This window comes from Gossypium hirsutum, chromosome A10 (assembly GCF_007990345.1).
Source record: "Gossypium hirsutum isolate 1008001.06 chromosome A10, Gossypium_hirsutum_v2.1, whole genome shotgun sequence".
Lineage (NCBI taxonomy): Eukaryota > Viridiplantae > Streptophyta > Magnoliopsida > Malvales > Malvaceae > Gossypium > Gossypium hirsutum.
In genome coordinates, this window is record NC_053433.1 from 7,540,163 (window position 1) to 7,610,838 (window position 70,676).

The window sequence follows — 70,676 nt, forward strand, 5'->3', positions numbered from 1 at the left end:
CGAATAACGATGGACTTTGTGACGGGATTACCGATGTCTACAAGTAAAAAGAATGCTATTTGGGTAATAGTTGATCGACTTACGAAGTCAGCTCATTTCTTAGCTGTGAGAACCGATTGGTCGTTAAAGAAACTTGCTGAGGTTTATGTTTAGGAAATCATTAGATTACATGGTATTCCAAAATCAATAATTTCTGATAGAGATCCAAGGTTTACGTCAAGGTTTTGGAAGCAATTACATGAATCTTTCGGTACTCGACTTCATTTTAGTACAGTTTTTCATCCACAGACTGATGGTCAATCCGAACGGGTAATACAAATTTTAGAAGATATGCTTCGAGCCTGTATGATTGATTTTGAGTCTAACTGGGAATATTATTTGTCATTAGCCGAATTTGTGTATAATAATAGTTTCCAGTCAAGTATACAGATGGCACCGTATGAGGCTTTGTATGGGCGAAGATGCCGATCACCCGTATGTTGGACAGAACTGAATGAGAAGAAGATGATTGGACCTGAATTGGTTCAAGAAACAGAAAGTACAGTTAAGAAAATTCAGGAAAGATTGAAAACTGTTTTTGATAGACAGAAATCGTATGCAGATTTGAAACGACGGGATATTGAATACTCAGTCGGGGATAAAGTATTTTTAAAGGTTTCACCTTAGAAGAAAATTTTAAGATTTGGTCAAAAAGGAAAATTAAGTCCTCGTTTTATTGGGCCTTACAAAGTTATTGAGAGAATTGGACCAGTAGCGTATCGATTGGCCTTACCTCCTGAACTACAGAAAATGTACGATGTCTTCCATGTTTCTATGCTAAGAAGATATCGATCAGATCCTTCACATGTTATTACTACCGAGAATGTAGAGATTCGACCTGACTTATCATATGAAGAAGAACCAGTTGAGATTCTAGCACGAGAGGTAAAAGAATTACGTAATAAACGTATTCTTTTAGTAAAAGTGCTATGGCGAAGTCACAGTGTTGAAGAAGCTACGTGGGAACCGGAAGAAACGATGAGATCTCAATACCCCCATCTCTTTTCAGGTAAATTTCGAGGACGAAATTTATTAAGGGGGAGAGAATTGTAATGAACCGAAAGTTACGGTATCGGAAATTGAGTCTTGATACTGTTTCCGTGAAATTAATTCATGAATATTTATTAGAAATATTTATGAATTATAGTTGAATGGTTATTTAGTGTTTAATTAAGTGAAGTAGCTTGAATTTAGTTTAAAGGACTAAATTGCATACGGTATAAAAGTTTAATTATAGATTAAAGATTAATAAAGGGACTAATCTAGCAATTAGACCCTAAGTGACATGTGTGTGTTAATATTGAATAACATGTGTAATAGTTGGTAAAGATATTAAATGTGTTAAAGTAGTTTTTCTTATAGATTAAGTTATTTTATTAGAATAATATAGTATAATGAATAAAGAATAATGAGTAAAGAAACATAGAAAGAGTTACAGAGAGCAAACGTGAGAAAGAAAGAAAGAAAGAAAGAAAGAAATAGAAAAGGGAAATTTGAGGATTAAGGCCCTAAAGCTTGATTGGTAAGTTGTTTTAGCTCATTTTCTTTTGATTTTTATGTTTATGGATGCCTAATTCAAAGTTCTACATGTATGAGGTTAAAATGAAGAAAAATAGAAAATTTTTAGATATTGATTTAGTTGAATAAATTGAGGTTTTATGGGTTAAATTGATAGGAATTGAAGTTAGAAGTGAAAATTGAGTGGTTTATTAAAAGAATTCCAAGTTAGGTTTAAATAGGGATTAAGTTGAATAGAGCTCAAAATTTATGTTTTATAATGAATTTTATGAGTTAGAAATTGTTAATGAGTTGATTAAAAGAGAATATGAAGCTTAAGTTAAAGAAAAAAAGATTAGTAATGGAAAAAGGACGAAATTGGAATTTTTGTAAAAGTTTGATAGAAAGTGAAAAATGTGTTTTATGAATTAGTATATTGATGATTTTTAATTGTATGATTGTTAGTAGCAAACGTAGCACCGGATACGTCATCAAAGAAGGGAAAAGAGAAAGTGAACGAATATATCGATTAAATTCGATAAATAGTGGTTTGTATTTCTATAAACCGAGCTTAATCGTTATTGCTATATTTGATATTTATATTGTATGAAAATGTGAATGAGGTAAGTATTTTTACCATATTGAAATGAATGTGATTTTGAATACCCTATTAGCAGTGTCGGGCTAGTCGGATATAGTTGACATGTTATAGGAATTGGAAGTATTGGGATATTCCGACATTGAGTCGATGAGACACTATGTGTCGACTACTGTTAAAGTTCCAGATTTGTTCCGATGAAGTACTTTGTGTACTATAATGTTAAAGTTCCGGATTTATTCCGATGAAGCACTATGTGCTTATCCCGGAGTGTGGGTTGGATCCGTGTATCCGTCAGTGTCCGAGTTATGTTAATAAGGGTAAATAAAGTAAAGGTTATTAAAGTACTGATTGATATTGAATAATAGCAATAATGTGTTTGAATTACCATGTTTTAAAGTTGATTAAGCTGTTGTTTATAGAAATACCACTGAGAGTATTCTCAGCGTACGGTTTGTTTCCGTGCGCAGGCTAGGTACGAAAGTATAAGGACTCAGCGTACAAGCCGATCCCCAAACTCAAATTGGTGAAGTTTCTATCTTTTTAGAAAATGGCATTGTACCTAGGATGTCTTTTGGTTATTTTGAAAGTATCTAAGTTGCTAAGTGATATTTTGGTATGTTTTGTAAATGTTACCAAAACCTTAAGTATGGTATGTTTTGATATGTTAGTGAAGAGTAATAAGAGGAATTGTTGGTAAATGTTGTAGAGAGAAGAAATGAAGATGTTATAAACTTAGTTATCAACATTTTTTACTAAAACAGATTTGGACAATAGCAGTAGTCCAACTTTGAAAATATACCAAAAATAGTATAAAGTGAATTATATGATGAATAAAATATTTAATTGAAGCTTAATGAATCTATTTTTATATGGAAGAAACAAAATAGGTAAAAGAGTTGTATTTTATGAGATATTTACGTTTTGGTGAAACAGGGTTAGAACAATTTCTGGATTCCCTGTTCTGACTTTAGAAATTCACCATAAATTGTGTATTAAGAATTATGACTCAAACTTTATTTGTATGGGTTCCTTATTGAGTTTATTTTTAATTGAAACAAATGGCATAGTCATTGGATTTCTGTACAGGAATAAATTTGATTCGTAGTGCACAAGGGGCAGAGTAGCCGAACCCTGAAACAGGGGAGACTTCTTCTAATAAACTGTACTAATTGGCCTGACCAAAAATTCTAGAAAAAAAATTAGTAAGTAGGTATATGAGTCTAGTTTCAGGGAAAATTTACGGAATTGGATTTCGAGTTTTGTAACTCGAGATATGATTTTTTTAGCGACCGTGACGCAGATGGATAGTTTACTACGAAAACTGTTTAAGTGCTAAGATAAGTTTTGTAATGTTTCCTGCTTGACTCCGGCAACGATCTCGGGTAGGGGGACGTTACACCTATACTATTTAGAAGCTTCCAGAGTAATATGCAAAACTTCTTTTATGAAAGTATTATTGGTCCATTAATTGTTATTTCAATGCAAAATGCTCAAAAAGGATCAAAACAATGGACAAGAAGGAAATTAATTGGGAGCATAGCTCGAAATGAATAAATTAATCAAAGATTGCAAATGCAACAAGAAGGAAATTAACTCAAAATGAATAAATTAATCAAAGATTGCAATGCAATAAAAATGAAATTTATTGGGACATATCTCGAAGAGAATAAGGTAATCAAAGATAACAAATTCAAAACGGGTAAAATAGAAGCTAGGTGCCCCAGATATCGCAGTTTGAGCTTCTCTGTACCAATTTCTTGAGGACCTTTCTGAGCTCAATATGTGTTTAAGGGATCCGGAGTACTTCGTTGATGCCCCAAGACGTAGCATACTTCTTTATTGTTAATTCAGGCATATCAAGACTGCTGTATGCCCTACTTTGATCCAAATTTGAGCCGCCATTTTTGGGTTTTCAACTCGAATCCCCTTTGGTCCCAAGGCGCCCTTTGCGGGTTTTCGCCATGGCCTTTCCTTTTTCTTTTTCTCTTTTTTTAAGGTTTTTTTTTGGATTTTTGTTTTTGTTTTTGCTTTTTTTTCAAGGCGCCCTTTATGGGTTTTCACTTTGGCCTCTCCCTTTTTAGATAGAATACTTATTAACTGGATTTGTCATCCGTCTTTGGTCAATATCAATGCTTCTCCAGAACAGGCCTTTTTTACTACATAAGGTCCCTCCTAGTTTGGCATCCACTTCCCTCTGAAGTCCTTTTATATAAAGGGATCTTTTTCAACATCAAGTTTCCCTCGTGGAATTCTCTAGTACGAATCTCTTTATCGTAAGCTTGCATCATTCGTTTTTGGTACGTTTGACCATGACAGGTAACTTTCAACCTCTTTTCTTAAGTTCACTGGATCCATTCTGCTTCATCCAATTTTAGCTTTGACAAGACTCGAAGAAAAGTAATCTCATCTTCAATGGGTGAAAGTGCTTCTATTTCATAAACCAATGATCAATGTGTTGCCCCGGCTAAGGTCCTAGCTGTCGTTCGAAAAACATTATGGATAAATGGTGACTTCTTATGCCAATCTTTACAAGTCTCGGTCATCTTCCCCATGATCCTTAGTTTTTTTTATTTTTTTTCTTTTTTTTTCCTTTGTTACACTGCAATATAGCGCCTAATCTTTGAACAGACTGCAAACTTTTGACATTGTACAGTTGTGTTAGACATGATCTTTTCTGGAATTCTTTGTTGGCACCCCTTTTTTTATTTTTTGTTTTTTGTTTTTTTGATGACTGTCGACTTAGTAACATTGGCATATGAAACAACTTTCACCTTTTTCGCGAAGCAATTGATGCCTGCTAGAAGCTTTCGACGAGATCGGCCCACAACCTCCATGCCCCACATAGAGAAAATTTGTGACAAAATGAATGAAGCACATGAACTTTCTCTCCATAAATTTGGCATTTACGGTATATTGATGCAATCTCTTTCTATGGTGGACCAGCAAAACCAAAATCTCATGATTAGCCTGGCCATCGTAAAACCATTAGTACGTGTTCTTTAGACACCATTATAGACCTCTTCTAAGATTTCCCTAGCCTTAACAGCATTCATATGTCTTAATAACCCAGGCATATCTTGATACGATCATGTGAAAACATCTTGGAATTCTCAATGACATCTCGCTTTGTTTTTCTATAATGATGCAGGCTCCGATGTTTGCCTCTTTCTTTTGTCCTAAGCTTACTGTCCACTGACTCTTTGTAAGGTAAGATCTATTTTCATCTTGTTCTACCATCATTAACAAATTAGGAGATATGTTATAATCTTTGTCATATTCAAAGTCCTGAGATCCCTTTAGACACATACCTCGCTCAAAAGGAGATTCTGGGTCAGTAGCAGCGTCGCTCATGTCGTTGATATTTGGGTACCTATTGTAGGTACGAAGGAAGCTTCCAAAGAATAAATGAATCTAAGAATGATTATTTGAATGGTATGATCATGAATGCAAAATAAGAATATTTAAAAGAGAGTCCAAAGAACAATAGAATCTAAAAATAACTATTTGTACAATATAAAAGAATATTTCCTTAAAAAGATGCATTTTATTGAAATAAAGACTTAAGACACAAGCCTATTTCACAAAAGGATTCTTATTGTTTCTAGGCTTAAAGCAACAAGCGTTTTGAATATTACTCTAAATTGGCTCTAAGAAATACAGGGATCTCTTCCACAGTCCCATTGTTCAAAACACTTCCCGACTCATTAGGGCAAATGCTTGATCAATTCTATTTTCCAATTCCTTCTTTGGATATGGCATTGATGCCCCAATTTCCAAGCATTCCTTCTCGGCCTTTGACCTCTTCAAAGAATTCCAACTCTTTTGGTTAATGTAATGCATGTGATGAAATGCAATGCAAATGCATGGGATGAATGCAAAAAGAAAGAGAGGTGTTGATTCTGAATTCAATTCTATTAGAACAACTTTTCTAGAAAACAAATTCCTTTATATAAAACAGATTACATATGTGGCATTGCCCTCATATTCCAAGCGAAGACACTAATCATTTTCATATCCGGATATTATGGTTGAATCTTGCAAATTTCCCAAAAGATGTCCCTATTATCTCCTTTCTACTCTATCTGGACTGCGGCCCATTGCTCACTTATCCCCGCAATGCTCGTTAACTTCTTTAGGACATGGCAGCTCTCGAATAATCTTTGTTGGCTTGAATCCTTAAGCGATGAAGCAAAGTCGTGTATTCCTTCATTAACTATCAGCCTTCTCTTGTTGTTTACTCGGACCATATTCGGACAACCATATTATACTCCATTTTATCAAAAAATTCGTTTTTTATGACAAATTGTTCTATTTAGCAATCAAATATGAATCAACACCTCCTTTCTATGATGATGTAATGCAATGCAGTTAAAACAAAACAAAACACGTTAGTACAGGAGAAATAAACAAAATAGAATACCTACCTGGATAACCACTGGGGGTTCAGAGTGGTTTTACCTAGGATAAGCTCCTAGGTCTCTCTATACGTGGCTCGGTTCTAAGGAAATGGTACCTGAACCAGCAGATTCCTCGGTCCTCACCAATCATAGGCTCATACGGATTGAGTTTGGTTTAGGGGAATACATTTCCCTATGGCTATGCGGAGATGAAAATCTCACGAAGACATAGGTATGGATGTATCCCGGAAGCAGTCTACTAGCCTATGCGGAGGTGAAAACCTCACGAAGGTATAGCTTCTCACTCTCACTTAAAAGGGTAAGATCGACCTATCATGTAATGGAATATGCAGAAAGATGCCTAAACTCAAACCAATACAACGAAACCGCAATGATAAGGATCGTAACAATGATGAATAAAAATGCAACGAAAGGATCTCTTACGATGAAAATGCAATGTGATCGAAGCAAAATCAAACACATCAGTATAGAAGAAATAAAATAGAGCACCTATCCGGGTGACGACTAGGATTTGGCGTGCCTCTACTTAGGGTAAGCTCCTAGGGCTCTCTATATGCGATTTGGTTCTAAAGTAAAAGGTACCCGAACCTGCAGATTCCTCGATCCTTACACATTTTAGGCTCATATAGACCGAGTTCAGTTCAGGAGAATACATTTCCCTATGGCTGCACGGAGATGAAAATCTCACAAAGACATAGGTACAGATGTATCCCGAAAGCGATCCACTATCCTACACGGAGGTGAAGACCTCAAGAAGGAATAGTTTCTCACTCCCACTTAAAAGGGTGTAACTACGCGGTCATGCAATACAATGTGCAGGGATATACAAAAAAGCTCGAAGCAAATAAAGAAAATATGAATAAAATGATGAAGATTGTAACACAAGACAGATAAAATGCAATGAAAGGATCGTATATCAAAACCAAATTTTTAATTTTCGACAAAAAGACAAAAGTTAATCAACATGTGGCCTGACTCTTTTATTTGGGTCCCCAGCGGAGTCGCCAAGCTGTCGAAACCATTTTCTGAAAAACGGGGTCGACTTGGCTTTTGAAAATGAAAACGAAAAAAAAAGAGTCGCCACCAATCCTTTTTAATGAGGTGTGATCAGGTCACCTCAAATTAATCATTTTAATAAAAGTTAAGATTTATTAAAACGATAATTTTTGGTCTACAAAAATCAGAAAATGAGTTCGGGAGTCGGTTACGCACGAGGAAGGATTAGCGCCCTCGATACGCCCAAAAATTGGTACTTAGTTGATTAATTAGTGTCTTAGTGTCAAAAATTGAAAACTTGAAAGACTTTAAAATACAATCCCTCTTTTTGTAAAAAAAACTCTCGAATGTTGAAGACCTTCTCGTCTCGAAGTAACAAAATGTCACATCCAGTAAGTTAGGACATAACATCTCGAACTTTTGAGAATGAGCTTGCATTTACTTAAAATTTGTGTATTTTAACCTCCTTTTTAAAAAGGGATTCGATTATTTAGGGTAAACGAGAAGAATTGAAACCCAGTAAGTTAGGACACAATATCTCAAACTTCTAAATACCGAACATTGCCTTTATTTACCAAAATCTTATCTCAAGGTAATAAGATGTCATACCCGGTAAGTTGGGGCACAACACTTCGTATCTCCGAGAGTAAGCATTTTTATTCAAAAACCCGTATTACGATTTAAAGGCAATATTTCATACTTGGAAATTCGAGAAAATCGTGTCCTAAATTCGATACTACCTCGAACCCCGATCTTAAGCCCGAATATGAAGCATCCGGCTCCTTATCACACCACCTGGAGCTCGAGCCCAAGCAACAAATTCCTCCATCATTCAAGGATATTTTTGATGACGACCTTGAGCCTCAACATTCGACACGGTCCGCATCATCCTCATACCACCCGGAGCTTGATCCCGAAGCACGTACACCCACCACTGAGGATATTTTTTCATCGGCACCTCCAGTCATGCAATACCCATTAACTCCCGATTATGGTGTATATGATTATTCTACTTTTCTAAGTACACCGGACGGATATCGGAGGTCGGATCGACAATTCTCAAATGCCTGAGCAAGGTGCACGGCATCGCCGACGGAGGCATCCGGACTGTTACATGCCAGCGTCGGGGACGTTGCCGAGATCGCAACAATTTTAATTTTTATCTACAAATTTGTACTTTATTTTTAAATTATTCTATAAATATTTATTTTATTTTTTAATTATTCTATTTTTAATATTAATTTAATTTCTCTAAAATAATTATTTGTTCGAATAAATGACTTAGAAATATTAAAAAAATATTCAAATAAGTAATAACATACGATAAATTAAATTTACATACCCAATAAAATACAATCATTCTACAATATTAATACAAAAAAAAATTCAAACAAAAATAATACGTACTAAATTAAATTTAAACACCCAACGAACTACAAACAGATGGGTAAAATTAATACAAGAAAATTTTAAATTCAAACTACATATATTACAGATTAAATTAAATTACAGATACAAAAAAATACAAACATTCTAAGAAATTAATACACCAAAATATAAAAATGAAATCTTAAATCCTAAACAACTATATTAAATTTACAAATATAAAAAAATACGAACATTCTCAAGAAATAATACAATTATTTTTAATAGTAGTTTCTTCACAATTAATCGTCTTATACTTGAATCAGGTATACGTTGCATCAGTACAAGATAATTGAATACCTGAAACGGTCAGCAAAATTAAAAAGAAACAGAAAATCAGTTGCATAAACCATAGATAATGTCCATCTGCGTTAGACATCTCGATTAGCCATTTATGCCGCAAAAAGTCATCCAACCCCTTAATAGGATAACCTTTAAGGTGGACATAACAATATATAATTCAACTCCGTTAAAACATAAGAATATATAATTCAATCCCAAAATTCGGTTGTACACTACGAGAAACTCTAATCTACAATCCATTACAAAAAAACTCCCATCTATAATCCACTATAAAAAAACTCATTTGATGATATATTACAAAACACTCTCGTTTTGATGTCTCTCTCAAAAAAATATTTTCTTATCTATTTATATTATCAGAACTCAAACCACCCACTATATATATAAGGTTTGGTGCTGGCCATGTAATTTTCTTTTTTTTTTACTCTGGTGCCTACCAGTACATGCCCAGCACCAAAATTTGCTTTTTATTAGTCTAGTGTTGGCCATCTACAGACCATCACCAAATTTTTTTTTTACTAGTGTAGTGCCGGCCATTAGAAGGCCAAAACCATTTTTTTTACTACTTTGGTGCCGGCCATTAGAAGGCTAGAACCGTATTTTTTAAAAAATCCTGATATTTTTGTATACCAGTATGATACGATTTAAAAAAATACCCTGGTGCCGGCTATTAGGTTGCCAAAGTAAAAAAATTCAAATTTTTAAAGCCTAACACAATCATCGGGAAATCACGGGGCCTAAGTGATATCGGCCATTAGGTTCCCAAAACCCTATTCTATTGTTCATTTCAAGTCATTTTATTGATTGTTTTTGAACCTAAGTCATTTTTATAAATATAAAAAATTTTTAAATAAATTTGGTAAAATAACCTTTACAGCATGTTTGATTCACTGTAATGACTATGCCATTACAACCCTATTCTAGGCCCACACTAAACACTTGTTTGGTTCAATGGAATGGGCTATTACGGGCTTATTCTATTGCAAAGAAATTGTCTTATTTCTATTCCGTTTCATCAGCACCGATTACTGATTCGGTGTTTAAGGAAACGCTCAATACAAAGACGCTCCCCACTTTGCCCTTTACCCTTCTCCCACTTTCTCACTTGAAAAAGGCAGACGGACACTCCTTCATCGCAGGGTCAGGTAAAACATTTTCTCCCTCTGTTCCTTACATATTCCTCTCTTCCAAATTTTCTGCCATCTTTTTTCTGCTTTCTTTTTTTTTCTCTCAATAGAGTTTTCTTTTCCTCTCTTCCGTTTCTTTTTCTTGATCTATAAAATTCCATCTATTGCTGGAAAGAGCAAGAGGGTTCTTAGAGGGGGAATTGAAATCTAAATCGAAAATAAAAAATGTTGAGGGTAAACCGAGTGATAAACAGGGCACAAGCTTCAATTTCAAATTGTCAATACCTCCTAAGACATGACCCAAAGATTTCCCCTTCACCTCCTCAACATTTTGCTTCAAAATCATCCATTCGCTTCTTCGATATTTACATAGAAATTCCTCCATCTCCCCCTTTTTAACTCTAGAATATTTGATTTTTTAAGTTATAATTCTTTTTAACTTTTTGTCTTGTGTGTGTAGCTTTCAAACAAGGAAAAAATCGAGAAAGAACGAGCAAGACTGTAAGTTTAAGCTTTGTTTGTTTATTGAAATTTTGTTACGTGCTCTTTTTTCTATGAAATTTAATATAAATAATTGTTTTAATTTGATTTAGGGCAGTGTTGATGAATTGAATAGAGAATATTTTGATGATATGTCTGAGCTAAAACAACACGGTGGTAAGGTATTAACTGATTTGTTCTTTTTATATACATATAGGCTATATCATTTGCAAATCTGTTCAAATTAGTTGAATTGCAACTGATTTTTGAGTGAAATTAATGTTACTTTCTGTAAACATTTTAATTGTTAGTTTTTTTTCCTGGCAAATTGCACTGGTAAATAAGATTCTAATTCCCGGAATTGCACCCAGGAAGTTTCATACCATGGATGTTATATATTCTGATGGTAGAAAATCAAAGCTGCCGATTGTTTTTGATGCTAGCAAGTTGGCTATCCCTGAAGCATCTTTAGTTTGTCTATCATTTAGAGCAAACTCTCAGGTATGGTTTCCTTTTTCTATGTTTGTTTTGGACTAAATTTATGTATTTCTTAATGATGTTATAAATCTTCCATTTTTATCATGATAAGAGAATGTTGAATAGATAGTGCATTGCTTTAAAATTGTGATAAGAGGCATATCAGCGACTCCATGGCAATGGAGGGGTTAGCACTAAATTGCAATCATGAAAACAGTAAAAACATGAGAAACAAAAGATGTTGTTGGTTGCTAACTTTTCTTTTCTCTTGTTTCTGGTTATTGTTGTTGATGATGCATTTTAACTCATTTTCTTGTCAGGCTATGGTCGATTCTTGGGGCAAGCCTTTTTATGACGCCTTTAGTGAGTCCAAGAGCGTGCAGCTATATGAGGTTCTATATTTTTGCTATTTAACTTTTCATTCCTTTTTGGCATGTGTGGTGAATCAACTATTCTCAGTTTTCTGTTGCTAGAGAGAACTTATAGTTACATGCATCTGTAGTCAATAATAATAACAAACAAATAAAACAGCGAACAAGAATAGAAGATAACCATGCTACTATGATAAATCATATTACTTGGGACACAAATATGTCTGAACCATTTGTAGAGGTTGATGTGAAGTTGAATCTATGTCTTGAGGTTGTTATCTTATTGGCTTCAAAGATCATGATAGTTACCTGGATACTTAACTTCAATTCTGCCCCGTGACAAAATATTGTTCTTTTGGGTTCTCCAGAATATCCATCTATATATGTTTTTGCCTTCCACAATAATATGAATTTGTTAAGTTTTGCAGTTCCTTTTAGGTTTATTGAATTTCAAAGTTTTCAGGCTCCTGGTGCATTACCTAAATTTGAGAGCCCCTTTGACTAGACAGTTCTGGCTTATATGATTCGATTTATATTTTACTTCTGTAGAACCTTGATTCTAGTTATATTTTTTAGAATGTCAGCATGATAATGTGATTGTATTTCTGTTCTAGTATGTTAACATGTTTAATTATCTCATTCTTTCTAGCTGTTTAAGCAATGGTTTTTTATTTTACTTTGACAGCATTATGGATGAGGTTGATTTTTGTAAACAGATTTACACGCGACCTTTTATTTTACTACCAACTTCAGCTGTTGAGGGTCCGTGAAATATGTAAGTATATCTTGTTTAATTGCAGCATACAAATGCTAAGGTTATGTTTATGTATCCTATCTTATCCATTTGCACATTTATCTTTTAGGGCTTGCAAGATTTAAGGAGCCTCTCTAACTATACTATTATTTCATTACTTTAGTATATTGATTTAATATATATTGAAGGATAATTAGTATGGTTGATTAAATCGCATTTCATAGTGTCTGACACAAGCTTAATCCTCTACCTCAAATACTGTTATTAGTACGGGAGGGGGGATTTTCATTTTCACTCTCTAATTTTTCCATGCATATATTATAAAATGGATTTGTTATTAATACAGAATGACACAAGCTCTACTGGATAGACTTGTTCCTTTGCTTCTTCAGTAGCTAGTGCAAGATTACAGCAACTGGGTTCAACTCCAAAAGCAGCTGATAAATTAGCTTCTTTGTTTATATCAGCTAGTAAGCCTTTCACCTGTTAACTGTTTTATTTTCCCTAATTTGTGTTTCTTTGTCTCAATTAAGTCCATGATGATAAACAATATTCTTTTTAATCTGAATCAATGACAACCGGTTTTATCTGAGAAAAAGTAGGGAGGGGAGGGGGGAATAGCATATTCAGACATATTGGCTGGGGCTAGCTATTTAACAAATTAACGATCATATTCGCCAAATGTTGCTGTATTTTGTTCTGTCAGATTAAAGTGATGTAATGAAGGATGTTAACCTGCCGCTGCTAGCAATAGTATTCGTTTTAATTACCTTAAATAATGATTTTCTTTTCTTGGATGTTCTAACCTTGCCTTTGTGTTAAATTACTAATAACAGGTAAACTAGCAAAGGCAAGGCCGAGTAACTCAATAAATTTGATATTTCAGCAGAGAAGGCATTGTTGAGATTCAGCAAAGAAGGCATTGTTGAGATTCGCAAACTCAATAAAATTTGACATCTTTGGTTAGAAAGAATTGAAATCTTTATCGCAATATGGGTTAAGTTTTGACATCATTTTATTATGATTTCGGATTGTCCCCAATTGGTCTCTTTGGAAATAGAGGAGATATTGCAACTTGACAAGATTCCGAGTATTGAATATATAGAAATAAAATGTTTGTGCCTTTTCTTTTCGATGCTTCAGTGATCCTAATACCAATGGATAAGTAGAAAAATAAAAATTTCAAACTATTTATATAATTTTATTATGTTGGTACCAAATTTCAGACTATTTATACAAATGTTTTAGCAATACTAATACCAATGGTGAACAAGTAGAAAAATAAAAAGATAACACTTTTTCTTTTCGATGCTTTGTGCCTTTTTCTTTTTAATAAAAATTTCATGTTTAATACAATTTATCAATTTTAGATAATAACATAGATAAAAAAATTATATAAAAATTATGTAAATAACAAATGAAACTTTAGTTGAAACCATAAATTTGGGATTAATTTATAGGAAGATAATGACACCAGTTATTATAGTCCAAATAAAACTTTAGGTGATACCATAAAATTGAGATTAATTTATAGGAAGATTAATTTATAGAACATAATTAAATTATTTGTTTCGCTAATGATATTTTAACACATTAAATATGTATTGTAATTTAAAAATAATAAAATAGTTATATACTATTTTTTAATATTATATATTATGTTTTTTATTCATTCATATTTTAATAATAATTATATTAAGAATGTTATTAAATTATATATTATTATCTTTATTAAATTATATTTAATAATAATTATATTAAAATATGATTAAATTATTTATTTTTTATTATTAAATTATATTTAATAATAATCCTATTATAAATTAATAACAATAACAATAATCATCTATCTAAAAAAATTCTACTAAGGGTATTCTGGTCATTTTAGTTTTTTTCCTTATGCTATTACAATATCATTCCATTCAACCAACCACAAGAATACTATTACAGTTCTATTCCATTCCATTCAACCAAATAGCTGAATTACTGATTATAGCTCTATTTCATTATAGCTTTATTCAATTACAGCCCTATTCCATTACAGTGAACCAAACGTACCCTTACTTTTTCAAATGACCAAAAGCAAAAAAAATATAAAAAAATCATTTGGGCTCCGGTGGCATGAGGAAAAATACCGGCAGCTAAAGCATATAATAATGAACTCTTTTTTAATTATTAAATTTCAAATCCTTCTAATTTTATCTTAAAGGGTAAACTGTAAAAATAGTCATTTTTGTTTGTTTCAGGTTACATTTTAGTCACTTATGTTTGAAATGTTACGTTTTAGTCACTTATGTTATTATTTTTTTATGAAGTGACCACTCTTCCGTTAAGTTCTGTTATCTCCTTAACGGTAATCCTACGTGGCAGTCTCACTGGATTTTAAGTGCCAACTTGGATTTCCTAATGGGATGAGAATAAATTTTTTTATTAAATAAATTTAATTAATTAAAAATTTTAAACCTTAAATCTTAGTTAAAAAACCCATCTCTCCCCTTTTTTTAGTTTTCTTTTTCAATTGACTAAAAAAATTATTATCATCAAAATTTTGTATTCACGTACAAAAACAAAAGAGGATTCAATGGAGAGTCCATGTATGTCTTCTTCACCGACAAATTTATGTTCTAAAACTTAAAATGAAGTGCTGTTGACAAATAAGAATATGGTAATCGTTTTTGTTCCAAATCATTGTATTTTTCAATTCTTCACGTTTTTGAATAATTAGTTTCTCAATCAGATTTTTTCTGATCTGAATCACCTTGTTTGTTCACATCCCTTTGTGGGTATTCCTTTTTTATTATCTGAAATTCTTTTAGTTGTTAATATTCATATCAAGAATTTTAATTTAGGGTTTTCATTAAATAATAAAAAATCTAATCTTTTATTTTTCAGTATTGAATAAAAGAGATAGAGGAATGCAAAGAAGACATACCTCCATCTTTATGAAGCAGTCAATTTGATTTCAACTATTTTGATCTTAATAATAATTTTTCCAGTCAAATAAAAAAAATTATTGAAAAAAAGAAGAGACTGAAGAAAAATTAAAAAGAGGAGATAAACAGTCTTTTTAGTTAAAATTTAGGTTTAAAAATTTTAATTAATTAAATTTTTTAATTAAAAATCTATTTTCATCCCATTTAAAAATCCAAGTTAACTTCTAAAATCTAGTTGGACTAACACGTACGATTACCGTTAGAGAGATAACGGAACTTAACGGTAGAGTGATCACTTTGTAACAAAATAGTAACATAAGTGACTAAAACGTAACATTTCAAACATAAGTGACTAAAATGTAACCTGAGACAAACAAAAGTGACTATTTTTATAGATTACCCTATCTTAAATAAGGTTATATCAATTAAATATTTTCTTAATTAAAATTATTAATTCATTTATTAAACAAGATATATGATATAATTTAAAATGAAAATTTAAATATTATAAAAATATTATTTTGATGTTTTCAAAATTTTTATATTTTTTTTCTTTTTACAACATTTGTAAAATTTTCATTTATAAAATTTATATCATAACATTTTATTTTCTTAAAATAAAATTTATATCATAACATTTTATAAATTTAGTGAAAGGACATAATTATAATATTTTAAAGTTTGTAAAATAATTGAATATGTGTATTTCTGGTGCAATTAAATCTACAATAAATGAAATCAAACATCCCGGGCTAGTACTGATCATATCTACCCTTTCTAATACGAGTGCTGTCTTGCCATGGCGGAAGCGATTGTTTCTGGAGTCTTTGAACGGCTAACCTCCTTCAGCCTTCAAGTTGCTGAAAATGGGGTGAGACTCGTTGTTGGTGTAAACGAAGAGCTCAAGAAGATCGGCACCACTCTTTGCACCATCCGAGCTGTCCTTGCGGACGCCGAGAAAAGACAAGTGAAGGAGCAAGCAGTTAAGCTTTGGCTTGATAGGCTTCAAAACGCAGCTTATGATATTGAAGACCTGTTGGACGGATGGAGCACCGTGGTTATCAGATCGAAAATCGAGGAATCTCAAAGCTCTTTTCGGTTAAGTTCGCTTCAGCCCTTCGCCAATTCTATTCCACGACTTGTTCGGCGTCGTGGTATTGCCACCAAGATTAAAGAGCTAAGTGAAAGTCTTCAAGTCATTGCAAAAGAGAAAGATGATTTTGCTTTCATTGTAAATCTAATTCGGAATGATGATATAGAGCCTGAAAGACCTAAAACCACATGTTTTGTTGATGCATCTGAAATACGTGGTCAAGACCAAGATAAAAACTCCATTATTAGCATGTTGCTAAGCGAAAATGGTCAAGAAAGGGGTGTCCCTATAATCTCCATCGTGGGGATGGGAGGGATAGGGAAAACAACTTTAGCCCAAATAGTTTACAACGATAGAGAGGTGAGCGCCTATTTTCAGAAGAAACTATGGGTGTGTGTTTCAGATCCCTTTGATGAGATGAGGATTGCAAAAGCAATTCTTGAAGCTCTAACGGGTATTCCCTCGGGTTTGGGTGAGTTGAACACTGTACTAGAGAAAATCCATGAATCTATTGTGGGAAAAAAGTTCCTACTTGTTCTTGATGATGTCTGGACAGAAGATGAGAGGAAGTGGCAATCATTGAAATGCTGTCTTAAAAGTGGTGCCCCCCCAGGAAGCAAAATCTTGGTCACCACACGCAAGGAGAATGTTGCTACTGTAATGGGTTGTACCAGATTATTCCATTTGGGGAAGTTGTCTGAAGAAGAGTGTTGGTCCTTATTCAGTCAGGTAGCATTTTCTGGATGGAATCACAGAGCGCGTCAGATTTTGGCAGACATTGGTAAGAAAATTGCAGATAAGTGCAACGGTTTACCTCTTGCAGCAAAAACACTCGGAGGTCTCTTACGTTTCAAAAAATCTAGAGAACAATGGCAAAGAATCTTGGATAGTAATATGTGGGAGCTTGATGAGGCTGAAACCGGTCTTTTTTCTCCCTTATTACTAAGCTATTATGATTTGCCAGCGCCATTAAGGCAATGCTTCTCATATTGTGCCATTTTCCCTAAAGGTTACAAGATAGAGAAGGATTTATTGATCAAGTTGTGGATGGCTCAAGGTTTTCTTGGAGACGGAAATGGGATGGAGATTGTTGGTGAAGAGTACTTCGATAACTTAGCAATGCGTTCTTTCTTTCAAGAGTTTGAGACGGATGAAAATGATGATGGTATAATACGATGCAAAATGCATGATATAGTGCATGACTTTGCTCAACTTTTGAGAAAAAGAGAATGCTATGTAGTAGCCAGCAATGGTATTGAAGAGCAAAGAGCTGAATGGTATCATGAAAGTGCTCGTCATTTAAGAGTAATCCTTGATAATGAACAGGCTGTGATTCCAAGTCTCCTTTATAATGCTAAAAAGCTTCGTAGCCTCCTAGTTGACTCATGTCCTTCTAACTCATCCACTTTAAATGCATCTTTGCCGAGATTATTTGATCAACTAACTTGCCTGAGGATGTTAGATTTGAGCAACAACAGATATCGAAAGCAAACTTCAATTACAGAACTTCCATGCCAAATAGGGGAACTGATACACCTGAGATATGTCAGTTTGGAGGGAAATAAAGGATTAAAGGAATTGCCTATGACACTGTGGGACTTATGTAACTTGCAAACTCTGAACATCAGGTTGTGCTCAAGTATTCAAAGTTCGAAGTTTATACCTGAAGGGCTAATCAACTTGAGACATCTCCAAAATGCAGAAACATATGGATGCACATCCAAGGCATTTGGACTGAAAAGATCAATTCTTCTACAGACATTAGAGGAGTTTGTAGTGGAACCGTTTGGCTACCTTCTTGCTTGGGACGGGGAACAGATATTAAAAGAGTCTGAAATGCATAGGTCCAACCTTTGTGATTTGGGAACCTTTGCTCTTCTTCGAGGAAATCTCAAGATAATAGGATTGGGAGATGTGAGTAGACGTGATGCAGAGGAAGCTGGACTGTGGAAGAAGACTGGCCTTCGTAATTTGACTTTATCCTTTAATTCCATGTACAAAGGTATGAGAGTTCTGGAAGGAGCATATGCTCATGAATCATCTGTTCTCGAAGCCTTACAACCACCTCTGTATTTGGAATCTTTGGACATAAATCGCATGAATGGTCCAACCGCTTTCCCTAGTTGGATGGTGTCACTGACTATGCTGAAGAGGGTTAGACTATGGGCCTGTTTTAATTGGAAAACCTTGCCTCCCATGTGAAAGTTGCCAGTCCTTGAACATCTAGAGATATGGGAAATGAAGAATGTGAAAGAAGTGGGCCAAGAATTTATGGGAGCAGAAACAGAAAAGGGGCAAGCATCATCATCATCATCATCATCAGTTAATAACAATATTGCCTTCCCCAGTTTGAAACATCTTAAATTTCAATCTATGGACGATTGGCAAGAGTGGAATTATGGACACCTACTCACTACAATGCCACTTCTTTGTTCTTTGAAAATCAATAGTTGCCTCAAGTTAAAGTCTTTGCCACGCCATCTTCTTCAGAAGACAACTCTGCAAGTATTAGATATCTTCGATTGCCCGATCCTGACAGAGCGTTATTCGAGAAATGGGACAGGGGAGGACTGGCACTACATTTCTCATATCCCTACGATCACAATTGATGGTGAAGACGTGAAAAGAGATGGGAATTGATCAAACTCTTCTTGGCTTCAAAGCATTGGTATGATAATCTTCCTTTTTGCTTATTTTTACATGCATGTTTCTCCAAATCATTCCCTGTTCACTAAATCTAATCCTAAATTATGTACTATATTTTTATGAAGGAAACAATTATATACAAGCCATATTCCATGCTTTGCAACAAACTTTATATCCATTGTTTAGTTTCCAGGTTTGCGTTCAACGAGTATGAGTCATTCCATATTTAACATCCATTCTTTCCTACACATGCAGCAATATCTTTAAACAAGAAATTTTGAACATTTAAGTTATGCATGACATTTGTGCACAATTAATCTAACAGTTGTATGACTCTTTTTATCCCATTGTTAGGTTAGTTACGGAGCCATTTACCTGGATGCTACCAATCTGCCAAAACCCGATCTTTACAAAATTTTGCAGCATTAAATCAGGTAGCCAAGAAACTTCATTTTGGCTTTTCCTTTGTAATCTTCACCCAGCTATTATGCATCTCATCTGAAAACATTGAGCTCTTAATAATATTAGTCTGTTTATTTTGTGAACACCTCTTGATGCTTATAGCTATCCCTGCTGGTGATGCACAGGTAACTAGACTAGATAAACGATCCATTTTACTTCCTGTAACATTCCATGCTCATTTCCAAGTAAATGTGCTAATTTCCTCAACAGAAAATCACATGGCAGTCTGGCGTCTAGGGGTGGAATATAATGCTTGATTTCCTCAGAACCCTCATTTTTTTCTCCTACGTTGCATGAAAATCCAACCCTTCCAACAGTTTTATGTTTCAGTCAAATAATATGTTCCGAGTCGAACTCAAAAACCATGGCACCAACTTCCATAAATTGTTACAGAAAGTCAGCAATAGTATATGTTTACATCACATTGAATATATTGTTATTTAATGAGTCCTATGTTTTTGCTTTGGAAAGTTTACTTACAGTATTAAAGAGTCATTCGCTTTCATTATCCACGTCCAACACCAGGTAGTTGAGTTGAAGGTTATGCCATCTGATTTTTCCAATCTATATCTATGCTTGAAGTCAACCGCATTGATAAACACATTAATTTACATAATTCATGTGTCTAAATTGGTTTATTTCTGAACTAATCCCTGCTTAATTGGTGTTTTTATGATTTAATCTTGTCAGGGATGCAATTAGTGAAAAACGAGCAAAAAGAGGCCAAATTGAAGCACAAATCATTGAGTTGTGGCCAAATCATAAAGATGGGAAGGCCAAGGACTTAACATCAAAATTTGACTTTGTAAATAGCTAAAAATAGAAGATATTATTTTATTTTGTTTTATTTTGTTTTATTTTATTATTTTAGGATTAAGCTATTTTTAGTAAACCCTATCTATATAAATAGAGGCTTTTAGTTCTTAGAAAATCATCTCTTGTTTTTGTATTCCTACTTCTATTTGGAATAGAAATACTCTCCTTTTCCCTTTTCAAATTAAAGTTTAGCATTCTGTCAATTTTCATTTAGTTTTGTTTCTTTTCCACAATTGGGTCAATTGCTATCCAAGTCCCCTTTTCTTTCCAAAATTCCATCATCCTTCACACAAAGCCAAAACACAATCCACAACCTTCAAGCATGACTAAATTCATGCCACACTAAACCCCTTTCAGTCTTAAGCCGGTGTTAACCCCGTCAAAAAACCCGTGAGTTACGAACCCGAGCTGTTTAACTCCCAACTTTCGATATTTATTATTTCTCCGGATTAAGAGTATGACTTCGTCAACTCACAAAGCCAAGATAACACTAAGTCAAAAAAAGACGTCGTTTGAGTTAGTGTGGCTAGACGTACAGTTGGAATTCCGAAAGGATCGATTGTTTAATTGGTCTTCCGTGAACACATTGGCGTGCCAAGTGGGGATTGCTGTTTGGTTTCGTCAAGGGAAGTAGTAACCGGATTTAAATGTCCCAACGTTTGAGTGCATTGGTTCGAGCTAGGCTCTTCTAGAACGCAAAGCTGCCGGAGGTCTAAATCACGAACGTTTCGTAGGTTGTTCGATCGGTAAGGGTTAGTTATAGGACGTTCCATAACTAATTTACACAAGGAAGAGTTGGTGTCCGAGACGTCCTTGGTAGCTATAACTAGCTTATCGGAAAAGAGGAGGTCACCTAATTTCGAGGATCAGGTTAAAGACGGGAAAACCCGTGCTTAAGGCTGAGCTTAGAGGTGTGCATGGGCCGGGCCGGGCCGGGCCCACTAAAAATTTCAGGCCAGTTTTCTAGGCCCGGGTCCGACCCGACCCGAAATATGGGCCTAAAAATTTGCCCAAGCCCGGCCCGAAATAAAATTGTTAAGCCAGAGCTCGGCCCGGCCCGACCCATATTAATTTTTTTTTTAACTTATTTCATTAAATAAAAAATTTTAAAATATATTAAATAATCAAATACATTTAAAACAAATATTAAAACAAGAAACAAAAAAAAAATATTAAAACAATTCTTAAAACAATACACAAATTAAAAAATATAATAAAAATTGATCATATTAAAATTAAAATTAAAATATAAATATGATTAAAAATAAAAAATATATATTTATTATATAATTCGGGCCGGGCCCGGGCCAAAAAAATTTTACCCGAGCCCGGCCCATTTTCTAAATGGGCCTCATTTTTTTGCCCAAACCCATATTTCGGGCCTATATTTTTACCCGAATCCTCCCATTTTTCGGGCAGGCCTTCGGGCTGGGCTACCATGCACACCTCTAGCTGAGCTAAGTTTAATTGATTTTTCTTCATATTACTTCGTTTTTTTTTCTTATTTCATCTTTTACTTTTTACGTTTTTTTGTGTTTATTTCAGGTTTTATATTTTATCCCCCTAAATATCGCGAGCACGACAACTGTCCAGACATAAATCTGGTCGAGAGATAAATAATTTTCAGTTAACCCAGTCTCTGTGGAATCGACCCTACTCCCTATACTGCTTTAATTTGTAAATTAGGTGTAAGTTTATATTAGTGGAATCGACAGCCATCACCAAAGTTGGGAGTTAAAAAAGGGCTCCATGCAGTAACTCCTCAATATTCTACAAATCCCATATGCATTGCTCCACCTTTCATTTTTTATTGAAGCACTTGTATCCGATATTCATGTCAGGATATAGAAAACAGTACCAACCACCTTGGTTGCAGTACTAAAAGCAACCTTTTTTTGTTCTTTATATGACATTCTGCTTTATGATTTTGTGTTTTAAGATTCTTAAAGAGATCTCCATTCCATTGAGTCCATTCTTGTATCACAATGGCACTTGACCTCTGAATGTGACATCTTTGTTGATGATTAGATAGATTAGTTTGGAGTCAACGGGGAGTTTGAAAATTTTTTTTGGACCAGAATTAAATTGTATAATTTTATAATAATAAATATGAGATTATATCATTTTAATAGTTTATATCTTTATAATTTTTGAAGGGTTAAATCAAATTTTCATTATTTTTAAGAAAGTTAAAATATAACTTTACTATTACTAATTTAAAATTTTATAAATTACAAAAGGAGCTAAATTAAAAATTTACCATATTACTACGCTCAGCCACTGTATGGAGCACAAGGCATTTGAGAAATATGTATAGTGCAACCATTTGTGCAAGGGCTTGCTTTACTTGACTTGCATGGGTCCCAGTTCTGTTCTCTCTATGACTAAACTAACAGAACATTGGTGCCTTTGCCAACGAAGAAGCGGATACCAGTTGTCCATGTTTATCTGGACAAATCCACGTCCAGGTTCATCTTAGACAAGTTGATGAATTTAGAAATATATTTATCTAGTTTCATTTGTATTTTGAATATTTTATATTATTTTTTAATTTCAAAATATAAATAATTTTGAAAATATATCATATTTTTAAATTTTTTCTATGCTTTTACGAGGTTCTTTTTTAGAATTTTAATTTTTTAAAAATTCTTTTAAGAACTTTTTTTTTTATTTTTGCAACTTTTGTATAATATAGTGGTCAAAATATGTATTAAGCTAATCCATTAATAAAAAAATCTACTTTCACAAATTATTTTCTTAAATCTATATATTTTAAAAAATAGTATAAATTCTTTCAAAGTTTTGTTAATTTTAAAATTGAGCAAATTGATATTTCTCAAAAATTAATAATTTAATCCATGTCAATTTCGATAATAATGTTAATTATTTCTATCAATACATGACATGTGTGAATTATAATCAATTAATTTAAAAAAATTAAATTAAAAAAGATATAAAATTAAATGAAAAATTATATAAATTATAAAAAGTTTGATAAAAAATTTTAAGTTTTTGCAAATATATAAAAATTCAAAATAATCTTCAAGAAAAAAATTATAAAAAACTTATAAAAAATAATTTGAAAATATATTCATTAAAATTTTTAAAAAAGTCATAAAAGTCCTGAATATATATATATTTTTTGAATTTATGAAGATTATTATTTTATTTTTCAATTTTAAAATATACCATTTTTATGAAATTTTGGAAAATTATTGAACTCATTATAATTTTTTATGATTTTTATTAGCTTTTAAAAGTCAACCAACTATAATTTGGAGATGTAACATGTATTAACGGAAGCTATAAATATTAACATTAATTTTCTACTTAGAATAATAATTTTCTTTATTTGCTTAATTTGGGAATGTACATTAACTAAATTAGTATTTTTGTCGAGAGGACCGATTTGTTGTTTAATTTTAATATTGACAGGGACCAAGATATAGTATAAAAAATGATAGAAAAAATATTGGTTAAAGTTTACTACAAGTCGCTGTACTATATTATAAAGTTTATTTTAGTCCTTATATTATCAAAAGGATCATTTTTAATCCCTGTACATTTGAAAAGCTAATATTTTAGTCCCTACATGTCATTCCACTAACGGTAAAGATAACGTGTAGGGACTAAAATGTCAGTTTTCAAAAGTACAGGGACTCAAATTTTCTTTCTAATGGTAGGGGGACTAAAATGAATTTTTGATGTGGTACAGGGACTTGTAGTGAGCTTTAACCGAATAATATTCATTCGTCGATTGCTTTGCTTTTATTTTGGGTGATCTGCAATTGTTTGAATAAAAAAAAAGTTGAAAAAGAAAAAAACCAAAAACCTTTGCCCCACTCAAAGAGGCAAAGAGTGACAAAAGCTCTCTTGGTGCCTCCAAAAGCTCTTTTCCATCGTCACCATTGTGGCTGCCACTGTCTTCTCATCTTTTCAATGATCAAAACAGTCCTTTCTTTCGCAGCAAACTCCTAATCCAACCCAAACACTCCATCTCTCTCTCTCTCTCTCTCTCCATATATATATATATAAGACTGTTTGAACAAGTTCTGAACATTGTAGGCTGATTAAAGACAGCTACATCCCTCTTTTTGTGTCTGCCGGTTTTGAGTCTCTGTTCTGGCATTTTTACAAACACCCTGTAAACGAAAATGGCGCTTCCCTATACCCATCACTATGACCTTTCGTTCTTTGCTCTCAATTTAAAGAAATTTGGCTCTTCGCATTTGCAACCCTTTTGTTGTTTACGGTGCAATTCCAGCGTTTCATCTTCACCATTCACGGAGAAGCACTCGTTGCAGAGGTACCAAAGGGACCAGTGGGTCTACAACAACAATAACCAGCAGCGGCCGTCTCTCAGCTGCGATGATGAAGCCGCGTCTTGCTCCGTCCCGGCTGATAGCGACTCCATAAGGTTAAATGACATCGCTTTGCAGCTGCCGGAGCTCAGGAAGTTGCTCCAAGTTTTGAAACATAAGAGAGAAAGCTGTGGCGGCCAAGTACCCAAAAATGGACTGGGGGATGTTTTCCTGGTGGGGACGGGACCTGGAGATCCCGATCTCTTGACGTTAAAAGCTGTCAAAGTCATACAAAAAGCTGATCTTTTGTTGTACGATAGGTTGGTTTCTAATGCTGTATTGGACTTGGTTGGCCCCGATGCCAGGCTTCTGTATGTCGGCAAAACTGCTGGCTATCATAGTCGAACTCAGGTGAAGTTATTCAATTTCTGGGTGATTTATGTCAATTAGATTCCTCAGATTTTCTTTTTAATGCAATTGGCCAGTTCATTGATTTTTTGTGCTGTTTAGCAGGAAGAAATCCACGAGTTGCTTCTGAGTTTTGCTGAAGCTGGAGCTACTGTTGTTAGACTTAAAGGAGGGGATCCACTGGTGAGTCATTCAAACAATTACTAGCATTTTTCCCAATAAATTTGTAGAAATGGGTTATTAAGTCTGGTTCCTTCTGGGGCTTTTTCATGGAACAAATGTTGTGATCTTTAGGTATTTGGAAGGGGTGGAGAAGAAATGGACTTTTTGCAACAGCAGGGGATTCAGGTCAAGGTTATCCCTGGTATGATACTCTACAATAATCCTCTAAATTTGCATTAGCAATTTATGATAGATTAAGTTCCTTGTTTTTGAGGAAAAACATTTGATGATGCTAATGGTTAAACCATCCCTGGAGTGTAAAACACTGAACCACACCATTTTGACCAACATTTTTTCTTCTGATTTCATGTCCTGATTCCTGAATTTGAAAAAAGGCTATCATTGTCTACTGATTTTACATGATATGGACTTGCCTCAACTTCTTACTTTTCAACCGATCCTTTTATCTTGCCGGCTTGATTAGCTTTTCAAAGTTTTCTCAATGGGAATACTTGATTTTCTAGAAGGGGTTAAGTGTATTTTGGTTTGTCGAAACAACAATGCGTAGATAGAGGGGAAAGCTGAGGTGTGTAACGTGTGTTGACCATATGTGCTGCATTAGCTGCATTCATATTATTCTTAGTTAAGCTTGTCTGGAGATAGTTTCAAATGGTAGGAAATATTTTTGGATGGAGAAAGGGAGCATTTTTCTCATTGGTTATTGCATCTCTTTGAGCTGCTAGCATACGGGTTCATGCATTTGAGACAATAACCAAAAGAACTAAAATTTTAAGATGTCTTCGATCTTGTTGGTCCTGTGCAGACTGTTGAGTTCTGGTTTAGGAAAGATGTTTGATGTTGAAGAATTGAAAAGCATAGTAATATAGAACTGATTGTATGAGAAATGCCTTTCAACTCTAATATACATATTGCCTTGCTGGTATTACTGCTGCTTCTGGAATATCAGCAGAGTTGGGTATTCCTTTGACTCATAGAGGCATTGCAAATAGCGTTAGGTTTCTCACAGGTCACTCAAGAAAAGGGGGAACCGATCCTCTTTTTGTTGCTGAGAATGCCGCTGACCCTGATTCGACTTTAGTGGTTTACATGGGCTTATCCACCCTCCCTTCTCTTGCACAAAAATTGATACATCATGGCCTACCACCAGATACACCAGCCACTGCGGTTGAGCGAGGAACCACACCTCAACAGCGCATGGTAAGTACAATATCATGCATTACAACACCAAGGACGTCCAGTGGTTCCATTTTTATGTAGGATTTGCAATGTCAAACACAACATGAATTAATGCATTAGGAGGCAGTTCACTGAAACCATAAATCTCGTTTCCATTATGCGAACTAAGTAGGGTTTTTTTTTTTTTTAAATAATGATACAGGTCTTTGCAAAACTTAAGGATCTTGCAGATAAAATCAAAACGGCGGAGTTAGTATCACCAACGCTAATCATAATAGGGAAGGTTGTTGCCCTTTCACCATTTTGGCCGCAGTCTTTGACAGAAGCATCCCGTCTGGTTGAAGTTTAACTAAACGGACATCTATGAGCAGCAGCTTAAAAGGTTACAAATATGGATTTGGGATTTTAATAACAAGTGAGAGGTCAATTTCAAGGCTGATCTAAGGTGTAGGCCAAAGCAGCATTTTGGTCCTCCTTGGACTTGTCAATGTCAACAAGACGCAGCAGCAGCCACCAAATTTCATTGCGAATTTTGTTCGTCATTTCTTTTGTGACCAGTTGTAATTTTCTTCTTTTACATTTATTTGATGGGACAGAGCCAATTGCTCTACTGCCTCACACTTGTAACATTGATGCTTTTTTGACTATTAATTTGACAAATAAAATATTGTTGGATACTTTTCCAATACTAGTTTATTTTAAAGTGTAATTTTTTATGTGAGTCCATTGATTCCATTGATTTACCATAAATTTGAGAGAAAATTATGTATTGATATTTATATGTTTTTATTACCAATATAATTGGTATAACAATAAACTAACAATAACAAAAAAGATATTTATGGGTCTCAAATCTCTACTTTTGTAACCCTTTGAATTTAATCCTCGCTAACGGAGACAGGGTTAGCTTTTAAGTATAATTCATTTGCATAATTTACATAATCCCTAATCAATACCTGAAAACTTTGGATGCCAACCCTAATAAAGGATCCAAAGCACTTGGAGCAAACTTCCTTGCAAAAAGATAGCAAACAGTTGATGGCTGGCCATTATATAGACAGATTAGACCTTCAAAAATTTTCTTAAAAAAACCTTCTGTTATGTCAGCTTTCCCGAATGTGGCCGGATGAGCTCCACCCCTTGACCAGTCGGTCCAAGTAAGAGTCCGGTTCGCCAATAGATGAGGCGATTGGATGGTCAGCATTGTTGGGAAATAGTGCTCGTCGACATAACAAGCTGGACGGCAGAATTTTTTGAACTTGGGATAATAAGTGGTGTCCACAACTATATCGATTGCAAGCTTTCTGTTAACTTCAAACCATTGAGACCCCTTACGCCATTGGCTCAGTGTGACTTCTGGTTCCATGTGTGGGTTGTAGCGCCCTCTCCCGTAAGGTCCAGGTTCATCGAATGAACCCATAAAACTGTACCTTGATCTCGATATGTAATGATAGATTATGCTGAAGTTGTGCAGAGGAATGCAGGATTCGGATAAGAGAATAAACCATTCATTGGAGATGTCGAGCAATGCATTGGCAAGGAGTCTTCTCTCTGCCTCACACATACTCATCCTTCCCCACTCCACCATCTGCAAAGATTTGTACAGAACAACGTATAACTTCCTTCATTGAAATATGTTTTCATTTTTCATATGCTAGTGTTTGAAAATGCTACGCAATGCTGATCAAGGTTTTGTACAAACAAGTTTCACAAAATAAAAAGTACAAAAAGATTTACAACTCCAAGCACAAAAAAGGGTAAACATGCAAGAATGTAGGCAACAAGTGATGGACTGATAGTACAAAGCTTAAAATACAATCATTTTAAAAGGAAGGCACAACCAGTTGTGTTAATCAGTATGTTACTTGAACTTGAGTATAAGTGTGAGACACGAGTATGTATTTAGCACGGATATGCGTAAATTTTTTCTAAGTTTCATGCATTGACATCCTAGGTGGATTGCAATGGCCAAGACTACCTCCAAGAGGCAAAGATTGCTTTCACCAATCACTCAGAAATCGAGACACAAGTTTTTTAGACCTTACAAGATGTATTCATCCAAAATATTGCTAGTGCATATTTATAACTAATCCTGATTCTCAAACACATATCTAATTACTATGATTAGAAAGGAAACAAAAAAAAAATCAAGAAACAGAAAGTAGAGTAGGGCTATGTTATTCATACTTGGGTGGAACTGTCAGATATAGATAGCATTCACTACCAATATGTTCAAAAATTTCAAGATTTCTATGCTTTGGAGGGTCTTTGTAAGATCGTATCCCCAAATCCATATCCACTTAGATGTCGAACATGGAAACTTTAGAAAAAATGAAGAATCAAAATAATATAGGAGTAAGGAGATGATTAATAAGCATCAGGCACAACGAGGAAGAAATGGTAGATAGATGTTGCAGCGAAAAGCTTCGGTTATGCACCAATGCAAAGATTCTCATACAAGAAACGATCCAAAGCTATATCTAGGTGTTGGATATTGGTATGTGTTTGACATGGATATGTTTAATTTTTCTAAGTCTTTTTCATGTAAGTTGGAGTCCTCGGAGGATATATCCTCATGCCATGTCCAAAAATGTCTCATACATGAGTGTTAAACACAGGTACCTCAAATAAAATGAAGAGTTTGAGCAACATTCAACTTAATGCCACGGGCTTATTTTCTTTTTCATAGTATCAATAACGTCATAACATGTAACACATATTTGAACATGGACACAAGAGTATTACCCTCTAAATATATAAAAGGGAAAAACTTGAGTATATCCATGTCGAACACATCCATTCATATTTGAATTAACCCCTAAATTTTGGTACTACAGTCTAAAATTGACATTTCACTTCAGCAGTTAATATTACTACCACCAACTAATCACTAAAAAGGGGTATTCTGGATTCTACCATCTCTTATTGCAAATAAATTTACATGACTCAATGATAAATTAGAAATCTGCAATAGAAATTAATTCATAAATAACATGACTCTTTGGTAAACTAACATAGAAAAACGTAGATAAAGGAGAACAACAAATTAATAGAAAAATGGACCAAGTAACCATCACAAAGATTCAACAAAAAGGAGCTCAAGAAATTTCTGTTAAAACGTCTCCATACAACAAATGTGAAAAAAGATGAAAGGTTAGTTGATACCTGGCTTGGGATTTGTCTCCCATAGAAGGGGGATGATGGCGGATACCCAGCAGTGTAAGATGGAAGGGCATGGACATATATCGAGTAAAGTTCTTCATGCCCTTTGAAGAATCGATCCCAAAGAGGAGCCAGTGGCAATGGACCCTTGGTCAAGAACATGAAGGCAATCTTGGGGACTCTCTTAAAGGGATAATCCTTGATTTGAGGAACAAATGAAGCTCTCCACAGTAATTCTGTATCATTCATATTATGCATCAAGTTAGAAGGAGGCCTAATAAAATTGTCTATGGTAGTACCATCATCTTGAAACAAAGGCTGAACAGCGGATGTTGCTTTAGTTGCTAGCTGCTGGACCATAGAAAATCGTACTGAATACATACTGATGATCGATAATCCGACGCCCACACCCAGAAACAACAAACAAAATACAAGGAGTCTGGAAGGCAAAGCCCTGAAGAGGTTCGTTTTGTTTGCAGAAATGGGTTCTTTACCTTCCTCCATAGCCACTACCCTTGGCTGCATCATAACTTAATCCCTCAATTAAAACCAAACCAAGAAGGACCCTTTTACGATCCAAAATTCTCCCACGCAGGTGATAAAACCAAGACTTTGAAACACTGTCTTAATACAGAAAGATTAGGGGTATAAAAAAGAAGTGACCCAGAATAGATCAGCTTTTCACCAACTAGAAGGGAAATAAGTAGAGGAACAGCGACAAAAAGATTTGGAAGAATCAATGAGCTTTATTCCCGTGATATCGGAGAAATTAATAAAACACAACATATGAAAACAATGCTGAAGAGATTTAAAGACAGAAAAGAAGGGAACAAAGTTGTGTTGTTACGATACGTTTGGGATGTTTGTGTGTGTTTTTACCAAGGTTGAATTTAATAGGAAACGAGATGGATCGATTTCTTGAATGCCGCTAGCTTTGGGTTACTGTCTTTTTTTAGTAATAGGAGACACAGATTTATGGGACTTTTCTTTAATGGCTTTTGTGTGTACATGGGATGTTTTTTTTTATTTTTTTATTTTCTTTTTGTTGGTGTTAACTTTATTTTTTTACCTAAGTTGAAACTGTTTTAAGTAAAAAAAATTGGAGAAACCTAGAATATGGTAACAAGTATACTTGTCCGTTGCTTTGCGTTAAGAACTGTGCAACCATGGCTACTGGTGATGGTAGAACTGTCTTCAGTTTTCAACAATGGGGGATCAACTTTTCAGATGGAATACAATTCTTGATTAACCTCTGGAATTTCCTTCAGTTTTAAGAATGTTAAAAAGAATCTAAAAGAAAAAAACGAAAAGTGATTATAAAGTAAGCAAAGAGATTACTACTCATTGGACCAACACCACAATGTTGCAAATAAGAGATGAGGAGATGTCAAATTGTGAATTATTGAAAATGATTGATGGACAAGTAGTTTTCAACTTTTTAAAGATGGGGAATGATTCGGATACGAGAAATTTCCCCCACATGGGTCACGACAATAGAGCATGCTGCTTGAAAGTCAAAGGCCTAAAGAGCCCAAACTAGGAGAGGCCCAGTATTCCCAAATCACTACCACCACTTTTGAGATTCATACCAAATAAGATGATTTAGGGCTTAAAGTTTATGATTCAAGTAATACAAGCTCACAATCAACTTGAGTCAAACATAAGAATACTCAAATTCAACTCATTCACTTATTCAATCCAAGCTCAAGTTGCTAAAAGCTTGAGTTCAAGCTTAGGGGTAAAAATGGCCATCTATACTCATTGTTTAATTTTCTCAATCAAACAGCAGACTGATAGCCACATCATTTCCATATTCCTTATTAGAGGTAAATAAATCATCTAATGATAGTGCAGGAAAGAAAATAGGAAAAAGAATGTAAAGGATCAGAAATGGAGGGCATTAGTAAATATTTCAAAACAACAGATACCGATGTTATAGTTTTCTTAAAGCAAAGAAAGACTCCAAACTAAATCATAACAATGTAATGCTAATGAAGCTAGAAAATTATCAATATAATGTAAGACTCCTACATGTCCGGCCTCACTTCTCTGACGAGTTGGGTCCGCGCTTCTTCCCAAAGCCAACAACTGCAAACACCAAACCAATAAAACAATCCATTACATGCTCAATGTGCAAAATTTCAGGATGAAACACAAGAATAAACCTTCTTCAACAAATCAATTCTCAAAAGTATTTAAGAAGATAAATAAATAAATAAAAGACCAAAAGCAAATAAAACTGATAACTCCTAGTAAAAAGTAACATGGTCAAGGCACCATATTCACCTTGTCTGAGAGTAAAATTCATTCATGAGAATAGGTAGAAGAAATTACAAATAATGAAGGTTCGATGAAACTTAATCTAACCCAAGGAGAAGGAACTAAATAGGGTGAGCAGACAAGAACTGACAGTAACAGTTGGTCCAAGAAAACAGCAAATTCATCATTAAAATGATTCACTGTAATTAGAGCTACAATGTAAAGTACTCATTGAACCGGACTTTCTGAATATGCCGAACAAAACGATTATCAACTACACATATGTTGCAGATAAAGTAAGATACTGATAAATCCGTGGTCACGTTACATTTGGCTTAAATCCAATTCTGAAACAAAATCCAAAACCAATTAACAACATAATTTCATCACTAAAATGACCGCAGACTATAACTGTAAACATAATTCACTTTCTTTCACATAAACAACTTTTTTAAAAAAGGAACGGGATAACTGATTACTACTTTTTCATTTTACTTGAGCAATACTCGTAATATATATAAAAAAACAAAAGATAAACAAGGAAAAGAGATGAGCTAACCGGCAGTGACGAAACGGCGATTGTATTGCATCCGCTTATAGGCACGACCTCTGGGCTTCTTCTTCTTGTCTTGCTTGGCTACCTTTGGAGTTTGCCCTCTCACTTTCCCGGCACGTGCCAACGATCCGTGAACCTTACCTGTACGCCAATCACACTCATAGATAAAAAATCAAATTAAGTTAAATATAAGAATTGGCAATAATATCATATCGGAAGCTGAGGGTTTACCCATTTGTGATTGTCGTCGCTTCTCTAACTGGACTCTGATTACAGGTGGTAAGAGAGGATGGCGACTTTTGGAGGAATTTAGGGTTAGGGTTTCTTTATCTGGTATTTATTAGAGAACAAATCTGAACCGTTTTAGAAATTGGTTTGGGCCCTTAAATAGAAGCCTGCAGCTCAAAACACAAATTGGGTTGGCCTTTTTATAGTCCAAAATCGTTTAATATATCATTTCATTTTTCAAACTTTTCATATTTTCTTTCTACTACTAATTTAATTGAAATGATGGGAATTTTTTATTATAAAATAATGTCATATTAATTCCAATTTTTACAATCAATTTATCCTGAAAATAGTCAATAATTATATTATACACAACAGATATAATGAGTTTTAGTTTGAGTTTGTCGAAATTCATATAAAACAATTTCTTTTTGAAAAATCATAGGATTTTTTTTCAAATAATTAATTACAAAAAAATATGAAAAACATATTAATTATGAAAATAGATATTTATTACAGTGTTCTGACGGTGTCACTTGATAAATTGACAGCACTAGACTAAAATATAATGACCTAAAATATTTGAGAACTTGATATGAAATTTTACCGTTTTAAGGTGCCGTCACACTTAGAAAGGGCAAATTCTTTCATAAACCCCCTCTGTTTATTATTTTCTTTTTATTTCCCTTTTAACATAAAAAATAAAGAAGCTTCTTATCAATTAGTTTCAAAAAGTTTTTTTTACCAAAAAGTGTTTTTGTAAAAAATTTGATTTCAACTAGAAATAGATTTTACTTATTTTTTAGAAAATATTTTTTTTGCTCAAATAATGTCTGGCATAATAGTTAACAGTATTGATAGTATTTTTTTTCACTCACATTATATTTAGAAACTATAAATTTAACGAATAATTGTAATTTATAAAATAATAAGATTTTTCTAAAGTTTTTATAATTATAATTTTATATAGTGTTCGTAAATCAAATTAATAATAAATTTATAATTATTTTTTATAAAATAAATAAAATTTATTTCTAGTTGAAATTGACTTTTTTTATAAAAATACTTTTTGGTAGAATTTTTTTTGGACTAATTGATAAGAGGCCTTTCTATTTTTTATGTTAAAAGGGAATAAAAGAAAATAATAAATAAGGGGGATTTATGAGGAAATTTACCCATTTGAAAGCTTGGAGGCGGCACCTTGAAGTTTTTTTTCCGGCTCCCAATTAAAATAGTAAATTTGCATTTGAAGTCCCTAAATATTTTAAGTCATCACATTTTTGTTTGGTGCCACCAATATATCAGGCAACACCGTTAGAACACTGTAACAAATATCTACTTTTGTAATTAATATGTTTTCTATTTTTATAATGAATTATTTTTTATATTATTTAGGTAAAGCAATAAGAAAAATTATTTGGAATAATTTTTATTATAACAAAACTTGGAATGATTAAGAAAAAAAAGACATAACATGGATATTACATGTCTTTACATTGAACTATTAAAATCAATTATAAATTTACAATGTCTTGTTTTAAATATATAAAAAAGATACATCTTATATTTTAGTAATTGTGTTGTTTTTTTATTGTGTTATCTTTTCTACTAGATTTGTTAATGGTAAACTATGTTCGAAAATAAGATTTAAAACATCAGTTTAGATAAAAAAAAAAGTTTATTTTCTAAATAGGTTAAATTGTACTTATTTAATGTTATTTAAGTATATATATTTTTTATTTGTTAAAAAAATATTTATTTTAATATTTTGAGTATATTTGATATATAAAATTTTTAAAATTTATTATTATATAAAAATAATATAAACTTTTTAGTACAGACAACTTAAACAAAATTTTAGATTCAACCGAGTTTCAAGTTAAAAGAACCTACCTAATTTTTTTAATTAGATCGGTCCGGGTGTAGTCCATATTATGTGAGACCTTATCTCTATATTTATCTCCATCTTCGTAAACCCAAAACCCCTAAAATGGCCACCATCCCAAGCCATGCCTTAAGACACCTCACTTTAACTCGGCCATGGCTCCGCAAAATCCGCTGCACAACCTCTCTCGCGTTTTCCAGTCAAGACCTACTCCTAACCTATCCTGACGACGACAACAACAACAACAACGATACTGACCACACCAAAAAGACCACCAACAGCAAGTCACAAGCTTTCTTTCCAAAGAAAAACCAAGTCTTGGAGCTCGAATGTGAAAGCTTGGCATTTAAAGGCAAAGGTGTTTGCAAGGTGACAGATTCTGGGTTTGTTTTGTTGTGTGACAATGCACTTCCTGGAGAACGTTTCATTGGCCGTGTTAGTCGTAAGAAAGGAAGTTACGCTGAGGTAAATGATATGTATTCTCACCATAGCCACCATCTTGTCCTTTTAATTCGTTTGTTTAATTTGAAGATACGCTGATGTAAATTGAATATTAATTTGAGTTCATTATCTATGATTGGGTATTCATGAGATTCAACAATAAGCAAATCAAGTTATCATCTTTGTTTTAGCTACAAATTTCAAATTTTGAGTTAATGTCTTGAAGAGAGTAATCTCCACAAAATAATTGTTTGTGTAATCTGAAGCATTTCACATTTGTTCATGAACTCTGTTTGTGTATTTTCCTCTAAACTGGTTTATGACATTGTGAAAGGCGTTAGAGTAATGTGGTCGGGTTAAATTTTGCTGAAATGAGTTATATGGGTTTAGATAATTGTTTATGGAGACTTGGTGCTTCATCAATTATATGATGTCTTATTTTGTTAATATACAGGTTACAAAGTTGAAGACATTATCTCCTCACAGGGACTTAGTAGATGCCCCCTGTGAGTATGCATCATATTGTGGAGGTTGTAAAACACAAAACTTGTCTTATGAGGCTCAGCTCCGAGCTAAGGAGCAACAAGTACGTGAATTGGTCATCCATGTTGGGAAGTTGTCTGATAAAAATTCGGATTTCGAATGTATTATGAAGCCCATAGTTCCCTGTGATGTACAATTTCATTATCGGAATAAGGTTAGTGTGATATTTAGAGCTTAGTAAGGCTTAGTTCTATTCTATGCTAAAATGGGGATATTTATATCTCTAGCTAGCTTCTTAAAAGCATATTGTCAAGTAGTTGGTGTGGTCTGCATTTTTTGTGAATTTAATCATCTGATTTGTATTGGGACTTCTGTCACTTGGGATCCGTTTTGAAGTATCTTATAGTTTTTGGATTTGTAAGAACCCATGCACTTTTTTTTGTTTAGTTTCGTTTTCCTTAACTCCAGTGAGGTAGTTTTGATGTGTTGGGTTGCATATAGAGAAACTTGCACTTGTTTAATTAATGAGGTTGACAACAATGGGAACACTTGAATTACTATGTAGTCATGACATTGTAATCTACACCTTATGAGTAGAGCCAAGGAAAGTTTGTGAGAAAGAAAAAAGTTCTTGCATCTTGTATACATACTGTTTTTCCAAATATTTTTGGGGTTCTTTTATTTTATTTCAGCTTCTGTTAAAGGAAAACAGAGATCAGTTACATTCATTTGTATTGACCATATAACTTAGTGCTAATAATTTACAGTTTCTTTTGGCCAAATAAATTTGTGCATATGATACATTCTCCGCTGCTACTTTCCTGCTTCTGCAGATGGAGTTCTCATTTGGATCTCAGAAATGGTTACCCAAGGAATTATTACATGAGAAACTAGATGGTAATGACAATTATGCACTAGGACTGCATGCTCCTGGCTATTTTGATAAGATACTAAATGTGGACAAATGTTTATTACAAAGTGAGCCTGCAAACAAGGTGTGTGTTCTGTTTTCCTCTTATTACTTAGCACTGTTTGTTCTATAAGGCACATAATGCACATAAGCTATCTTCTTAGTTTTGTTATATGATATACTTAATTTTAGATATGTAGATCCTTGCAACTGTCCAAGACAATTGGAAAGATCCAGAACTAGGTCTTTCTCCATACAATGTTCACTCCCATACTGGATTTCTTAAACATCTAGTTCTGAGAACTGGAAGGTACTTTTATTTTATTGTTTAATCTGCTACCGCTTATGTTTTCATATTTAAGCATGATGTCTTTCTTTATGACTACACATATTAGACACTAGTATTGCAAAAACTAAGTACATTTTCTTGTTAGTTGCATTGTGTTTAACCATTTTTGACTAATAGGCTAAGATATTCTGTTAGACTATCTGGAAATTAGAAACTGAAAAGTAAAAGATCAGTGGAACAAGAGTGGTAGAAGTGGCGAGATCCTTGTGGGAGTTTTCTTATTAAATCCAAATAAAATACTGACGGATCAATTCAGTAAATTAGTATATTCAGTTATTCATAGATTAGTTTCAAGTATTCATTAGTTGACTAAACTTATTATGCTTGTCTTCTGGATATCTCTTTCCCCTCTCGTTTGGATAAGACTTAAGAGGTGAACTTGTATGTGTTCTTAGGAGTTCTTTCAAGATTTTACCATAAAAGGAGAGATTTGTGGGTTTGTGGACTAAGATAGGAATTGGTGACTGGAGGAACTATCACTATTTATATGGTTCTAGTATGTGCGAATTTGGTACTTAGTAGGCAACTTCTGGTCTTTTGGCTTATTCATGCAATCATGTTATCAAATGATGTCATTTATCGTAAGAAAATAATCAAATGGTTTCAATATGTGTTTTCTCTCTAAGTTCATGGATCTTTAATTATCATTTTTTCTCTGTGTTACCTTCATATTCCAAAATTACGATTTGTGTTTCAGGAACATGAAGACTGATCTCCCTGAACTTATGGTTAACTTTGTCACCTCATCTTACAAGCCAGAGATGCTGAAACCCTTGGTTGAGAAAATTTCAGCTATTCCTGAAGTGGTAAGTGTTAATTATGCTAATTTTGTAAATGTGGATTTGCTTTATTTTGTTTATATGGTGAGATTTGCTTTTGACATACTCAGGCCACCCAATTTTTATCCGTGGCTTGATTCTTGTATTGGATGAAAATTGAGTGACCCCAAATCTGATTAAACTCCACAAGACCAGTTATCTGATAGAGCGAGCTTTATATCTCCCCAGCTTCTTTAGTTTCATTCTTAGATCCCAGGGTGGATTGGTTTGACTGACTGGAAATCTAAGCTAATAATTGATGCAAAATGAGGCTTCATAAATCTCTCTGCATCAAATGATATGATCAAAGAAAAAAAATTTACGATGTCAAAGCCAGCATTTCTCAATCACGGTTTTTCTCCCCTTCAGTTGGACAAAAACTCAAAATGTCTACTTACTGATTAGGTACTTGAAGTAAAAGTTTTATGCTTTATTCCCAATCAAATTTGCAATCCTCATTATCTTTTGCTTATGATTTTGCTTGAGAATCTTAAAGATGGACTGTTTACATGCTAACATTTGCTTATAATCCTAAGTTCCTCCCTATTTTTTTTCCTTCTGTTGTGAGAAATGTACAGAACACATTAAAATGTTTCTCTTGATTGTTCTTGGATTCTGAGTAGACTCTTTTTTTATCCCCTCAGGCGACTTTTATTTGTACATCTTTATGCTCTTCCATCTTTCCTATTGAATTTTTTTTGGAAACTCATCTTTAAATTGGTCATGATATCCTTTGAATGTAATTCTTCATTAGAGAAAGTGTGTTGCTTAGCATGATCTTATATAATTTTTTATTGACAAAATTTTGTGGTTTTCTGTTTGTTGCCTGTGCTTTTTAGGTTAGTATTATGAATAATGTAAATACTTCTGTCGGTAACACATCTGTTGGCGAGGAGGAGTATACATTGTATGGGAAATCTACAATCACCGAAAGTCTGAGAGGTTTAACATTTCAAATTTCTGCAAACTCCTTTTTCCAGACAAATACTCATCAGGTATGTATTCTGACTGATATTATATGCCTTCATATGTTGTGCTTCTTTAACTGTATTTATTACTTGGATTTTTTGTTGTTTTCTTTCATGATTACTGTTCATGAGTTATAACTTTAATTTGAAATGATTTTACATTGTTAGGCTGAGGTTCTGTATAAACTAATTGAAGATTGTGCTGGCCTGAGAGGAGATGCCTCCGAAATTGTCCTCGACTTATTTTGTGGGACAGGAACCATTGGCCTAACACTTGCAAAAAAGTATTCCCTTCTCGACTTGTATTAATTGGTCTCATATACTCATGTAGGGAGATGTCATACAAATATCATACTTTGCCATAATAATTTTATATTTTTCAGGGCTAAACATGTTTATGGTTATGAAGTTGTTGCTCAAGCTGTTGCAGATGCTCATAGAAATGCCAAGCTGAATGGAATAAGTAATACTACATTCGTTCAAGGAGATCTTAATAAAATTGATGAAAATTTTGGGAAGCATTTTCCAAAGCCAGATATTGTTATTTCAGGTTATCCTCCTATTAGAAACCTTGTATATGTAGCTTTACTTGCTATTTTAAATAGTGTTTGAAGTATTATCATAGGGGTGTGTGTGTATGCGTGTGATGCCTGATAGCTTTGCAAGGTGACTGAAAATTGGGGTTGGAACTGGTGAAATTATTGGTCATATTGTTTAGAAAAAGGTAATACAAAATCTTGAACATTATTTTATCTGAGGAAATTTATCTGCATCTATTCTATGTTGATGTTGAAGTTTTCAACTTGATTTGCAGATCCAAATAGACCCGGTATGCACATGAAGTTAATAAAATTTCTGCTAAAGCTTAAGGCTCCAAAAATTGTTTATGTATCATGCAATCCCGCAACTTGTGCTCGCGACATTGATTACCTTTGCCATGGTGTGGTATGTATGGTATATCTTTCATCTCCATTGTTGAAAATCTAACAATCTATCATATGAACCATTTGGAAAACCTCAATTTGATGCAGATGGAGCAAAATATCAAAGGATGTTACAAGTTAAAAAGCATACAGCCAGTAGACATGTTCCCCCATACTCCCCATATTGAATGTGTTTGCCTATTGGAGCTTTGTTGAATGATAGCCTTCACCTATGGGATATATGGGATTCTCTATTTTATTTCATGATAAAAATTATAAGTACTGTAACTTATAATAATTCAATTTTGTTTTATATTTTTGGTCCATAGATTTTTAATTGGTGCATTACTTGGTTGGAATAATGAATATCAAATTTGCTCATCTTTTTCTGTAAAAAATGTACATGTTAATGAATAAACACGGTGAAATTTAATTCCATAACTGAGTCCCAAATTCAAGAATTTGCATCTCAGCCACATCAGGTTCTAGCCTCTAAAACATTTTTTTTTCATTAACCTCAAGTCCCTCACCTTATAAATCCGGGAGGTTTACACCCTTCAGGTAGGCTTCTTATACAATGTATTTTGTTCCTCAATCAAGGTGTAATTAATGGAGACTTAAAAGATTTTGAGTTATTTCTTCTATTAACATGATATAAGTATTACTATTAAGCTTTAATTTAGTTGATATTATTGTTATTGCAACGATCAAGAAAATATCATTTGAGTGTGCCTTTTTTTCCTCTTATATAAAGGTTGAAAGGGATTAAGTAGAAATAGATTTTATATATAAAAAAATAAGTTGCCTTGTATCTCATAAATAAGTGGTGATGTAATATTTAAAACCTATAAGGGTGTAAATATATTTACCACAATAATATACTTGAGGGCTGAGTCCTCGTAATACTAAAATATTTTTATATGATATTTCTTTGTAATAAATGTATGAAGATATTAATATAAAATATATTCTTCCAACTATACGAAATACATGCATGTAGTCGTATTCAATCGTATTTGGATAGCCAATAAAAATAGAACAGTGTAGCTATCTGTTCCCACGGTTAAGAAAATAACATTTCCCTTCATTACACTAAGAGTCACTAGTCAGCCCGCAGCAGCACGTAAAGGCAAACATATAGCTGTCCATACGACACCAATGCAACAGCTACAACCACAAGGCCTCAACACAAAGTCAATTGTTCCAACTTGAACTCCAAATGTGCTAATGCACATGCAAATTCGTTGTTTTGAAACTTATGGAATGTGGTCAGTTTGAATGACGAACAAAAAACCAAAAACCCCAGCCTCAGATATGGGCTACTTTCTCAACAGATTGTCTAAATTTAGCATCTACTTCCAAACCACAACCCGCTCCCCATTTGATCCAATCAAAACCCAACTTTTCCCCCCACTTTTACAAGAAAAGGCTGAAGTATTTAAAAACTTATCAAAACCCCACATCACCATCATTATCACCATCATAATGAAGGCATTATTAGTTGGATGATCCTAGGGATTGTATAAAGTATAAAACAGAAGTGGGAGTTGAATAATCACAAATAGACCTGCCAAAAAAGAAGCATAAACATGTGCTGAGCAATTAGATTCCGGGGTGGTTTTCAAGAGCACGCTTTGGATTGAATCAAGGAGACCGAACCACTGGCTGCGGACAGATTTTTTTTAGAGAATGTTTTTCTTTGCTTTGGTTAGCTAAACAAAGTAGTACACATTAAAGAAAAAACCAACATATATAAAAGTATCTCCATGAAAAAGAAAAAGCTTTTACAAGTACTGAGAATACATTAAACAAATTATATTAAACTAGACTAGTAAAGTGATGATCAGAATCACTTTTCTGGCCTTTGATCTTAATCATAAGTGCTATAATTGCTAAGCCTTTTTCTTATGAAAAAAAGGTTGTCAAGAACTAAGCTCCCTTTCTGCTCTTGGGTGGTGCTTACAATGATGATGATAATCATGAAATCTTTCATTAGGAAGATATATATATATTTCTAACACTAGATAACAGAGGATAAAATGTAATGATGAAAATGATGATGACCCTGGATTTTTCTAATATAGTTGTTCTGAGACTGGGACATGTTAATCATTATGAAGATGAAAGGATGGTGCAATATTTTTTTCAACTCTGGGAATGGTGAATATGATCATTAGGGTTTAGGAGTGGAAAGCTATGTGTTTGCATGGGGAGAGAGTGGTTGAAAGCAATGTTTGAAGGAGGAGGAGCATTCATTGTGTCAAGCTTGTTGCCTAGGTTTTCTAGTGCCTTGACTTGGGACCTAAGGAACTTTAGATAATTTGCAGCCTCATCAAGCATTGATGCAGTATCCATCTTGCTCCCACCAGGAACCAGCTTCTGCAGAACCCTAATTCTCTCACTTATCCTCTCCCTCCTTTGCCTTGCTGCAACAGTTTGTGGATCGGTTGATATCCTCACGTTCTTCCTCTTTGGTTTCTCCACCACTTCCAAGCCTAAGTTCACAGGCCTGAACGCTGCAGCTCGATAAATCATCTCTTTCATTTGTGCAATGGCCTCTGGATCAGGTTCTTCAATGGAAGAAGAAACTGATGAACTTGCAGGCTGTTGAAAGTTGATATTCGATGAGCTTGAATGCTTTTCCGATCTGATTTTCTTTGCTTTCGGTGGGTTGTCAGGGATGAGCTTAAAACCACCTTCTGCTGCAGAAAGGTCAGTATGAAGAAGATTGAAGTAACCACAATTTGGACCAAATGTTAGCTCAGTCTGGTCATTTTTTCTCTTTGAAGAATTACTAGACTTTGTTTGTGATAGATTTTCATTATTGATGCATCGATCTGAAGAACTCTGGGACACTATTTCTTCGTGCTCATTTCTTCCCGTATTTGAGCCATTGTTTTCAGACCCTGATGAAACTGCACTGCTAGCAGCAAAATTCCATAAATTCTTACAATCAGAGAAAATCATGGAAATCCCATCATCTTCAACTGATGTATCAGTGTTGCTATTAGTAGCAGAGATCAAGCAATCAAGAGACTCAAGAGAGCCTGTTGTTGTAGCACCACCACCATTGATGCCTTGTGAGTGAACCGGCATGCCAAAATCAGAAACCGAACCATTTAACGTACTAAAACCATAAGCTCTACTCATCAAAGGAGAAGAGAAAAGCCCTTGTTGTAAAGCATCCTCCAAGTTGCCAGATTTTTGCAGTTCTTGAATTTGATAGAATATATCTTCTGGCAGATCATCCATCTTGCCACCATACATGAAAGAATTTGAAGAGTTGGGAATTAAGAAATAACTATCTTCCATATCATTTCGCTCATTGTTCCACACAGGCAACGATTTTGCTTCAATTTCTGGGCCATCCCATCGCAAGCCATCCATGGATGAAACTTTTTTCTGAGCCAAAGCAAAACAACATGACAAAACTGAAAGGTTCTAAAGCAATTTATGATCACTTTATTATATAGAGTTTCATCAACAGATAAAAGATAGTACATACCAAATCCAGGAAGCCGCCACTCTGGTTATTAGCTTTGCCAAAAGAAACCAACGAGTGACGAATATAGGACAAAGTTGGATCAAACCTCAGCTTAATATCACTTTCTGAACAACCTGGTAGTGCCCACTAACCGTCCTCTTTAAAACTGTGATCATCAACCCCCAAAAAGAAAACCATTGCTAACGTCAGTCTTGCCAAGTGAAGTTTGTCCTGTATATAAACAAAAAACAAAAATTGAAGAAATTGCCCCCATGAAATCATCCAAAAAAAGATAAACATGAAAACAATACAGGAACCAGGAAAACATAAAGTTTTAATGTGAAAGGAAGATATTTCGTCTACCTTGAGCTGTTGTAAAGAAAAGTACTTACATGTTATGTGTTGAACGCATGCATGCTTATATAGATAGGAAGAATATATAGAACAAATACTTTCTATGAGGAAAAAAGGTCGCTCAATAAAATATAATTTCATATTTGAAAAGACAAGGCTTTTTGGTCGGTTTTGGGTGGGTGTGTAAGAGCATATTTCTGCAGATGGGTGCATCAGATATCAGAGAAGGTAGCATTTTTGAATCAAATACAACTATATAGTACATGATTTGGTGCATTTAATATGTGAAATGTCAATGCACGCGCGCCAGGGAATTGATAGAGCAATTCACATTGGAAGTCTAGGTGTATGCAGCAGTGTTAACGCTTAGGTTAGCAAGGGGTTAGGGCTGGGTTAAATTATTAATTAAGTTGCCAATTTCTATATTTCTTTATCATAATGCTGCGTAGTTTCTCATTTGTACTTTGCGAGAGAAAGAATCAAGGTCAGATGGTGGAATTACCAGAATATTTAACTCAAATTCTACACTAATAAGCTCCTTCCCGATACAATGCCTTGATTAACTCAGACCTGAAATACAAAGGCAAACCTGAAAGTGCACGAGAGCTGGTCATAGCTGTGTCTTGGACAAGTATTTTATGGATTTAGACCCGCCAAATTATTATTTAATAATTAATATTTTTAATATTTATTCAATAATAATTTGGGTTATTAGATTGATCCCGACTGAATTTGATTTTATTTATTTTGGTGATGGGTCAAGTCTGGAGATGAATTCAAATGCTTGAGTTTTTGCAAAATAAAGTAAGCTACAAGAGCATTATAGCTTGTATTTTGATACATTTTTTAATGTTTAAGTGAAAAGAAAATCATTGTAATGGAGAAAGTAAGAGATATTTATTGTTGAGAACAACGAATATGAGAGGAAAAAGATGATCCCCATAAGGGGTTTAATACCTATCCTTTATGCTTAATCGTTAGGGTTATTTCTCTTATTGTCGTGGTCTCATTTGTACCAAGTTGACAATTGGAGCTTTATTGATATGGTATAAAAGTTGTCCCCATTAGGAACTTTTACTCCGACTCTCCCTCATGTTGTCATATGTATTTTGAGATTCATCTTCTTGATCTCTATAGCTTTACTTTGTAGATCCAGCTCTACAACTTTTGCAACTTTACTTTTACAATGTGTTATTTTGGTTTCTTTCGACTCTACGAATCTCGCTCTGTAGCCTTTATAACTCTACCTTGCACATCCATTATTTTGATGTCTTTTCACATTACTATTTGGTACTGGTATCTATTATGCAAGCATTCTTCATTCTTTCTCAATACATCAAGCATTCTTCTTCATTCTTCATGCCTTCTCCATATTGTTTTTAGTTACTTCTTTGTTGCGGTAGTTCCTCTCTTATGTTGTTTTTGGGTTCTACTTACATTATGCTGTTTTGTGTTTTTACCTTTAGGGAGCTAACTCTTTACTGCATTGTTTCGGATGCAACCTCTCCTATTTGCATTGGGTTTTACTCCGTGGAGCTTCGACTCTCTTCCATATTGTTTTGGGTGCAATCTCATGTTATATTTTCCCACATTCATACTATGTTTAGGTGCACATGTTGAGTGCACATATGTGATATTAGTTTTACAGCTTCCTACAACCTATTTTATATTGTTTTTAGGTGAAAATATATGTTAGCTTCTTAAAAATTCTTAAAATTTCTTTCATGTTGATTTTACTACGCATATGCTATGTTAGTTTCTTTCAACTCCTTGCAACTTCTCCCAATTCTAGCTCTATTTACTTCCTATAGCTTTGACTTTTCACCATGTTGCTTTTTGGATGTACATTTGATTATGGTATGATTTTCGCTATACAATGGGTGCACATGCGTCGGGTGCTTTTGGCCATGCTATGTGATGTAGCTCCCATATAGTTTGTGGTTTTGTTTCTGTGGATTTTCGGCTCTTTCTCATGTTGTCTTGGGTTTTACTTTGAATTTCTCCTAGGAGATACAATCAAACCAAAGCATTTCAACCCCTAAGGGACAAGATCATTCTCTTCCCAATATTACATGACGGAAACAAAAAAATTATGCTAGCCTTTAATAGGTCTTTATTGGGACACTTAATAATCCACCTCGAACCTGAGGGAGGATAGTGTTATACCGATCAAGAGTTCAGGCTTCAGGCCAAGACATTCAATAGTATAAAAGGACTAAATCCATGTAAGTTATGTTTTTAGATATGTGTTTTGGGTTTCATTACTATGAGGGCTATAGTTACACTCCATGGACTTTGCAGCTTTACTTTGTGAATATGTTATGATGATTTCCTTTAGCTCCCTGCAACTTTCTAAACCTTTAAATTCCTGCAACGTATCTCATATATGTTATGATGATATCTTTTTAGCTTCTTACACTTGAACTTTCGTCATGTTATTTTTGGTTTTCTATAACTCACAATCCTTTTCTACTACTAGCTTGCATTCCTACTCTTTATAGCTCCCAACCTCGCTATCTGCAACTCGCAATTCTTTAACATGCTACGGTAGTTTCTCAAGCTTAGGCTTGACTTTTTGTTCCAATTTTTCCCGTGATTCTTTATTATCTTCCTTAACTTGTCAAGCCTTGGCTTAAACTTTTAGAACATTCCATCAACTTTTTTTTTATTTACAAATATCTCATGAACTTGCTTCTCAATAAGAAAACTCTTGTTAGTGTGTGAAGATAAAAATAAATTTATAAGAAACTAACAAATGCTCCAAGAAGTGTATCAATGTTACTTTCTTTAAGGTTCTGTTTTCCCCCACCTATATTATGGTATGAAAAAGAGTTGCTAGCAAATGAACCTCAATGGCACAATGAAGTCCAATGAATATCTACGTTTGCACTAACGGAAATAATCTACTAAGCACTAAGTGGAGTATAATAAGGATATCAATTTCTATAAAGAATTTTTGCAGTAATTCTTCATAGAACAATCTAAGAACATAAATGATGGTGAAAGGATAGAAAGAAACTTTGTTTCCATGTTTTTTGGGTGTCATACAAATGAAAGTTCAATCCTATTTATAGGATGTCTCATGTCTCTTCATAATAACATAACTATCCAAAATGAATTGTTATATGTTTAGCAATAAACATAATTATTCAATAGATATCTACTATTGATATCTACTTGAATAATTATGATTATTTGTTAATAATCAAGTGACATAATATTTGAATTTAAGAGGCATAACTCATAATTATAAATAGTAACAACTTTTGGTTAATAGCCAAGTGACATAACTTTTGGTTACTTATAAATTTTCATTTGTAACTATTAGAACACTATATATGTTTTGAAAATGTTCCAACAATTCTGACTCTAAATTAGAGTCATCTTACAACTATGCTATAAAGTTCTTCTCTTTAGCAACAAACTTTCGTTCTTTAGCAGTATATTTCTACTCTTCATCAGCATACTTTTCTTTCCTTGGCAAGCCATTTCTCCTTATCAGTAGTAAACTATTTCTCAATATCAAAATTCTTCTCATCGATAGTTAACTTTTCCTCCTCAACAACAAGCTTCTCCTTTTCAGCAACAAAATCTTGCCCCCCTCCTCTCCAAATTTCTTCTCTTTAGTAACAATATCCTTCTCCTCTAAACATGCTTGTAACACCCTGAAAATTTCTACAGGAAGATGTTATCCTTAATATAGTTAAATAAGGAAATAAAGTGACAAAAAGAGGAAAAATTGAGTTATGTCACTGGGAAGTATATTATGACATATTGATTCAAGAAAAGACTAAATTGTAAAGTGAGAAAAGTTTTGCGGCCCAAAAGTAAATACTCAAAATTTGAGGGATTAAAGTGTAAATATGAAAAGTTAAAGGACTAATAGTGCAAATATTTTAAGGGTGGAATGATCTAGAAACCAAGGAAAATTGATGAATTAGGACCAAATTAAATAGGTGAAGAATTATGAAGGACTAAATTGTAATTTTACCAAATTAAGTGATGACTCAAGAATGGAATTTTAAAAGATCACAAAGGGCAAAATGGTCAATTGGAAGAGAGTTTATTAATACTTTAAATTGATTTTTAAATGATATTTTATTATTTTATTATTATTTTATTTAATATATATATGTAAGGAAAGAAAGATGAGGGGGATCACCTTCCCATACAACTAAGTGAGAAGAAGAAGAAGAAAGACAGTTTTCCTTTTCTTACAATTTGGTCATTCCACAAAAAAATTTACCATTTTCACCTAGAAATCAAAAAGAATTTCCATAGCCATCAAGAGAGAAAGATGACAAGAAGACTATGGGGAGTTAGAATATCAAGTTAGATTCAAGAAATAGAAGCTGGAGGAGAGAGAAAATTAAGTTAAAGATTGAAATCAATAGAACAAGGTAAGAACATTAAGATTTCAATATATTTTTAAGATTAATATTATTGAAAAAGCATGGAATTGATGTTAATTTAGAGTTTTCTTATATATAGTCTTATGTTCTTGATATGTTAGTGAAGAGAAAGTAATGAAAAATAGTGTAGAGAAAGAAAATAAGGGTGTTATAAACATGAACAAGCAACGAGGTAAGTTAGTGTAACTTGAATTGTATTTTTAAATGCATGAAATATTGATATAACGAATCACCTGATTTATGTTTATGGAGAAATGGCAAGAGAATGATATTTATCATGACATGTAAATATGTGATTATCTTTTATACGTTGATACAAGGAAATTAAGTAAATTGAGACGAGGAATAAATTCAAGTAAAATATATCGAGAAAAATAAGTACGTTAAAGGACAATATGTTTGATTTTAATTAGTTTCAAATATAAATGTTAGATGAAATGAAATATCTGATAATAAATCGGTAACTGCGGTAATGCTCCGTAACTCTACTCCGGTGACGGATTCGGGTTAGGGGCGTTACATTTAGTGGTATCAGAGCTAAGGTTTAGTCGGTTCTCAGACCAAATGTAACACATGTGAAATGCAAAGCCTAGAAATACATTACATAACCTGTGATAGTGTGATATCTTCTGACTCTGATGAGATTTGTTTTACTTAAAGATAGAGATGTTTCCCAACCGAGCTAATTCCGATAATGTTGAAAGAAATACTCAAGTATATGAGTAAAAGATGATTATGATGAGTCTGAACTCATAAAGGTATGAATAAATGTTATATTTAAATTTATGTGTATAGTAAGTAAAAATTTTAAGGTAAATATCAATACTGAATTGAATGAAATTGAGATAAATATTTGATAGTATGTTGTTGGAAAGTGAAATTTGAAATGAATTATTTTATTATTTAAATTAATAAATTGAATGAAATTATCAATTTAGATAAATATCGGGTGGAAAATAGAGAAAAATAAAAAAATTCTAAAATGCCCCTGAATTTTGGTATTTCTGCAATTTAGCTAGGTAAGTTTATATGATTGAACTTTCATGATTATTTGCTAAATTATGACTGATATAATGTATTATTTCATATGTTTTCTATTGAATTATGAATATTGTTAAATTATGGAAATCGGATCAAAAGTTCAAATGGAGTAGAATGATGAATTGAGTATGACGATTCAGTGATCAGTGATGAATTGACAGATAAGACCATGGCTGGGCCATGGCAATATATGTGTAAGACCATAGCTAGGTTATGGCATCCTGATGATAAGACCATATCTGGGATATGGCACCACGAGTGTAAGACCATGGCTAGGCCATGACAATACACGTGTAAGACCATAGTTGGACTATGGCATCATACCAGAAATAAGTAAGACCATAGCTGAAAGACGCTATGGCATCACGATTCAGACGAGTAAGGCTATAGTTGAAAGACGCTATGACATCGCGATTCAAATGTGTAAGACCATGGTTGAAAGATACCATGGCAACATGATATGAAATGTGTAAGATCATGGTTGAAAGATACCATGGAAACATGATATGAAATGTGTAAGACCATGGTTGAAAGATACGTTGGCAACATGATATGAAATGTGTAAGACCATGGTTGAAAGATAGGGAATGGATATAATCATGTAATCCTCCCAAACACACCAGAATCACATAGTCCTCCTATCCGTATCCGTTGCCGGAATAGGGTACGAGGCATTACTAGGATTTACATATCATTTTAACAAAAAATTCAATTAAATACTTACCATTTCTTCATAAGTATATTTCGTTCATTTCACTATATCAATATTTCATACACCATCATTTCCATATGTTTTATGTATATTTATTCCGGTAATAGTTTATATCAAACTTAACATAAATTATATTCCTTGGACTTATACTTATTTCATTTATCTATCTTCATAATTATTTCATACAACTATTTTGTACATATATTTCCATATGACCAATTCCTGTAAACATTTCACACAACCATTTTGTATAACCAATTCATATAACCATTTGTCATCTGGTACATATTACCTGAATATTAGTTGTTCAACAGATGTCTTGGCATCTCTCATCCACGATCTTATTTATCTTCAACATGATGTCATAGCGTCTTTCAACTATGGTCTTACTCATTTTCTGTCAGGTTGTCATGGTATCTTTCAACCATGGTTTTATTCATTTCCCCGTCATGTTGCATGGTATCTTTCAACCATAGTCTTATTCATTTCATGTCACGTTACCATGGTATCTTTTAACCATGGTCTTATTCATTTCATGTCACGTTGCGTGTGTTTAGGTTGGAATCCGTGTATCCGTCAAAGTTCGAGTTTGTTAATAGGGTGAATAACTGAAATGAGAAAATTAAATAAATTTGATTGATCGTACTATTAAAAAATATGAGAAATAAATTATGAGTTGAATTCTCAATTGAATTGAAATGTGAGATTTGGAGCTTGAACTTAAGGTTTATGAATTTGCTAAAATATCGAATTATTGATATTGAAATCAGTTAAATAAATAAAATGAGAAAATCGAATGAATTTGATCAATTAAACTATTGAAAGTGTAAAAAAAAAGTATTGAAATTGAGATATGAGATTGAAAGCTTGAACCAAAGGTTCATGAATTGATTAAAGTTAATATAGATGATATATAATGCCATTTGATGAAAGACTATTGTTGAGATATGAAATTAAAGCATAAATTAACACATATGACTTATATTGTTACATGTTTGATGTCTATTATTTATTATAGTTTTTATAATTTGAATTATGAAAATAGCACTGAGTATAGACATACTCAGCGTACGGTTGTATTAATATAATTCAAATTATTTATTATTATTAAATGTTAAATATTAAATTATGTATATGGTAAGAGAAGTATGAGGTTGGTAGTGTTATTGTTGAATTGGATGGAAATTAAATTGAGTTGTGAATGAATTGAAAGTGAAATTCGAATTAGAAAGTGATATATGAAGTACATGATAAAGATTATTAGTGAATTCTGAAATATATTACATGTATTAAAGAAAGAGAAGATATAAACATACATGTTATTAGCATAATGATTAAATTGTAAAGTATGTAAAAGCATTATGCTAAAAGTGTAAAAGTGATATGCGTGCATAATGTAATTTGCCCAAGGAGATGAGATTAGATCTACTAAGATATTAGTGGTATACCATTAAGAGACTCTAGTGCATTATCCGATAATAGCACGTTGGTACTTACCAAGTGCTCTCTAATTAATAGTGCATAATAATACACTTCTATATCTGTTCCGTATATCCTAAGTGTTCTGTTTAGTCTTTTGGGCCTCTTATAAAAAGGTAAGCAATTTTCGTTATAAGGTATGTTCGCAATATTGAATTAAAAATAAATTGTGAAATGAAAAGATAGGGAATGGATATAAATGATAAACTAGATAAATATGTGCACAAAGGAGCTATAGAATTATGGAAATAATGAAGTTTATGATCAAAAGAAAATAAGGAAATTTCGAGGACGAAATTTCTTTTAAGGGGGAGAGAAATGTAACACCCTGAAAATTTCTACAATAAAATATTATCCTTAATATAGTAAAATAAGGAAATAAAGTGACAATAAGAGGAAAAATTGAGTTATGTCACTGGGAAGTATATTATGACATATTGATTCATGAAAGGACTAAATTGTAAAAGTGAGAAAAGTTTTATGGCCCAAGAGTAAATACTTAAAATTTGAGGGATTAAAGTGTAAATATGAAAAGTTAAAGGACTAATAGTGCAAATATTTTAAGGGTGGAATGATCTAGAAACCAAGGAAAATTGATGAATTAGGACCAAATTGAATAGGTGAAAATTTATGAGGACTAAATTGCAATTTTACCAAATTAAGTGATGAATCAAGAATGAAATTTTAAAAGATCACAAAGGGCAAAATGGTCAATTGGAAGAGAGTAAAATCTAGAGACAATAATGATGTTGGAGATATTTTAGATAAATTAAATAAATAAATATTAGTTTATTAATACTTTAAATTGATTTTTAAATGATATTTTATTATTTTATTATTATTTTATTTAATATATATATGTAAGGAAAGAAAGAGGAGGGGGATCACCTTTTTATGCAACTAACATGAGAAGAAGAAGAAGAAGAAAGAAAAATTTTCTTTTCTTACAATTTGGTCCTTCCACAAAAAATTTACCATTTTCACCTAGAAATCAAAAAGAATTTCCATAGCCATCAAGAGAGAAAGATGGCAAGAAGACTATGGGGAGTTAGAATATCAAGTTAGATTCAAGAAATAGAAGCTGGAGGAGAGAGAAAATTAAGTTAAAGATTGAAATCAATGGAACAAGGTAAGAACATTAAGATTTCAATATATTTTTAAGATTAATATTATTGAAAAAGCATGGAATTGATGTTAATTTAGAGTTTTCTTATATATGGTCTTATGTTCTTGATATGTTAGTGAAGAGAAAGTAATGAAAAATAGTGTAGAGAAAGAAAATAAGGGTGTTATAAACATGAACAAGCAACGAGGTAAGTTAGTGTAACTTGAATTGTATTTTTAAATGCATGAAATATTGATATAATGAATCACCTAATTTATGTTTATGGAGAAATGGCAAGAGAATGATATGTATCATGACATGTAAATATGTGATTATCTTTTGATATTTTGATACAAGGAAATTAAGTAAATTGAGACGAGGAATTAATTCAAGTAAAACATATCGAGAAAAATAAGTACGTTAAAGGACAATATGTTTGATTTTAATTAGTTCCAAATATGAACGTTAGATAAAATGAAATATCTGATAAATAAATCAGTAACTCCGGTAATGCTTCGTAACTCTATTCCAGTGACGGATTCGGGTTAGGAGCGTTACAATGCTAAACTTTATTCTACAGTAGCAACATTCTACTTTGCGCATACTTTCTCAAAGTTGCTTCCACATAATTGGTAGAGCCTAATCCTTAAGGGATACTATTATGCCATACAAAATGGGTTCCATAAAAATACTTAAAGGGATGCAATCATAACAAATAACTTGGCTCTTGTATAAACCATTCAGGGGATAAAATTCGCTGATAAACCAACCCTTCCAATATAGCTCTCAATATAGACTTGGTTGAGCACACAAATCTCTAACACTCTTCATACCTATCTTACTAGTGGATTGATTCAAAGTCATGCTTCAGTAGCAGAATTCTAACACTTTTACACGGGATAGATCTTTATAAAGCCATTTTTTAACTTGCCTCAGACCTAAGGGGGCAAGTGTTATACCAAAATACTAATTATTCTAGCTGTCAAGCAGTAACGATGCCAGGCAAAATGGTACAAACAAAAGCACAACTTACATAATGGTATACTCAAAAAATAACTCAAGTCTCTTAGTAAACAATATCTACTCAATTCTTGTATAACATTTTAATTTACATATGCTTCAAACAAGTGTCCAATGCTCATAATTGCTTAAATAGCAAGTGAACTTTCCAACAAGTATAACCAAACCCCATTTAGGAAGAGATTTAGACACTACAACAAGAACCTAGATAGAAGGAATACTACATGTCCTTTACTCATCGAGAACAACGAAGATGCAAACTATAGAGAGTGCACTACTTAGTCCACCATGCAGGCACTAACCCTTAGAATAAAATAGATCAATCCAAAATCATTGGTCAATTTATATTTACTCAAAGGAACATCATTCCTAAACTCTATGCATGAAAGCAACAAACGAAAAGGACAACGCAAGATATCTTCACCAACACAACCCTGAGCAAAAATTAATTTGTTATACCCAAATCTGTCTAGGATGCAGCTAAGTTAAATGACTTGACTTCCACAAATTTGCTCTCATATAATGAATAGAGCCAAATCTTTAAGGGATGAAATCATAACATATGAAACAACTTTAGCCAATCATTTATTTACAATATATATATAATATTTGGTACATGAACTTGACACTTTTTCCTGACTTGGTATTTAAGTTTTTTTTTGTGCCCAATGTGATACTTGAACTTGACATTTTTTTTCTAATTTGAAACCTAAACTTTTTTTTATCCAATTTGACACTTGAACTTGACACTTTTTCCTTAATTGGCACCTAAGCTTTTTTAGTCTAATTTGGTGCGTAAGCTTGTCAAACAAATTACCCCAAAATACTAATGGTGTTATTTTTTTATGAGAGGGTAGAAATAGATAATGTATGACTAACATGTGTTAGATGACATGGAATTTAATGATAGGAATGGTTACATTTATCTAGAGTTTCTATGTTTCGCCAAATAACGTGCTCAAATTTTACTTTCATTAGGGTTGAGATTACTTTGGTTGTTAATGATAGGAATGACTCAAAAGGGACTACCTACTTAAAGCGTGGCATGGTCTTCGTAAAACCATTAATTTTGTAAAAAATATTGTTAGTATCAAACGAAATCCGTGTTCAAAATTTGTGCTTTGAGCTATACTTGACACATGGATATTGAAGAAGACAACAAGAGCTTTAAAAACCCAAAATAAAAGAAATTCATTATGTTAAATTAAATTAAACTAAAAGTAATTGAAGATTTAAAATAAAAAAATTACATATAATTTGCCACATATTAGTCATACATTGATTATTTTTACTATGTAAAAAAATAATATTGCTAGTATATTTGAATAATTTGTATAACATTCACCAAGTTTAAGTACCAAACTGGACAAAAAAAATTTAAGTACTAAATTAGAAAAAAAAATGTTAAGTTCATGTACCAAATTTAACCAAATAAGAACTTAGGTATCAAATTAGAAAAAAAGTGTCAAATTTAGATACTAAATTAAAAAAAATTAGATACCATATTAAGAAAAAGTGGGGAATACCAAATATTATACTACACCTTCACAAAATATTTAAATAACCAAAGTATGACATCCTACAAACACCTTAATGCTAATTTTTGCTAAACTACTTTATAACTTGCCTCAAACTTAAAAGAGAGAATGATTGCTATTAACATATAAGCATCGAAAACAACCTAAAAGAGAGATAAAATAGGGACCACTCTGACGACGGGACAAGAAGATAGCAGCCTTGGGGACTAAATATAAAGGATAGGTATTAGTCCCCTCACGGGGATCATCTCCTTCCTCTCATATGAATTAACATAAGCATCGAAAACAACTTGGACGCTTCTTTCGTTTTGCAAGAACCTAGCTGCATTCAAATCCTTCTCTGTATCCATCACCAAAATCATTGAAGATAAATAAAAGGCTTAAAAATTTGGACAAAATTGGAATCTTTACATTCTTTATATAAAATAATAGAAAGAAAAAGAGAGTCGAAGTAAAACAAAAACTGGAAAGCTAAAAGGCATTCAAAAGTTCCTGTTTTTCACAGTAAAAAATTAATGACAAGACAGTGGAGAACAATGTCATGTAATAGAAATTGTTAATTCATTGTCTCTATAGAATTTGGAAGCCTAAAGCTCTTACAGTCCACTAAGGTTTTCTGATCTACCTCACCTAGAGACCAAGGACACTATTTGAATCTTTTATAGCCAGGATCGACTGCAAGCTTGAGCCAATTGAATTGACGCCGTCGAAAACAAGATTCAAATTATTTCAATAAAATAAATTTACTTTATGTTATCATTTTCACGTCATATATACAAAAGAACATGTTTACTCTTGTCGTGTTATTGTGTAACTTAAGTCTTCTACAGAACAAAACATGATATATTATTTGATTTTCAGTAACTTTATCTTGTTTGATCATTATATTGTTGAACAAATTTGTTAAAATAATGCATAAGTAATATAATACCCAAATACCTATTAAAGAGTTCAACCCTATGCAACAGTAGAGTATTATACAATAGTTTATCATTAAATTGGCACTAATCTTTCCTCTTTTGGAGGAGGGAGGAAAACAAATATGTGTATATATAATAAGAAATTATATAAAATAAAATATGATAAACAATATAGATGATTCAAAAAAGCTTGTGATGCTAGAAATATGCACTTACACAATCCCACCAAACTGACCATAAAGCCTCATCTTTTTTTTTTTCAAACCTCCACATTACACCTTTCAACTTTCAATTTCAACTCATGAAATTATTATATTTTATTGATCACCTATCCTTTTTCCCTTGTATAAATTTACATTATGATCAAGTCTTAAATATAAAGTATTATCTTCCTTAAACATTATACAAGAAAAAGGGTAGCTTAGTTCTTGACAACCTTTTTTCATATGAAAAGGCTTAGCAATTATAGTGCCTATGATTAAGATCACTTTACTCTTTTCATCTAGATCTTTTATGTTAGTCTTATTAGTAATATCTATATTGGTTTGTTTAGCTAACCAAAGCAACAAACATTCTCTAAAAATCTGAGTCCTCAAGCAGTGGTCCTGTTCCTTGACTCCAACCCAAAGCGTGCTCTTGAAAATCAACCCCAATCTTATTGCATAGCACATGTTTTATGCTTCTTTTTTGGCAGATGCTTTTGTAATATGTATATTATATGGTTTATTAAACTCCAAGTTCTGTTTTATACTTTATACAATCCCTAGAATCATCCAACTAATGATGTTTTAATGATGATGGTGGTAGTAAAGTGGTTTTTTTTTTTTAAATCCAATTCAAATTTGTGTTGCAAGGGTGAAAAATAAATGTGAGTTTTGAATCTGAGTAAATGGGTGGTTTGTGGCCTGGAATTACATGCTAAATATAGACAATCAGTTGAGAAAGGGAACCGTAATTCTGGGTGGGGGATTTTGTTGTTAGATTCAAACTAACCACATTGAATGGGTCTCAGAATAACCAAATTGCGTGTGCATAAGAAAATTTGGGGCTCAACTTGGGAGAATTGACTTTGCTTCAGCGGTTGTAACTGTGTAGCTGTTGGTTTCACTGGTGTCATATGGACACCTTTGTTTCCCTTGTGTGCTACTGATTGTTACCTCTGTTCACAGGCTCCAATTATCTGTATTTATAGATTGGATTTTCATCATAATTGTTTTGATTAGATTTTTGAAAAATTAATTTTTTTTGAATTTTGAGTTATTTGAGTAAATTTGAATTAGTAATTCGAGTTTCGAGTTCGAATTCGAATCAAGTTGAATTTTACAATTCAAATAACTCGAATAATTCAAATAAAAAATTGATGTAAATACCTTTTTGGTCTCTGTCAAGTTTGAAAATAAACAAATTGGTCTTCCTCTCAACAAAAATTATAAAACAATTCAACCCGATTTTCAAAAATTCAAAATATTTATAAAAATTCCAAATTTTATATTATTTAAAAATTGTAAAATTTTCAAAAAAAATCTAAAAAATACATAAATAAAGTTAAAAAAATTAAAAATTTCTAGAATAATAATTTTGGAGATCTAAATAAGTTAATTAATGATTCAGGTTGTTTTCAAATATATATGATTTTAAATTTATGTGTTCTAACATAAAATTAATTATACTATAACAATATTTTAATTTGACATGTTTAATTTTTTTAATTTAACTCGAACAATTTCACTCGACTTAAATTGAAAAAATTTCAAGTTGAGTTAGAATGATAAAATAGGATTATTAACTCGATTAACTCGAAATTTTTTCACTCAATTCGACTCGATTCGACCGAATGCTCACCCATAATTAAAATTAAATAATAATTTTTATTTAAATTTAATTATAAAATTATATGTCATTAGATGTCCCTGGGTCAAATTTAAATTGGTTTTATAAAAATATAGAAATAATTCATAATTTCTATTTTAATGATAAAATTTTCTTATTCTCTTTCTTTTTTTCTTTCTTTTTTTCTTTTAAATTTTTTGCTTTAAACTACAAGCAAAATCAAAAACAAAAAATTTTGGATCATAAAAATATATATAATATATAATATAGTTTTTCCTTCTTATATTTAATTTCCTTTGTTTTTGTTTATCAATAAATGCAAAGAAAAATAGATAATATTTTATATGAGTTAGTATAAAATTTAGACTAAAATGTTAAATAAGTCTTCCAAAAATAATTAAAAAATTAATTACCTTCTTGTTGAAAAGTGCACCCAATTAAACTATTTGAATAATGATCTGTACCCAATTAAGTCCTAAGTTAAAGTGTTTCGACAAAATGAATTTAAGGGACTCAATTGAGTACAAATCATGATTTAAATGGCTCAATTAAGTGCATTTTTTTCACGAGGAGATTAATTAATTTTTAATTGTTTTTGAAGGGCTTATTTGACACTTTAGCCTAAATTTATTTTTATTAATATAGTTATAAAAATGAAAATAATTAAAACCATAATATATATTTTTAAAAAGTAATGTAAGTTTTAATTTTTTTTGATAATTCATAAATAATTTATTTTTGTAAAAAAATATTTTATTGATAAAAATAAAAAGAGAAAAGAAATAAGTTCTTTTATAAAATTAATATAGATCTAATAAATTATTTATTATAAAACTAATTTAAATTAGCATATGAATTATTATTAGTATTATATATTTGTGTACGTAAAGGAAATAAAATATAAGTGTATTTTATAAAAATAAATAATTTTTATAATTAATTATAAAATAAAAATACTTTAATTGTAACATAAATTTTTTTATTTTTTTAAAAAAGAAAATGAAAAGTACAAAGTATAAAAAAAAGAAGAAAAGGAAAAACAAAAAAAAGCCAAAAAAAGGTTTAAATATACTATCAATCCCATACTTTTTCAAAATTTGGAATTTACTCTGCACATATATTTTTTTAGAAATTTAGTCCCTTTATTTTTCACATTTCAAAATTCTAGTACAATATTTAACACTATTAAACTTGTCTCGTTAAATTTTTTAGTGTGGCATTTTGAAATAATAATAAAATACGCCATCAATAGTCATGTAACTAAAAAGTAACATAGAAAAAAACCTGAACTTAAAAAAAATAATTTTAATAGTATTAGAAATTACACTTGAATTTTGACATATGAGAAATAGAGGGGATGAACTCTAGAAATAAAAGTATAAGGACTAAGTTCAAATTTAAGAAAAGTACAAAGACTTATACCACACTATAATCAGAAAAAAACTAACATGTGTTGTAATTAGACGGTTCAACCAACATTGAAAGAAAGAAAAAAAGTAATAAGAATAATTACCGAAAAGGATAATTTAAGGTTTTAATTAGAATATTTTAAAATTTATAGATGATTTAAAATTTGACCCGTAATTTTGGGTATGTTTAGTACAATTACCCTAAATATTAAAATAATAAATAGATCTGAATTCTTTTATTGATAGCATTTGATCTATAAACAAATAATAATAATAATAATAATAATAATAATAATAATAATAATAATCTAACGGAATGGATGGTTTTAATACTATTTTTTAGGTGAAGTTGCAAGATTGAATCATTACCACTAAAATTTAAAGATTTTTTTTTTAACAATCACATTATAGGTTTTAATCATATCTATTTGTTTTTAGACATAATGCCTAGAATTATCCAATTCATAGTCTCTCTCCAACTAATAAATAAAAAGATAATGTGCTTCAGTATACGTAAAACCACGTCCTCCTATATTGATAATGTTGCGGAAGCGACGATAATATTAATAACAATATTATCAGAAATATTTAGATAATTATTATGCCAACAATTATACTAAGAAAATTCCCAGTTAAATTGGAGGGGTCACAATGGTCCCGCTTAAAACCCAACAACTAGACAGAACTCACTTAGATATTTATAGCAATAATAACTAAATAAATATAACCAACATAAAGCTATTAAATAAAAGCAAACAAATAAGAAATAAAATACCAGAGTTTTAACGAGGTTCGGCCAATTTAGCTTACGTCCTCGGACACTACCAAATTAATATTTCCTCTAGAAATATTACAAAGGAGAAGATTTTGGGATAATACAACCAAAGGGGGAGGGGTTCTATATATAACAAACCAAACCCCCTCCATTTCTATCTTTTCCTAATGTGGGATATTGCCAATATTCAACAAATCTCCACCTTGGCGATATTCCACATCTTCGAACATCTTCTCATAACACAAACTTCAATAGTGTCTTCAATTTTGCAACCAATCGCCTTCTTCCCTTTTGGTAGTTGTGCCAGCTTCCACATCTTGTTTTTCTCTAGAGATTGCATTTCCTCTTCCATTGCACCTAACCATCTATAATTCTCTAAACTCTGAATGGCTTCGGTGTAAGTGGATGGAATATTATCAACAACTGGAAGTGCATAAGCTACCATGTCAGTGAAACGAGCAGGTTTCTGAATTTCTCGTCTCTGCCTTCTGACTGCAATTGGCTCTGATTGCTGTTGAGGTTCTTGGGTAGAAACCTCTTCCTCATCTGACTCTGCATCTGCCAATGAAGAATCACTAGTGGTACCTTTTGCTGGAATTACCACACTCTGCTCAAACTCCACCTGCTGCGGAGTACACTCCACCTGCTGCGAAGTACTACTCACTCCTTCTGGATTTACCTTATTCAACATGGCAGATTCATGAAAGGTAACATCCCTACTGATTATCGTCTTCTTTGCCTCTAGACACCACAAACGATATCCCTTAACACCAGCATTGAAGCCCATGAATAGAGCCTTCTTTGCTCTTGGATCTAACTTTGATTCTTTCACATGATAATATGCAATAGAACCAAAAATGCGCAAGGTGTCATAATCAGTAGCAGGTTTTCCATACCATTTCTCCAAAGGAGTCTTGCCATTTATAGCAGATGATGGCAAATGATTGATGAGATGTTGAGCGTACGTCACAGCCTCAGTCCAAAACTTTCTATCTAATCCAGCATTAGATAACATACATCGAACTTTCTCCACAAGCGTTCGATTCATACGCTCTGCCACCCCATTCTGTTGCGGTGTTCCACCTACGGTGAAGTGCCTTACTATGCCACAATCTTGGCATATCTTCAGGAAAGGATCGCTTTTATATTCTCCACCGTTGTCTGATCGGAGAACCTTAATCTTCCTTCCTGTCTGATTTTCAACTTTAGTTTTCCACTTAAGGAAAACTTCAAGCACCTCATCTTTGTTCTTCATAGGAAACACCCAAACTCGTCTGGAAAAATCATCAATAAAGGTGACAAAATAACGTCTTCCTCCAAGTGATGGAGTCTTGGACGGTCCCCATACATCAGAATGCACATAATCCAGAATACCTTTAGTATTGTGAATCCCAGTGCCAAATTTCACCCTTCGTTGTTTTCCCAGAACACAATGCTCGCAAAATTCAAGTTTGCAAGTCTTTGTACCTTTCAATAATCCTTGCTTGGCTAGAGTTTGCAAGGATTTTTCACCAGCATGGCCCAAACGCATATGCCACAGCTGTGTTGCCTCAGCGTCCTTCTTGGTACTCGTAATTGCTGCTGCTGTTGTCCCGACCACTGTACTACCTTGGTAGTAATACAGATTGTTCTTTCTTATGCCTTTCAACATCACCAATGCTCCTGAAGTTGCTTTAAGAACTCCATCTCGTATTGTCACAACTAGGCCTTTAGATTCTAACGACCCCAAAGAGATGAGATTCTTCTTCAACTTTGGGACATATCGTACATCCCGCAAAATTCTAGTAGATCCATCATGACTCCTCAGTTTAATTGAACCTATCCCGGCTATTTTACATGTGTTATCATTACCCATGTAAACAACCCCTTCATCTAGTTTTTGAAATTCAAAGAACCATTCCCGAATGGGACACATATGATAGGAACAACCAGAATCCATGATCCACTCATCTGCATATAATGTTGAAGATGTCATACTAAGAGAAAAGTCTGACTCTGCTTCACTATTGCATTCTGCAACATTTGCATCTTGCGGAGTCTTCCCTTTTTTCTTCAATTTTGGACAATCTTTCTTCCAATGTCCTTTTTCTTTGCAAAAAGAACATTCATCTTTGGCAACAGCTCGACCTTTGGACTTTCTTCTCTTCCCCTTAGACTGACTTTGCTGACGACCTCTTGTTACCAATGCTTCCACTGCTGCTTCACCTGAACCTTTCAACTTATCCTTTCGGCGTAGTTCATAGCTATACAATGCAGCAGTTACTTCATTGAAAGTTACTTCCGATTTTCCATGAAGTAGAGTAGTTTCAAGGTACTCAAACTCCTCAGGAAGCGATCCCAACAACATTAACGCCAAGTCTTCGTCTTCAAAAGTCACATCCAAATTCAACAAATCAGCCACCAGCTGATTAAAATTGGTAATGTGCTCGTTCATCGTGGTACCAGGAACATAACTGAAACGAAACAGTCTTTTCTTCATATGTAACTTATTTTGACTGTTCTTCTTCAGAAATTTCTCCTCCAATGCTTTCCACAATTTACTTGCAGAAGTCTCTTTACTGAATGTATACTTCTGCTCTCTGGAAAGACATGATCGAATTGTACCACATGCCAATCGGTTGATGGTCTTCCATTCTTTATCATCAACCCCTTCTGGTTTTTCTTCCTCAATGGCAATATCTAGACCCTGTTGAAAGAGGGCATCTAGAAGCTCACTTTGCCACATGCCGAAATGACCTGTTCCATCAAAAATTTCCACTACAAATCTCGTATTTGCAGTTCCAATCCTCGGCAAAATGTACGAAGTGGAAGTTGTTGATATGGATGGTTTTTCTTCTGTCATTTTTGCCATAGCTTCTACTTAATAGCCACCAAATGCAGAATACCCACAAGCTTTAGGAAATGTTTCTGATGTGTAAGATCAGACTAAGCTGCAAACACAGAGCATACTACAAAACCTGGCTCTGATACCAATTGTTGCGGAAGCGACGATAATATTAATAACAATATTATCAGAAATATTTAGATAATTATTATGCCAACAATTATACTAAGAAAATTCCCAGTTAAATTGGAGGGGTCACAATGGTCCCGCTTAAAACCCAACAACTAGACAGAACTCACTTAGATATTTATAGCAATAATAACTAAATAAATATAACCAACATAAAGCTATTAAATAAAAGCAAACAAATAAGAAATAAAATACCAGAGTTTTAACGAGGTTCGGCCAATTTAGCTTACGTCCTCGGACACTACCAAATTAATATTTCCTCTAGAAATATTACAAAGGAGAAGATTTTGGGATAATACAACCAAAGGGGGAGGGGTTCTATATATAACAAACCAAACCCCCTCCATTTCTATCTTTTCCTAATGTGGGATATTGCCAATATTCAACAGATAACAATACCTACATTAATTGAGCCAAAACTCAATATGTAGAATTCAAAGTTAAACACCTTATAATTTGCTATACCCCTGCATTTCATGTGATTTTTTGGACCTTTCATTAGTAAGGCCCATTAACATAAAGGCCTACATTCGACCCATTAACATAAGGGCCTACATTGAAACCACACCCACGCCCAAGGTTTGACAACATAACCTCCCTACTAATTTGCCCAATGGATCCAACCCCACGTTCTCACTAATGTATCATATCTCCAGGGCCTACACAATTTGCTAAAGACATATTGGGAAACCCCCTGAAGACATTCATCAACCCATCATATGCAACAGCTCTTTTGTCTAGTCCCTTCAAGTCAAGTCCTATAACACCATAAGAAGATATCTGCCACCCTATCATAGTGCCTAAGATTAAAGGATAGGGCCCACGCCCCATCTCCTTCTCCCATATAAATACCCCTTAACATCGAGTGAAGGGTAATAATGATGATACTTAACCTCACTCGGCTAACATCCTCAATCATCAACCCTCTTGAACCTTTAGAAGTAGCAGCTCTTCGCACCCCTCACGATGTGAACCGTAATATTCAACCACCTTGAACTTTCATGTTGTAATAGTTGGTGCCTTTTGTGGGAATGAGACAAAAAGCTATTCCTTTACCCTTGAAAACCATGGCCACCCAAAATGGGAAGGTCGAGTGACTTTCATAGTCCGAATCGAAACAAGCTTGAGGAGCAGGGCCAATATAGCATGGTGAAGGCTATCAACCACCATATTTGTTGCCTTGGTAGTGGAATGACGGACATTCTCGTCCACTTCCCTTTGATCTCCCGATGGACCACCAAAAAGAGCGATACCTTGACAACCCTAATGAGGAAGGCAACTCCCAACCGACCGTGCAACAATATCAGGAAATGCGGACGTAAAATGAGTTCATCTAGGCTCGACTCCAAGAGTATGCCTAAGAAGAAATCTGAAGGAGCACAGAACACCTCAAGGTAGAAGAAGGAGATATGTCTCAAGACCAAAGATGGTCCCGAGGCAAAAATGCGACACCAACCCAGAAGAAAGCTCGAACAGGCGCTTCACCTAGTAGAGAAAAGTGAACCCATGGTAGGGCGCTGCAATTTTATATCATCGCCTGAAACATATGGAAAGGGTACCACCCACTCCCATTTAGATGAGGAGGAAAAAAAACATGCATTAAATTTACCTGAATACGCATCAACAACAAAATGTCTCATAAAGATATAATCAAATGAGGAGCAGCAAATCTCGTAGAAAAAGAAGACTACCAACCATTAATCAATCTTCCAAACCAACTTTGATCAGTTTATCAAACACTGAGTTAACAACAATAAGAAGCAAATATTTAAAGGATCGAGATCAAATAAAATAATTGGTCAAAGGACCAATCAGCAAATTAACCTAGGAATATATTAACCCAGTATCAACAAAAGCCAAAAAGTATCCAAATAAAAGAAAGTACTCAAAAAGAACTTGCCAAGTGCTAAAATAGCTTCAAAGAAAGGAAAGCAATCAAGTAACCCTCCAAGAGAAAAGAAAAGTAGCAAAACCAAAATTTTTCGATAGCCGATTAACTAAACGACAATAGCACTAAATGACCACTAGGCTACGGTCGAGACAACAAATTGACATCAGGAAATAAAACTGACGAGCAAGTCAAAGGCCACGCGCCTTAACATGCCAACACGTGAAGGATATCTCAATTTCTTTGATCGATACGTGAGCTCCATGTACATGCACTCGAATCATCTAAATCTCTTAAACGGTCGAATTGACTTTTGCGCATCTTCTTCTGCTGGCAGTAACGACTAAAAATCATTTCTTAAGGTGACTCATGATCTTGATGATTTGTTACGAAATAGGTGAAACCTGAACAAAAAATTGAGCCTAGAAGGCTATAATACCACGTAAAAATGAGTAAAACTGACAAAACTTACAAAGAGATTTGAAGAAATTGTGTTATCTATATGAGAATAAGGCGTAAAAGGAGTATATTAGATACCACCTCTATTTATTTCCGTATTGAAACAAAAATTTACGTAAATTTCTTGTTATTTTAAAATTAGACGATACATCCATATTAAATGATATCTCACATCAGTATTATCTATGCATATATTGAATTTTGAATTCAAGCCTTCAGCCTCAAGCAAAAATTCAAATTGATCTCATCCTTAATGGATAAGGATAATGTTGCAAACCATTTAAAAATTCCCATCTCGTTTCAAATTAAACCAAGGCATAAAAATAAAGCTTCCAATATAATTAGATCTATTTGTAGCACAAACCAAACATCATATTTTATCCAGATGCATTCTAAAAATCATGCATGTCACAAATGCCAACAAATCTCACTACTCCCAACTCATTGTCTCAAGTGTTGTCCTAATTTGCTATCTCAAGTGCTGCTTGAACAAGGAATGATACAATTACACCTCAGATAGTTAAAGTGTCAACAATTTTCTTAAACATTTGCCTGTTGTTTAAATTAATGATATATTGTGTAACGGAGAAAAATTAGAAATTTTTTAGGTTGAAATTAAATTATATATTTATGAGGGTTATAATGTAATTTTACTATTATATTAACTTATATATTTATAATTTTTAGAAATATTAAATCACATTTTATAATTTTTAAGAAGCGAAAATGTAATTTTATATTAACTTAGTGAATTTGGGTTGGAATTCCAACCTTGGAAAGCAATTAAAGTCCAAGCTCTAATTGAATGCTCTTTTCAATCAACCCCACTTGAAGAGTCATCCCCAATAAGTGTAACGGTGGAACAAGAAGAACCAGTAACAACGAAAAAAAGAAGTAAAGAACTCTAATGTGGCGTTAAGGGCATCACGGAAGGAGCACTGGGAGTTGTTTGTAAATGGATTGGCGGGAAAGGTAGGTTTAGAAGTGGGGATGACTTAATTGACCTAGAATGAAATGAATGGAAGTACAATTTGATGTTCAATTTTGTTGTGTCTAATAGGGGAGTGGAGTATGAAGCCCTATCATCTTGATTGGAGCTAGTACAATGACTTGGAGTTCAAAATCTATGTGTATCCATAGATTTTCAACTAGTGGCGAAGAAACAATAAGGGAATATGAGGTATGCGACCAAACGTTGGGCAAGCATTATAGGACCACCACCTTATTGATAAAGGGGTTTGATTAATTGGATCTTGAAAAGATATCTTGAGAGAACAACACGGAGGTAGATGAAATACAAGGAATTCCCAACTTATAAAACTCGACTTTATATTTTAGATATGTCGAATGATCCTACATGGATTATACCAATAAAGAATTATCTGAAAGGAGGACACCTCCCCCATAGACCCATAACAAGCAGCCAAGTGTTAGGACACCTCCCATAATATTATTGCTAACCCACATTTCATTGCTTCTAAATGTTACCCAAATCCCAATTAGGCATTTTCAAGGAGAAAACATGATTATCTTCAACCCAGGGGCAAAGTCGGGGGCTGGTATGGTCCCAGTCCCCCTAAAATGAAAAATTACTATTTAAACCTTTAAATTTTTTTAAAAATTTTAAATTAGTAAATGTAAAATTGCACATTGCTCCCCTAAAATTATAAAAATTCAATTTAATCTTTTACAAATTATAAATATATAAACTATAAAAAATTAAAATTTCATCCGCCCCCCCATAAAAAATTATTCTAGCTTCGCCCCTGCTTCAACCAATAGTTGAATCCTTTTCATCAAAAGCTTGGTCGACAAGCATGGTTCTTAGAAGGAACCTGAATTGATGTCAATTTCTTCCCTTAAATCTCATAATTTTTTATTCAATACACTGATGGGTGTCTCCGATTGAGATCCATCAGCTTCATTTACTACGAATTTTGATTCGTTCACAAAATCACGAGCTAGAAGTTGAGTTATTGACCATCTTTCAAAAGGTTCCTAATTAGGGAGAGGGATAAGGGTGAGGGGAGGAGGGAGAGGTAGGGATGGGGATTTATATGTTTTTTAATATTAATGTAATTATATTTATTTAATATTCATATAAATATAAATATAAATATTAATATAAAATTTAAAATTATCATTATATTTTTTTCAAATTTTTTTATGTATTTTTATATATATATTTTAGAATTAGGATCAAATTTAGAATATTTGTAAATTTTGAGGGTTAATTTTTTAAAATTATGACTAATTTGATATAATATATAAAAGTTTATGGCTAAATTTGTTATTATACCTATTTTTAACTGTCACGACAACTTGTCACTTTTGATTTTAATGAGAGTGACCAAAATGATCGAATTATGAAACATGTATGGTTAAATTGTAAATTTCTTTTTTAAGTACTTAAAATGAAATTTTTTAATAGTTGTGTTGGAAATATATAATATTTAGGATTTTTTTTGAAAGCAATATTAGACTGGATAGAAAAAAAGAATAAAAAATACAGGCCCAAAAACAAATAAGAAACAGGCCTAAAGAAGATAAAACAATAAAACAAAAACAAACCCAACCGCAAACTTCAAAAAGAAAAAAGGAAATTAAAAGTCACTCTCTATCCAATCAAACTGGCACTTGGACTCCATTAAATCACCATTAAATTCCCATTAAATGCACTTACCAGATACCCAAGAAATAGCAGTATCCAAAACGAAAAAGTCAAAACCTTTGTCTACTATTCTTTATTTTCCAGGAACCTCCCCCTCTCCAAACCCAATCTAGGGTTCCTCATCTTTTCCTCTCCTCCGCCCTGAATACAAAATCTAGGACTCCACTCAGGTAAATATCTTCCCTTTTTTCAAGCTTTCTTTAGCCAAATGATGAGCAAGTAAGTTTGTTGGTCTTGAAATGTGCCTGAAAATAATCTGTTGGAAGTTTTCTTTATATTGTTGAATGTTTTTTGTAATAGCTCATATCTCCGATTTATCCTCACTATCTAGTTGGCTTTCTTTATTGTTGTCAATGAGTCTTCTTCAATTATCACACACTCTATCCCCATGCGAATGCCTAGTCGCAGTGCCTGACACACGCTTGACCTTCAGCAGCAAACGAAGAAGAGGTTGCTTAATTTATGGCCCACGACCATGGAAGCTAATATTTCCCCCAGTGGGTTCCTCACCACTATCCCCGACCCGAATCTTGCATACTGGGGATCATAGGCCCCATCAAAGTTAATCTTAAAGAAAGGTTCATGAGGGGGGGTTCCCACTTATCAAAATCTCTCGCTCGGGTAAGCTTTTCCTTTTCGATCGCTTCAAGTTCTTTAACATAACTTATGGTCCAATCTGAGATCTCCTTACTAGACACAATTTTTCTTTCATGTACGAGGCGGTTTCGGCTTGTCTAGAGTGTCCAAAGCCCATAACAGAAAATTCTACATTGATTACTAATAGCAATTCGAAACACCCAGGTAACCCAATCCCAGAAACTATTATCCGAATTATTCAGCATCTCATGAGAGATTAAGACTAACCCAAGTCCCCACTGATATAGGGCAGTCACGAAACACATGGATAGAATCCTCCGTAGAATTGCAGCATCCTGGTCACAAAGTATTCACTGCAATCCTTCTGTAATTTAGATTGACAAAAGTAGGAATAAAATTCCATGAAAATCTCCAAATCGTAGTTTTAATTTTCGGAGGTATTTGTAAATTCCATAGCTTTTTGTAGAAATGTCTAGAATAAGCATGTGATGTATTATCAGTAGGAAGACGTGAACCAATTTGTAATAGTTTATAGGCGCTTCTCACAGTAAAATCACCAGTCATTTCGCCACACTAAACTTGTATATCTTCAGAGATTGTCCTCGCCAATGGAATTTGCATAATAGTATTTACGACATCCATAGATGTATTAAAAATTAACTCTTCTTTCTATTCTCTAGTGCTAGCATCAATTAAATTAGACACAAATTCAACTCCATCATTAATGATTGTAACATTTATTCTACACCCTACAGACCATGGTAACTAAGCATCTTCTCTAATGGATATTCTTTTTCCTGAACCCACCCTCTAGGTCAGCCTCTTCTGAATTAGTCCTTTTGCCGCCTACATGCTTTTCCAAGTATACGAAGGTAGACTTACTGTGTAACAGCTCGTTTTTAGTCAAATCAGAATAATGGCTTTGAGACAAAAAATTTGAGGTCAAAATATTTTATTATTATTTTAATATCTAAAGCATGATTGAATGATTGTGTGAAAATTTCGTTAAGAAATTTTATTGTTTGATTGGTCAATTTGATAAAAAGGATTAAATCGCGTAAATTGCAAAAGTGTTGTTCTATTAGCTAATGATGTCAAATAGCTATAGAACCTTGAATTTTAGGTCTTTAAGTGGTAAATATACCATTAGTTGGTTAGTAGATGTTAATGGTTTGGCATAAATGAAATTTTGTATTAATTTTAAGGTTAAAATGGTAAAATAATTAATAAATGATATAATAAATAAAACAAAATCCATTTTATATTATCATCATCTTCTTTAGCCAAATTTGGAAAGAAGAAAAGCCAAAGTTCTAGTTTTTCCATTCGGCCTTGGTTAAATTGCTCATTAAGGTATGATTTTTGTTCCGTTTTTAATGATTTCTATGTTTTTGAGATTGTTGCTTCGTAGTCTAGCTAGCCTGTACCTTAAATTTTGAAACTGTTAAATATTTATCATGTTGCTATTGTTGAATGCTTGAGTAATTTGATGATTTCTGATAGATTTGGAAGGTTTAATGTTAGATTAATAGCTTTTGTAAAGTGATTTTTGACAAAAATGTCAAAAAGGGATTAAATTGAGAAAATGTGAAATGTGGTGGTTAAAAGTGTGAATAAATTTAAAATATGGACTTCTAGTAACATGTATAAAATTCGGCTGAGCATGAGTTTGTACTAAATTGCATGAATTTGCAATTTTATGAAATAAGGACTAAATTGTAAAAAAATGTTAAAGTTTAGGGGAAATGTGTAAAATATTCATAATGTATATTTTAGATTGAATTGAATAAATATTTGATTAAATGAGTTAATTTTTAATATATTTAGATCAAGAAAAATAGAATTCAGATCAGGGGAAAAACGTAAGTTATCGACTAATTGGCTTGATTTGCCGTTTTAAATCTAAGGTAAGTTCGTATGTAATAATCACTGTTATAATTATGCTTTTAATGCTTTGATATTAAATAAATTGTATATACAAGACTACAGTCATGTTCGACAACAAATCAGCTATATGTGGCACTTAGTGTGCGATTCAACATAGTTTCGGCTATACGTGGCACTTAGTGTGCGATTCGACATATCTTCGACTATATATGGCACTTAGTTTGCGATTTAAGATAGTTTCGACTGTGTACGACACTTATTGTGCGAAATATTGAATATTCAACGGTAATCCAAATATGTATGAGCTTGTTACGGATTGGTACAAGTATGTACATGCATATTATGAGCTTTAAATCGAAGTTTGCATATAAGCGTATGAATAAACATGTGAAAGATTTGTTAGTAATCATGAATTTCATGTTAATATGTCTAAACTGATGAATGGTGTATTTCTGATTAGTTAAGTTTATATTATACGAGCTTACTAAGCTATAAAGCTTACTTTGTTTATTTTCTATGTCTTATAGTGATTTCAAAGCTAGCTCGGATTTGGGGATCGTCAGAGAATACGTCACACTATCCAACCATCACTTT

The 70,676-nt window shown here is 33.1% G+C and overlaps 7 protein-coding genes and 2 long non-coding RNA genes across 27 annotated transcripts in view; 6 read left to right on the forward strand and 3 right to left on the reverse strand.

The window, feature by feature from the left end:
- The first annotated feature begins 10,296 nt into the window (after positions 1-10,296).
- Positions 10,297-13,621, forward strand: LOC107897366 (uncharacterized). Of its 4 annotated transcripts, none has more exons than XR_001684129.2 (8): positions 10,297-10,424; positions 10,867-10,907; positions 11,005-11,068; positions 11,258-11,387; positions 11,684-11,755; positions 12,420-12,509; positions 12,835-12,958; positions 13,325-13,621. It is a non-coding gene; the product is annotated as an uncharacterized lncRNA (long non-coding RNA). The 4 variants fall into 4 exon arrangements; XR_001684130.2 differs by having other exon boundaries at positions 10,307-10,424; positions 11,000-11,068; XR_005903721.1 differs by having other exon boundaries at positions 10,307-10,424; positions 11,000-11,068; positions 12,451-12,509.
- Positions 13,622-16,135: 2,514 nt separating this feature from the next.
- Positions 16,136-20,641, forward strand: LOC107897367 (putative disease resistance protein RGA3). 4 transcript variants are annotated; one of them, XM_041079722.1, is made up of 4 exons: positions 16,137-19,182; positions 19,286-19,353; positions 19,515-19,594; positions 20,313-20,641. In XM_041079722.1, the coding sequence occupies exon 1, from the start codon at positions 16,221-16,223 to the stop codon at positions 18,714-18,716; it is 2,496 nt and encodes an 831-aa protein (XP_040935656.1). In that variant the 5' UTR covers positions 16,137-16,220; the 3' UTR covers positions 18,717-19,182; positions 19,286-19,353; positions 19,515-19,594; positions 20,313-20,641. The 4 variants fall into 4 exon arrangements, with proteins under 4 accessions (XP_040935655.1, XP_040935656.1, XP_016678295.1 ...); XM_041079721.1 differs by lacking the exon at positions 19,286-19,353 and having other exon boundaries at positions 16,136-19,182; XM_016822806.2 differs by lacking the exon at positions 19,286-19,353 and having other exon boundaries at positions 19,520-19,594.
- LOC107895722 (putative disease resistance protein RGA1) lies at positions 18,753-19,154 on the forward strand. The gene has a single exon (XM_016820955.1). It carries the CDS (start codon positions 18,753-18,755, stop codon positions 19,152-19,154), a length of 402 nt encoding a protein of 133 aa, XP_016676444.1.
- A 3,592-nt stretch (positions 20,642-24,233) lies between the features above and the next one.
- LOC121208609 (S-adenosyl-L-methionine-dependent uroporphyrinogen III methyltransferase, chloroplastic) lies at positions 24,234-27,181 on the forward strand. 7 transcript variants are annotated; one of them, XM_041079731.1, is made up of 5 exons: positions 24,234-25,150; positions 25,253-25,330; positions 25,442-25,511; positions 26,277-26,527; positions 26,727-27,181. In XM_041079731.1, exons 1-5 carry the CDS (start codon positions 24,593-24,595, stop codon positions 26,853-26,855), a joined length of 1,086 nt encoding a protein of 361 aa, XP_040935665.1. In that variant the 5' UTR covers positions 24,234-24,592; the 3' UTR covers positions 26,856-27,181. The 7 variants fall into 7 exon arrangements, with proteins under 7 accessions (XP_040935665.1, XP_040935661.1, XP_040935663.1 ...); XM_041079727.1 differs by having other exon boundaries at positions 24,235-25,150; positions 25,250-25,330; positions 26,709-27,181; XM_041079729.1 differs by having other exon boundaries at positions 24,235-25,150; positions 25,250-25,330; positions 26,280-26,527; positions 26,709-27,181.
- Positions 27,182-27,256: 75 nt separating this feature from the next.
- On the reverse strand, positions 27,257-31,518 carry LOC121203544 (glycosyltransferase BC10). The gene is made up of 2 exons (XM_041079724.1): positions 29,672-31,518; positions 27,257-28,094 (listed from the first exon to the last, which is right to left on the reverse strand). The coding sequence occupies exons 1-2, from the start codon at positions 30,194-30,196 to the stop codon at positions 27,456-27,458; spliced, it is 1,164 nt and encodes a 387-aa protein (XP_040935658.1). The 5' UTR covers positions 30,197-31,518; the 3' UTR covers positions 27,257-27,455.
- Positions 31,519-31,545: 27 nt separating this feature from the next.
- LOC121208610 (40S ribosomal protein S30) lies at positions 31,546-32,882 on the reverse strand. The gene is made up of 3 exons (XM_041079732.1): positions 32,715-32,882; positions 32,487-32,624; positions 31,546-31,756 (listed from the first exon to the last, which is right to left on the reverse strand). Exons 1-3 carry the CDS (start codon positions 32,716-32,718, stop codon positions 31,710-31,712), a joined length of 189 nt encoding a protein of 62 aa, XP_040935666.1. The 5' UTR covers positions 32,719-32,882; the 3' UTR covers positions 31,546-31,709.
- Positions 32,883-34,581: 1,699 nt separating this feature from the next.
- Positions 34,582-39,801, forward strand: LOC107895723 (uncharacterized RNA methyltransferase CT0009). Of its 3 annotated transcripts, none has more exons than XR_005903724.1 (10): positions 34,582-35,061; positions 35,492-35,734; positions 36,354-36,515; positions 36,631-36,740; positions 37,477-37,585; positions 38,437-38,592; positions 38,734-38,849; positions 38,949-39,115; positions 39,223-39,289; positions 39,380-39,510. XR_005903724.1 is itself a non-coding variant. In XM_016820956.2 (10 exons), exons 1-10 carry the CDS (start codon positions 34,702-34,704, stop codon positions 39,702-39,704), a joined length of 1,662 nt encoding a protein of 553 aa, XP_016676445.2. In that variant the 5' UTR covers positions 34,582-34,701; the 3' UTR covers positions 39,705-39,801. The 3 variants fall into 3 exon arrangements, 1 of the variants encoding a protein (XP_016676445.2); XR_005903723.1 differs by having other exon boundaries at positions 39,191-39,289; positions 39,380-39,486; XM_016820956.2 differs by lacking the exon at positions 39,223-39,289 and adding an exon at positions 39,597-39,801.
- Positions 39,802-41,251: 1,450 nt separating this feature from the next.
- On the reverse strand, positions 41,252-43,199 carry LOC107897368 (transcription factor bHLH87). Its single transcript, XM_016822807.2, has 2 exons — positions 42,994-43,199; positions 41,252-42,890 (listed from the first exon to the last, which is right to left on the reverse strand). The coding sequence occupies exon 2, from the start codon at positions 42,873-42,875 to the stop codon at positions 41,634-41,636; it is 1,242 nt and encodes a 413-aa protein (XP_016678296.1). The 5' UTR covers positions 42,876-42,890; positions 42,994-43,199; the 3' UTR covers positions 41,252-41,633.
- Positions 43,200-67,574: 24,375 nt separating this feature from the next.
- LOC107897360 (uncharacterized) overlaps positions 67,575-70,676 on the forward strand; it is a 3,295-nt gene continuing 193 nt past the window's right edge. The window contains exons 1-4 of one of the 5 annotated variants that reach the window (XR_001684126.2): positions 67,582-67,768; positions 67,930-68,399; positions 68,488-68,541; positions 70,610-70,676. The exon at positions 70,610-70,676 is cut by the window's right edge and continues 193 nt beyond it. This is a non-coding gene — a long non-coding RNA (uncharacterized lncRNA). Of the gene's footprint in view, positions 67,769-67,929; positions 68,400-68,482; positions 68,833-70,609 lie in introns of those variants that run through there. The other 4 variants (XR_001684125.2, XR_001684123.2, XR_001684124.2 and 1 more) reach the window with 4 other exon arrangements.

Excerpts from the sequence above, each read along its gene's own strand:
- LOC121208610 (XM_041079732.1), bottom strand. Across the intron at positions 31,757-32,486 it reads TCGCCGTTTCGTCACTGCCG|TTGTTGGCTTTGGGAAGAAG; the intron begins GTTAGCTCATCT and ends TGGTGTTTGCAG.
- LOC121203544 (XM_041079724.1), bottom strand. The coding sequence starts at position 30,196 with ATGATGCAGCCAAGGGTAGTGGCTATGGAGGAAGGTAAAGAACCCATT. Across the intron at positions 28,095-29,671 it reads GGAGACAAATCCCAAGCCAG|ATGGTGGAGTGGGGAAGGAT; the intron begins GTATCAACTAAC and ends AAATCTTTGCAG.
- LOC107895723 (XM_016820956.2), top strand. The coding sequence starts at position 34,702 with ATGGCCACCATCCCAAGCCATGCCTTAAGACACCTCACTTTAACTCGG. Across the intron at positions 35,062-35,491 it reads AGAAAGGAAGTTACGCTGAG|GTTACAAAGTTGAAGACATT; the intron begins GTAAATGATATG and ends GTTAATATACAG. Across the intron at positions 39,116-39,379 it reads GCCAGATATTGTTATTTCAG|ATCCAAATAGACCCGGTATG; the intron begins GTTATCCTCCTA and ends CTTGATTTGCAG.
- LOC107897367 (XM_041079721.1), top strand. The coding sequence starts at position 16,221 with ATGGCGGAAGCGATTGTTTCTGGAGTCTTTGAACGGCTAACCTCCTTC.
- LOC107895722 (XM_016820955.1), top strand. The coding sequence starts at position 18,753 with ATGAAGAATGTGAAAGAAGTGGGCCAAGAATTTATGGGAGCAGAAACA.
- LOC107897368 (XM_016822807.2), bottom strand. The coding sequence starts at position 42,875 with ATGGATGGCTTGCGATGGGATGGCCCAGAAATTGAAGCAAAATCGTTG.
- LOC121208609 (XM_041079725.1), top strand. The coding sequence starts at position 24,593 with ATGGCGCTTCCCTATACCCATCACTATGACCTTTCGTTCTTTGCTCTC. Across the intron at positions 25,151-25,249 it reads GCTATCATAGTCGAACTCAG|CAGGAAGAAATCCACGAGTT; the intron begins GTGAAGTTATTC and ends TGTGCTGTTTAG. Across the intron at positions 25,512-26,249 it reads TCAGGTCAAGGTTATCCCTG|GTATTACTGCTGCTTCTGGA; the intron begins GTATGATACTCT and ends ATTGCCTTGCTG.